Below are 70,903 nucleotides of genomic sequence, written 5' to 3' on the forward strand. Positions count from 1 at the left end.
CTAGGGTAAATAATAACGATGGTATTTGTTAAGCACTTATTATGTGCCAGGCACCGTATTAAGCACTGGGGAGGCCAGAGGAGTCAGAAAACCAGTGAAAAGGAGGTTAGAGTAACTGAGGGAATCAGTGAACCTGTTGGCATTGGAGTGGAAGAGAAAATAAGGAGGAAGAAGAGGTAAAGTCTTTGGGTAGCGAAATAGAATTTTTAAAAGCTTTTCAAACCCGGTACTTACTCTCCGTCGCCATCGATCAGGTGACAGTAGGTCTCGATTTCCTTCTCCAAGTGAATTTTGATGTCCAGAAGCTGCTCGTACTCCAGTTTCTGGCCCTCAGTTTCAGTGCGAATCTGCTGCAGCTGGTCCTCTAGGGTCCCAATCTGGGCCTGCATTTGGGAGAGCTGGACGCAGTAGTTTCCCTCCGTCTCAGCCAAGGAGCATTCGAGCGAATGTTTCTGGGGGTTGAGGTGAAAAAGTCAGTCAGTTATCGTATTTATTGAGCGCTTACTGTGTGCAGGGTGCTTACTAAGTGCTTGGGAGATTACAATAAAACAATATCACAGACACCTTCCCTGCCCACAGTAATCTGTTGTAGGTTGTATTCTATTCTATTCTATTCTATTCTATTCTATTCTATTCTATTCTATTGTATTTATTTTACTTTGTTAGTATGTTTGGTTTTGTTCTCTGTCTCCCCCTTTTAGACTGTGAACCCACTGTTGGGTAGGGACTGTCTCCATATGTTGCCAACTTGTACTTCTCAAGCGCTTAGTACAGTGCTCTGCACACAGTAAGTGCTCAATAAATATGATTGATTGATTGATTGATTGTTCAAAGAAAGTGCTATGTGGAGGCAGGACAGACCAAACTGGGGATGTTGTTTACTTCTCATTGGAAAGAAGAACATTCTAGCTTCTCAAAGAACCTCCCTTGCCTGAACTCAGCTCTAGAGATCCAGAGATTTCCTTTACTCTGCTAAGCAGCGTGGCTCAGTGGAAAGAGCACGGGCTTTGGAGTCAGAGGTCATGGGTTCAAATCCCAGGTCCACCAATTGTCAGCTGTATGACTTTGGGCAAATCACTTAACTTCTCTGGGCCTCAGTTACCTCATCTGTAAAATGGGGATTAAGACTGTGAGCCCCCTGTGGGACAACCTGATCACCTTGTAACCTCCCCAGCGCTTAGAACAGTGCTTTGCACATAGTAAGCACTTAATAAAAATGCCATCATTATTTTACCTTTAAAAGCATATGTTTAGGGGCATGGCATTATCCTGACCCACCAGGAATCCCCTGGACAACTGGGCATTCCCTAGAAGCCTCTGGGATGAGGTTGTGGGATGCAAATATTCTATTGTGGGGGGTTAATTTGGGCCTTTCAGATGCTCCTCAGGCTGCTGTCCAAAGCCCATTTCAGTGGTGATTCACTGTGGCTGGACCCAGCCCACACTCCGTTGGTGCTTCCAAGATCCTTGGGATGAGACCAACATCTGAGGTTGCGGGCCAGAAACAGCTGGGAAGAGTGAGTTCTCATTCAGGAACCACAGCCTCATCATTCCCTGAGGTGGGGTCCATCATGCATTTCTGTTGGACTCTCCTGTTTGTCTAAGGAAAAACACGTCTTCTGGAAAGGACTTTCCTTCAATAACTTTTCTCCTGGGGTCGTCAGATTACTGACTGGAGTTCTGTGAGGACAGGCATTCTGCTGCTAGTTGGAAAAAGGCTCTGTCTTTACATCATTTAGCAGTCAGTGAAGTAAGGAATAATTAGAGAAGAGCATTATGTTGCACTTGCCACGCCGGGACTCCCCGCCACCCACGCACTCTGGATCCTTCCCTCTCACACATGGGTGGGCAGTGGGGTGGGGGTCAGCAGTTGCTGTTCACCCCAGGACTCTATTTATTTGTTTATTTATTTTACTTGTACATATCTATTCTATTTTATTTTGTTAGTATGTTTGGTTTGGTTCTCTGTCTCCCCCTTTCAGACTGTGAGCCCACTGTTGGGTAGGGACTGTCTCTATACGTTGCCAACTTGGACTTCCCAAGTGCTTAGTACAGTGCTCTGCACACAGTAAGCGCTCAATAAATACGATTGATGATGATGACTGAGGGCATGGGGTGACACTTATTTAAGAATCTTAACACTTTAAGGCAAAATTTTTATTTTGTACATTCTGGCTTGTGGGTTGAGTACTCCATACGGCTCAGGAAAGGCAGTTATTAATTTTTTTATAATGAAATGGTTTAATTTTCTCTTCATTTGGCAGAATCTGAGGATCTGCATCCTTTCCTGATCGGGGTGGGGATACTGGTGGGGAGAGAATCAGTGCGACCTAATGGATAGAGCCAAGGCCTGGGAGTCTAATCTAATCATCATCATCATCAATCATATTTATTGAGCGCTTACTATGTGCAGAGCACTGTACTAAGCGCTTGGGAAGTACAAATTGGCAACATCTACAGACAGTCTAAAAGGGGGAGACTAAACCAAACATACTAACAAAATCAAATAAATAGAATAGATATGTACAAGTAAAATAGAGTAATAAACATGTACAAACATAGATACATATATTTCTCGCCGAACTTGTTTGCTATTTGACCTTGGGCAAGTCACCTAACTTCTCTGTGCTTCAGTTCCCTCATCTGTAAAATGGTGATTGAGACTGTGAGCCCCAGGAGGAGCATGGATTGTGTCCAACCTGATTAGCTCATATCTACCCCAGGGCTTAGAACAGTGCCTGGCACATAGTAAGCACTTGACAAATACTATGAAGGGAAAAAAAAAAAAAGGTTCCCTTGGCCTGTCTGGGAAGAAGGAAAATGGAGACTCTTTTTTTTATGGGATTTGCTAAGGACTTACTATGTTCCAGGCACTGTACTAAGCACTGGGGTAGATAAGAGCTAATCAGGTTGAACACAGTCCACATCCCACAAGGGGACCACACTCTTAATCCCCATTTTTCCGATGAGGTAACTGAGGTACAGAGAAGTTAAGTGACTTTCCCAAGGTCACACAGCGGGCAAGTGACAGAGCTGCCCGCTATGTCTCCAGGAGGGAAAGATTAATCATGAAAGTTTCCAGTAACCAAAACCAGTCTGACTTTGGACTTCTCCCCACCGTAGCCAAGAGGGACTGGAGCTCGATCTCCAGAGTCTGGAGGGTGCGTCTCATCTCCGTGAGCTCGTTCCTGGCCGAGGTGGCGGCTCCGGCGTCATCCGAGATCTGCTGCTGCAGGTTGGCGCTCTGAAAAGAAATTTGCAGACCAGTTAAGTCTAGTTAGGAGAGGTCAGGATGGAAGGACGGGACCCCATTAGGCATAAGGGATTTACCCTTTCGTTGAACCAGGCTTCGGCGTCCCTGCGGTTCTGCTCAGCTAAATCTTCATACTCGGCTCTCATGTTGTTCAGCAGGACGGTCAGGTCGACTCCCGGGGCCGCGTTCATTTCCACATTCACGTTCCCACCCGCCGCACACTGGAGGACTTTCATTTCCTGGAAGGGAAGCGTTTGAGTCATTTTGAGAATCATGTGCTTTTTCATGCCACTCATATTGATTAAACCGCTTTTTAAAAGTCGATTCTAGATCCTGAAATTGGCCATCTGAATGTTGGTTGTGTGATGTGGAGGAAATCCTTTCTTTATCGCATCCAGATCCTTGCCGGGATCTTCCTACTCCCCTTCTACAGATTTCTTTAGTATTTCCTGAACCACAAGCACTGAGGTTCATTCTAGGCAAGATGAGGACTGTGAGCTCACAATCTTGGAAGGACAGGGTGTCTCTCTGAGCGGGTGAAATGCACACCAGGCAAAATCACAACTAGTACAGGAAAGCTGACTGTCTCTTGTGATGGAAGCATTCCTGGAATATGGTGGCTTAAACCAGATTTCAATGTACCATCATCAGTTGTGTTAATTGAATGTTTACTGTGCATAGAGCACCGTACTAAGCACTTGGGAAGTTACAATACAACAGAGAAGCAGCATGGCTTAGTGGATAGAGCACGGGCCTGGGCATCTAAAGGTTCTAATCCCAGCTCCACCACCTGTCTGCTGTGTGACCTTGGGCAAGTCACTTAACTTCTCTCTGTCCCCCCCTTCTAGACTGTGAGCCCGCTGTTGGGTAGGGACTGTCTCTATGTGTTGCCAACTTGTACTTCCCAAGCACTTAGTACAGTGCTCTGCACACAGTAAGCGCTCAATAAATACGATTGATTGATTGATTGATTCTCTCTGCCTCTCTCTGTAAAATGGGGATTAAGAGTGTGAGCCCCATGTGGGACAGGGATTGTGTCCAACGTGATTAACTTGTATCTACCCCAGTGCTTAGAACAGTGCCTAATAAGTACTATTATTGTTATTAGCAGAGTTAGTAGACATGTTCCCTGCCCCAAACATGTTTACAGTCTTACAGACGAAAGAGAAAAATCATCAGCTCAGGGGAAAGGAAGGCCGCCTAACATTTCTTCCCAGAGTCACAGAACGAAGCCTTATGCAGTGAGAAGGAAAGTGGAAAGTTAGACTGTGAGCCCACTGTTGGGTAGGGACTGTCTCTATATGTTGCCAACTTGTACTTCCCAAGGGCTTGGTACAGTGCTCTGCACGCAGTAAGTGCTTAATAAATACGATTGATTGATTGATTGATTGAAATGGCGGTTGAGCTACCTCCTCGTGGTTCTTCTTGAGGTAGGTCAGCTCCTCGCTGAGGGTCTCGTACTGAATCTCCAGATCCGTCCTGCACAGGGTCAGCTCGTCCTGGACTCGCCGCAGGCCGTTGATGTCTGCCTCCACGCTCTGGTGTAGAGCCAGCTCGTTTTCAAACCTTAAATGGGCAGAAAGAGAGCTTTTGGGGGCCAATCATATCATTCAGTGAAATAGGAATTTCCTTTGACGTATTAATTGATCAGTAACGTCTGCTGACAGCTAAGCACAGGGAGAGTGTAGCAGTAGCAAGATACACATTCCTTGTCCTCGAGGAGCTTACGGTTTAATGGGGGCAACTGATAAAATGTATTTAATGAAAGCAGGAGGAGGAATAAGGCAGGATAAATAAATGAAATGGCTGAATAAAAAATGGTAATAAATAAATAATTAAACGTGCAAATACATTTATAAATCAAAAGTACATTTTTCATTTATGTGGAGGATAGGAATAAAATAGTTAAGTGCTATGATTGGGCTGTTGTGAATTAATTGGGGAAGGCTTTTGGGAAGAGGAGGAGGAGTACAAGGAGGGATTTAAGGAGGACTTTGAAGATAACATGATAGGGAAAATCAGATGAAACCCGATTCCCTGAAAGTCATCTAATTCCACTACCATTATTGTACTTTATTTTTGTTAGTTGTTGCCAACTTGTACTTCCCAAGCGCTTAGTTCAGTGCTCTGCACACAGTAAGCGCTCAATAAATACGATTGATTGATTGATTAGTATTTTTTAAATGAAAAATTGGGAACCAGCTAGAGAAGAGTACTTTAGAATGAATTATCTTTTTGATGAATGCCTTCATTTTTATTTGGGAATTAATAATAATAATAAAAGATCGTCAGCCCTTATTATGTGTCAAGCACTGTACAAAGTGCTTGGGTAGATATTGGGTTCCACATTTTACATATGAGGAAGAGCAGGTTTTGCACCATCATTTTGCAGAAGGGGGAACTGAGGCACAGAGAAGTTAAGTGACTTGCCCAAGGTCACACAGCGCTTAAGTAAGTGGTGGAGTCGGGATTAGTACACAGGTCCTCTGATTCCCAAGCTCGTGTTCCTTTTCTTTAGCCACGCTGTCTCTAAGGATTACATTTAATCCTCAAGGAAAAGAGAAAATAATCTTTTGGGGGTAAAATCATTACCGGTAATGTGAGCCCGCTGTTGGGTAGGGACCGTCTCTATATGTTGCCAACTTGTACTTCCCAAGCGCTTAGTACAGTGCTCTGCACACAGTAAGCGCTCAATAAATACGATTGAATGAATGAATGAATCGGCCGCACTTACTTTAAACGAAAATCATCAGCAGCTAGCCTGGCGTTGTCAATCTGTAGAACCACATTGGCATTACAGGTGGTGGAAGAGATGATCTGGAATATTTTAGAAAAACGTACTAAAGGATAATTTTATCACGCTAAAATGCATATTGCCAAAACAATTGCAATTCCAGCTACTGCAGTGAAATTTCCCCTAAGCGCTCAAAGGATAGTGAAACATTTAAAACTTTCCAGATAGATGTGGGTTTGTGTCCTGAAATCATTCTCTGTAAAATGCTGCATGGACCTATTATTTATTTATTTTAAATTCTTTAAGCATTTACTAGGTGAAAGGCACTGTACGAGCTCTGGGGTAGATACGAGTTAATCAAGTTGGACATAATCTCTGACCCCATTGGGATTCACAGTACTAATCCCCATTTTACACAGGAGATAACTGAGGCACAGAGAAGTGAAGTGATTTGCCCAAGGTCCCACAGCAGGCAAGTGGCAGAGTTGGGATTTTTTTTTTTGATGGCATTTATTAAGCGCTTGCTATGTGCAAAGCACTGTTCTAAGCGCTGAATAATAATGACATTTATTAAGCGCTTACTATGTGTAAAGCACTGTTCTGAGCGCTGAATAATAATGACATTTATTAAGCGCTTGCTATGTGTAAAGCACTGTTCTAAGCACTGAATAATAATGACATTTTTAAGCGCTTACTATGTGTAAAGCACTGTTCTAAGCGCTGAATAATAATGACATTTATTAAGCGCTTACTAGGTGTAAAGCACTGTTCTAAGCGCTGAATAATAATGACATTTATTAAGCGCTTACTATGTGCAAAGCACTGTTCAAAGCGCTGGGGAGTTTACAAAGTGATCAGGTTGTCCCACAGGGGGCTCACAATCTTAATCCCCATTTTACAGATGAGGGAACTGAGGCACAGAGAAGTGAAGTGACTTGCCCAAAGTCACACAGCTGACAACTGGCAGAGCTGGGATTCAAACCCATGACCTCTGGCTCCAAAGCCCGGGCTCTTTCCACTGAGCCACGCTGCTTCTCTGGCCCAGGTTTTCTGGCTCTCAAGCCCATGCTCTGTCCCCTAGGCCACAGCTTTCATTAATAGGAATAAGAAATTGCATTGCACGTGAAATTATTTTAAAATCAGTGCCTGCCCAGTGGTGAAACTAAAGGCGCAGGTCTCTTAAAGGGAATTAGAGCCGCTGAAACTCACATCCATGAATATTCATATATAAAACCTGTAGAAAGAAGAATTCCGTCCTCTTCAGAGTTTGTCACACTCCGACAAGTGTGACAAGTCACACTCTTTGACACACTCACACTCTGGTTAGGCGCCATGGAGGTTTGACTCGATTACTTTAATTGAAACAGCATAGCCTAATAGATGAAGTCAGAAGGACCTGGTTTTTCATCCCAGCTTCACCACCTATCTGCCGTGTGACCTTGGACAAGTCACTTAACTTCTCTGTCCCTCAGTTACCTCTTGTGTAAAATGGGGATTAAGACTGTGAGCCCCATGTGGTACAGGGACTGTGTCCAACGTGCTTAGCTTGTCTCTACCCCAGCGCTTAGAAGGGTGCTTGACATGTAGTAAGTGCTTAACAATTACCATCATCATTATTATTATAGTGGTATTTGTTAGTGACTTAACTGTGTGTTAAGGAGATTAATACTGTGAGCCCCATGTGGGATATGCAGCGTGGCTCAGTGGAAAGAGCCCGGGCTTGGGACTCACATATGGCTTCCCCACATGTCTGCTGTATGACCTTGGGCAAGTCACTTAACTTCTCTGAGCCTCAGTTACCTCATCTGTAAAATGGGGATGAAGACTGTGAGCCCCACGTGGGACATCGTGATCACCTTGTATCCCCCCCAGCACTTAGAACAGCGCTTTGCACATAGCAAGCGCTTAACAAATGCCATCATCATTATTATTATTATATGGTCTACGTTCAACTTGATTACCTTATCTCAACCCCAGTACTCACTAATTCAATTCAATTCAATTCAATTCAATTCAATTGTATTTATTGAGCGCTTACTGTGTGCAGAGCTTACTACAATTCCTGACGCATAATAAGCACTTAACAAATACCATAAAAAAGCGCTATATTAAGAACTATATAGGACACGGCCTCTGTTCCACATAGGGCTCAGAGTCCAAGGAAGGGGGATAGAAACTAGGTTTTTAATTCCCAATTTACAGAAGAGGAAATTGAGGTACAGGGTACAGAGTAGCTAAATGATTTGCCTAAGAAGGTACACAGGCAGGTAGCAAAGCCACGATTAGAACCCATGTCCTCTGACACCCAGGCCCGTTCTCTATCCACTTTAAGTGCTTAGTACAGTGCTCTGCACACAGTAAGCGCTCAATAAATACGATTGAATGAATGAATGAATAGGCCATCCTTTCATCCCTTTGTCAGGATGCCAGAGTTATCCAGCTAAGCACGCTTTGAAGGGCAGATGAAAATAATGAGACAAATTTATGGTTTCTTACCTGATTCCTCAGGTCTTCGATGATAGGGAAATACCTACTGTAATCATGGTCGAGTCCCCGGCAAGAGCCAGGACCAAATTTCTCGTACCAACCCTTGATCTTCCGCTCCAGGTCGGCGTTGGCCTCCTCCAGGGCCCGCACGTTGTCCAGGTAGGAGGCCAGGCGGTCGTTCAGGTTCTGCATGGTCACCTTCTCGTTCCCGGACAGGAGCCCGCCCTCGCTCCCGAGGAAGGCCGAGCAAGAAGCATTTCCAAGGCTCCCACCAATGTGGCTTCCACCTGGGCCACCCAAACTGCTTCCAAAGCTTCCTCCTGCTGGGCCTCCAACCAAGGAGCGGGAGAAGCTGCTATTCCCACAGCCCGCTCCAGGCCCAGAGCAAGCCCTCCTGGAACCACCGGAGAATCTCAGGGACATGGTCCTTCCGGGGCAGCGGCCTCATTCAAGTGGGATCGGAGGGCTGAGTGGAGAGATTACCGTGGTCGGATGGTTTCGCCATTCTTTTATACCCAGTTGGTGGGCTGTGTCTGGATGAATTCCTCCTGCCCGTGGCAAAATCTCTTTGCCAGCTCCGCGTGATTACCTTTAATTGGATACGTTTTTCCTAATTAATCTCTGCGTCCATCTCTGTAGTGAGGGTAGAAACCTTGGGAGAAATTGGGAGAAATTGCTATCTCAAAAATAACCTAGGGTGGGGCCTGTGACGGCCAAGAGGGAACTTTCCATTTGAGGTGAGTAAACCTTCCCTTTCATCCAGACCTTAAGGATGTTCCCCTTATCGCTAGAATGAAAGGCCTCAGCAAATTCCCTAGTTGATGCAGGAACGTAATCTAGTTCCCTCACAGTTTATGGAAGATTGTAATGAACCCTTCTCACCCCCATGGGTTCCTTGTATTCCTCCTTCTGGAAAAGAGCGTGACTGAAGAGGGTTTTGCTATTTTCTTCCTCTTTAGGAAATTCGCATCTCAATGGGAAGCAGCGTGGCTCAGTGGAAAGAGCACGGGCTTTGGAGTCAGAGGTCATGGGTTCGAATCCTGACTCTGCCACATGTCTGCTGGGTGACCTTGGGCAAGTCACTTAACTTCTCCGAGCCTCAGTTACCTCATCTGTAAAATGGGGATTAAGACTGTGAGCCCCACGTGGGACAGTTTGATCACCATGTATCCCCCCAGCGCTTAGAACAGTGCTCTGCACATAGTAAGCGCTTAACAAATGCCATCAAAAAAAAAATTCTTTCCCAGAAATCATTTTCCCGGTGAAAGACATTAGCTTTGAGAAACAGTGTGGTCTAATGGATAGAGCACAGGTCTGGGCTTTAGAGCACATTGATTCTAATCATGGCTCTGCCACTTGCCTGCTAGGTGACTTTCTCCAGTCACTTTACCTCACTGTGTCTCAGTTTTTTCCTCTGTAAAATGGGGATTCAGTACCTGTTCCCCCAGCTACTTAGACAGTGGGCCCTATGTGGTAAAGAGATTGGGTCCAATCAACTTATAAAGTATCTACCCCAGGGCTTTGTTCAGTGGTAGATGCATAGTAAATGCTAGTTCGTTGTGGGCAGGAAATGTGTCTGCTAACTCTGCTGCAGTGTACTCACCCAAGTGCTTAGTATAGTGCTCTGCTCATAGTAAGCACAAGATAAATACCATTGATTAATAATAATGAAAATAATAATGGCATTTATTCAGCGCTTACTATATGCAGAGCACTGTTCTAAGTGCTGGGGAGGTTACAGAGTGATCAGGTTGTCCCACGGAGGGCTCACAGTCTTAATCCTCATTTTACAGATGGGGTAACTGAGGCACAGAGAAGTTAAGTGTCTTGCCCAAAGTCACACAGCTGACAATTGGCAGAGCCAGGATTTGAACCCATGACCACTGACTCCAAAGCCCGGGCTCTTTCCACTGAGCCACGCCGCTTCTCTATTGATTGATTAACACATGCCACGATTATTATTGTTGTCAGACAAACCTTTTCTGTAATGGATATAAATCCAGTCTCCAGAATTATTTAATCTAAATATACATTTCCATGAAACCAAAAACCATCTTAACACTTTCGGTGTATTTATAAACTTGTAATTGCTTTTAAATTTTCAATTTGTTGCCAAAATACTTTGTCTGAAGCCTGCGTCGTTGCTTGCTCAACTTGGGGCCTGCACTTTCTGTGTCTTCAGGGGCCTTTAGATGAGCAGATGGTTGAGGCCAATGTTTACGATGGCCAAGAAGCAGGAGAGTTGGTAGGAACGATCCCTGCCTTTAAGGAGTTTACAATCCAGATGGGGAGACAGACATTAAAATTAATTACAAGTTTCAGCCCACCAAAAAAGTCAACACTGGCAAGTACTCTTACAAAATAAGGCAATTTACTAATGAGCTTTTATTAACGTGGAACCGAATGTACTTTCTTAGCACAGAAGGATCACTGCTAGTTAGCTTGGAAAAGATACAAAGTAGCCAAAGTTTCATTTCTTTCCTGGACCGCGATCTTCTCACACATTGTTCATAAGAGCCCAATGTACGCTGTGGTTTTAGCTCTCACTATTTCCTCAGTCCATCCTAATAATAATTATAACAGTGATAATAGTAGTATTTATTAAGCACTTATTTGGTACCAAGAGCCGTTTTAAGTTCTGGGGTTGATACAGGAAAATCAGGCTGGACACAGTCCCTGTCCCACATGAGGCTCAAAGTCCAAGGAGGAGAGAAAACGGGTATTAATCCCCATTTTACCAATGAAGAAACCGAGGCGCAGGAAACTTAAGTGGCTTGCCCAAGGTCACACAATGGTCATGTGGCAGAGGCAGGATTAGAACCAAAGCCTAGACCCATAATAATAATAATAATAATGGTATTTGTTAGGCACTTAGTATGTGCCAACCACTGTCCTAAGCACTGGGGTAGTTACATGGTAATCAGGTTGTCCCACGTGGGACTCACAGTCTTATTCCCCATTTTCCAGATGAGGTAACTGATGCACAGAGAAGTTAAGTGACTTGCCCAAAGTCACACAGCTGACAAGTGGCGGAGGCAGGATTAGAACCCACAACCTCTGACTCGGAAGCCCGTGCTCTTTCCACTTACCTATGCTGCTTCTCTAGGCCCATGCTCCTGTGCAGGAGATTCTCCTGTATGGTGAACTAGCATTGCCCCTTGATCTCAGTAGCTTATTAAAAGGGCTTCTTCTGGGGGAAGCAGCATGGTGTAGTGGATAGAATATGGGCTTGGGAGTCTTAGGTCTTAGGTTCTAATTCCAGCTCTGCCAACGTCTCTGCTCTGTGGCCTTGGGCAAGTCATTCACTTCTCTGTGCCTCAGTTACCTCATCTGTAAAATGGGGATTAAGATAGTGAGCCCCATGTGGGACAGGAAGTGCGTCCAACTCAATTTGCTTGTATCCACCCCAGCGCTGAGTACAGTGCCCAGCATGTAGTAAATGCTTAACAAATACAACAATTCTTCTTCTTCTTCTTCTTCTTCTTCTTCTTCTTCTTCTTCTTCTTCTTCTCCTTCTCCTTCTCCTTCTCCTTCTCCTTCTCCTCCTCCTCCTCCTCCTCCTCCTCCTCCTTCTCCTTCTTTTCTTTTCTTCTTCTTCTCCTCCTCCTCCTCCTTTCTTCTTCTTCTTCTTCTTCTTCTTCTTCTTCTTCTTCTTCTTCTTCTTCTTCCTCTTCCTCTTCTTCTTCTTCTTCTTCTTCATCTTCTTCTTCTTCTTCTTCTTCTTCTTCTTCTTCTTCTTCTTCTTCTTCTTCTTCTTCTCCTTCTCCTTCTCCTTCTCCTTCTTCTCCTTCTTCTTTCCTTCTTCTTTTCTTCTTTTCTTCTTCTTCTCCTCCTTCTCCTCCTTCTCCTCCTCCTCCTCCTTTCTTCTTCTTCTTCTTCTTTTCTTCTCCTCCTCCTCCTCCTCCTCCTTTCTTCTTCTTCTTCTTCATCTTCTTCTTCTTCTTCTTCTTCTTCTTCTTCTCCTTCTTCTTCTCCTCCTCCTCCTCCTTTCTTCTTCTTCTTCTTCTTCTTCTTCTTCTTCTCCTCCTCCTCCTCCTTCTTCTCCTTCTTTTCCTCTTCTTCTCCTTCTTTTCTTCTTCTTCTCCTCCCTCTCCTCCTCTTCCTCCTCCTCCTCCTCCTCTTCCTCCTTCCTTCTTCTTCTTCTTTCTTCTTTGTTCTTCTTTCTTCTTCTTTCCTACTGGGTAAAGATGGGTCTGTCACTCCATCTGCTGTTAGAAGAATTAATAAGATTCTTGACCAATCGAATCAATTACTCTCTCCAACTTCAAAGCCTTATTGAAAGCACATCTCCAAGAAGCCTTCCCTGACAAAGTCCTCCTTTCCCCTTCTCCTATTACCTGATTTAATCCCTTTATTCACCCACAATCCTAGCCCCACAACACTTATGTACGTATCAGTAATTTATTTATTTGTATTAATGTCTGTCTCCCCCTCTAGACTGTAAGCTCAATAGTGGGCAGGGGATGTTTCTGTTTATCGTTATATTGTGCTCTCCCAAATGCTTAGTACAGTGCTCTGCGTACAGTAAGCACTCAATAAATACAATGGACTGACTGAGTGTTTAGTCAGCATTAATAAGGTTCTCCTGAATAATCAAGTGGTTAGTTGGCAGGATCATTAGCTGTTTTCCTTCCCTCTTAGACTGTGAGCCCCACTGTTGGGTAGGGACTGTCTCTATATGTTGCCAACTTGGACTTCCCAAGCACTTAGTACAGTGCTCTGCACACAGTAAGCGCTCAATAAATACGATTGATTGATTGATTGATTGAGCTTCACAAGGGACAGGGGCTGTGTCCAATCTGATTAACTTCTTTCTACCCCAGTGCTTAGATCGATGCTTGACTTAAAGTATCTTAGACCTCTTAACGAATACAATAATAATAATAAAAGAAGAAAATGTCTCCGCCGCTGATCCAATTCACTGGGTTGTTTTGGCTTGGGAATGTCCCTTGCTAGGGTCCTACTATTGATTATAGGCAGCAATCAGTCAGCAACGTTGATATTCAATCCTGCTCTTCAATACTTAAGGAAATATTCTATACCGCCTCTATTTTTTTTTTTTTTTGGTATTTGCTAAGTGCTTACTATGCAGAAGCAGCGTGGCTTAGTGGAAAGAACAAGGGGCTGGGAGTCAGAGGTTGTGGGTTCTAATCCCGCCTCTGCCACTTGTTATCTGTGTGACTTTGGGCAAGTCACTTAACTTCTCTGTGCCTGTTACCTCATCTGTAATATGGGGATGAAGCCTGTGAGCCCCACATGGGACAATCTGATTACCTTGTATCTATCCTACCATCATCATCATCATCATCATCAATCGTATTTATTGAGCGCTTACTATGTGCAGAGCACTGTACTAAGCGCTTGGGAAGTACAAATTGGCAACATATAGAGACAGTCCCTACCCAACAGTGGGCTCACAGTCTAAAAGGGGGAAACAGAGAACAAAACCAAACATACTAACAAAATAAAATAAATAGAATAGATATGTACGAATAAAATAAATAAATAAATAAATAGAGTAAAAAATATGTACAAACATATATGCATATATACAGGTGCTGTGGGGAAGGGAAGGAGGTAAGATGGGGGGGATGTTCTACCACTTAGAACAGTGCTTGGCACATAGTAAGCACTTAACAAATGCAATCATTATTATTATTATGTGCCAGGCATGGTACTAAGCACTGGGATAGATACAAATAATCAGGTTGGACACAATCGCTGCCCCACATAATAATAATGATGGCATTTGTTAAGCGCTTACTATGTGCAAAGCACTGTTCTAAGAGCTGGAGGGGGCTACAAGGTGTTCAGGTTGTCCCACGTGGGGCTCACAGTCTTAATCCCCATTTTACAGATGAGGTAACGGAGGCACAGAGAAGTTAAGTGACTTGCTCAAGGTCACGCAGCTGACAATTGGTGGAGCCAGGATTTGAATCCATGACCTCTGATTCCGAAGACCATGCTCTTTCTATTGAGCCACGCTGCTTAATCCCCAATTTACAGATGAGGTAACTGAGGCACAGAGAAGTGAAGTGGCTTGCCCAAGGTCCCATAGCAGACAAGTGGTGGAGCCAATCTATTTTAATGTTCTGTCTGCCCCATAGACTGTAAACTCCTTGTGGGCAGGGAATCACATCTACTGTTGTTTTGTACTTTCCGTGGTGATTTGTACAGTGCTCTGCATCACTTTCCCGTCCGCATTGTCTATGCATTTGGGTCCGTGACCTTTGGGCACTTAATATATGCCTGATCTTCAACCCCTCAGCACTTCTGCACATATCTTTAAATTATATCATGAATTATTTATTTATATTAACATACGTCTCTCCCTCTAAACCGTAATCTCATTATAGACGGGGAAGATGTCCTCTGATTCTTCCAAGTGCTTAGTACAGTGCTGTGCACCTAGTAAGTGGTCAATAATTGTCAGATACGTGACTCTGGGCAAGTCACTTCACTTCTCTGTGCCTCAGTTCCCTCATCTGTAAAATGGGGATTAAGACTGTGAGCCCCCTGTGGGACAACCTGATCACCTTGTAATCTCCCCCGTGCTTCGAACAGTGCTTTGCACATAAGTGCTTACTAAATGCTATCATTATTATTATTATTAATAAATTGACTAATGATGGAATTCAGCACTTAGAACAGTGCTTTGCACATAGTAAGCGCTTAACAAATGCCATTATTATTATTATTATTATTATAATTTATTAAGTGCTTACTATGTGTAAAGCACTGTTCTAAGCGCTGGGATTGATTGATAGTTTTTTATGGTATTTGTTAAGCACTTACTGTGTGCCAGGCACCGTACTAAGCGCTGGGGTAGATGCAGGGAAATCAGGTAGTCCCACATGGGGCTTACAGTCTTAATCGCCATTTTACAGATGAGGAAACCGAGGCAAAGAAAAGTGAAGTGACTTATCCAAGGTCACAAAGCAAATCTAGGATGCAGTGTTGTTGGAGGTGCCATTCTTCTGCCATTCTTGCTTTCCCCTGCCGAATTTCAGCCCGCTGTACGGCAGTTGTTTGGATGCCCTGCGGTCGCTGATTCTCTTCACACGTCGCATCGGATGATTCTGCCAAGGCGAGCGACGCTTTGAGGCTACGAGACTCATTCCGCTTTAGTTCAAAGACTTGTGTGAACGTGTTTCACTAAGCCACTCGAGGGCAATGTGGGCGCATTTAAGAACAGATGAGGTAACTGAGGCACAGAGAAGTGACGTGACTTGCCCAAAGTCACACAGCTGACAGTTGGTGGAGCCGGGATTTGAACCCATGACCTCTGACTCCAAAGCCCCTGCTCTTTCCACTGAGCCAGTTTAAGATGCACCGTTTAAAGCAGAAAATAAGAAAGGGGCTTCACGGAGGTTCTTCATCCGGGCACACCGCTAAAACACCTCTCGCATACTAATGTCTTTAGGATAAGGCCTTCAAAGCCCTATTAATAATAATGGCATTTATTAAGCACTTACTATGTGCAAAGCACTGTTCTAAGGGCTGGGGAGGTTACGAGGTGATCAGGTTGTCCCACTGGGGGCTCACAGTCTTAAGCAGCGTGGCTCAGTGGAAAGAGCAGGGGCTTTGGAGTCAGAGGTCATGGGTTCAAATCCCGGCCCCACCGCTTGTCAGCTGTGTGACTTTGGGCAAGTCACTTCACTTCTCTGTGCCTCAGTTACCTCACCTGGAAAATGGGGATTAAAACTGTGAGCCCCCTGTGGGACAACCTGATCACCTTGTAACCTCCCCAGCGCTTAGAACAGTGCTTTGCTCATAGTAAGCGCTTAACAGATACCATTCATTCATTCATTCAATCGTATTTATTGAGTGCTTATAGTGTACAGAGCACTGTACTAAGCGCTTGGGAAGTACAAGTTGGCAACATATAGAGACGGTCCCTACCCAACAGCAGGCTCATTATCATTATTATCCCCATTTTGCGGATGAGGTAACTGAGGCCCTGAGAAGTTAAATGACTTGCTCAAAGTCACACAGCTGACAATTGGCGGAGCTGGGATTTGAACTCGTGACCTCTGACTCCAAAGCCCGGGCTCTTTCCATTGAGTCACGCTGCTTCCCTACTGAAGGCACAACTCCTCCAAGAGGTCTTCCCAGACTAGGCCCTCATTTCCTCTTCTTTCACCCCCTTTGACATCACCCTTGTCCTTGGATTAGACTGTGAGCCCACTGTTGGGTAGGGACTGTCTCTATGTGTTGCCAATTTGTACTTCCCAAGGGCTTAGTACAGTGCTCTGCACATAGTAAGCGCTCAATAAATACGATTGATTGATTGATTGATTGGATTTTCACCTTTTTTCCACCCCTCCCTCAGCCTCCTAGCAAGTAGCATGGCCTAGTGGCGAGAGCCCGGGCTTGGAAGTCAAAGGATATTCATTCATTCATTCAATCGTATTTATTGAGCGCTTACTGTGTGCAAAGCACTGTACTAAGCGCTTAAAAATCTACTGCGCCCAACGTGGGGCTCGAACCCACGACCCTGAGATTAAGAGTCTCATGCTCTATCGACTGAGCTAGATATGGGTTCTAATTCCAGTTCCACCACTTTTCCATCAATCAATCAATCGTATTTATTGAGCGCTTACTGTGTGCAGAGCACTGTACTAAGCGCTTGGGAGGTACAAGTTGGCAACATATAGAGCCAGTCCCTACCCAACAGTGGGCTCACAGTCTAAAAGGGGGAGACAGAGAACAAAACCAAACATACTAACAAAATAAAATAAAATAAATAGAATAGATATGTACAGGTAAAATAAATAAATAAATGAATAAATAAATAAATAAATAGAGTAATAAATATGTGCAAACATATATACATATATACAGTCCCTGTATATATACGGTCATATATGTATATATACGGTCCCTGTCCGCTCTCATTCATTCATTCAGTCGTATTTATTGAGTGCTTACTGCGTGCAGAGCACTGTACTAAGCGCTTGGGAAGTACGAGTTGGCTCTCCACCCACTCCCCGGCTGCCCTCCTTCCTCTCCCCTTCGTCCCCCTCTCCATCCCCCCGTCTTACCTCCTTCCCCTCTCCACAGCACCTGTATATATGTATGTACGTATTTATTACTCTATTTATTTATTTTACTTGTACATATCTGTTCTATTTATTTTATTTTGTTAATATGTTTTGTTTTGTTCCCTGTCTCCCCCTCCTAGACTGTGAGCCCACTGTTGGGTAGGGACCATCTCTATATGTTGCCAACTTGGACTTCAGCTGTGTGACCATGGGCAAGTCACTAAACTTCTCTGTGCCTCAGTTCCCTCAACTGTAAAACGGGGATTGAGACTGTGAGATCCCCGTGGGACAACCTGATTACCTCGTATTTACCCCAGCGCTTGGAACAGTGTTGGCCCATCATAAGCGCTTAACAAATCATATAATTATTATTGTTATCATGTACATAGCCATTATTTATTTGTTGATATTGATATCTGCCTGCCCCTCTAGGCTGAAAACGTGTTGTAGGTAGGTAATATGTCTACCAACTCTGTTACATTGTACTCTCCCAAGTGCTTAGTGTAGTGCTCCGCGCACATTAACCACTCGAAGAATATGATTGATTGATTCAGTCATTCATTCAATCGTATTTATTGAGCGCTTACTGAGTGCAGAGCACTGTACTAAGCGCTTGGGAAGTCCAAGTTGGCAACATCTAGAGACGGTCCCTACCCAACAGCGGGCTCACAGTCTGGAAGGGGGAGACAGAAAGTAGATCAGTTTATCTACTGGCTGTAGATGCAGCCGATCCACCCTGCGCCCTCAGACTGGCGGGTCATAACGGCTGCGAGAGGGATCCCTAAACCCATCCGTCTAGACTGTGAGCCCGCTGTGTTTTTTTTTTTTTTGATGGCATTTATTAAGCGCTTACTATGTGCAAAGCACCGTCTCTATATGTTGCCAACTTGGACTTCCCAAGCGCTTAGTACAGTGCTCTGCCCACAGTAAGCCCTCAATAAATACGATTGAATGAATGAATCCCCAGATCCCCAGTTCTTTTCTCCACTTGCACGGCTGCTCTAGGTCTAAACAGTGCTGGAATTGTTGGAGGGCGCTTACGTGCTCTAGGGGAGCAGAGGAAAATGAATTTGTGTTGGTGGGGGCCAGCCCCCAGGTTTCCACTAGACTGCAAGCTCCTGAGGGCAGGGATTCTGCTAGACACAATCTCCCACTCAGTTGTAGTCAATCCATCCATCAATCAATCAATCAATCATCAGTCAGTCAATAATAATAATAATAATGTTGGTATTTGTTAAGCGCTTACTATGTGCAAAGCAGTGTTCTAAGCGCTGGGACAGATACAAGGTAATCAGGTTGTCCCATGTGGGGCTCCCAGGCTTCATCCCCATTTTACAGATGAGGTCACTGAGGCCCAGAGAAGTGAAGTGACTTGCCCAAAGTCACACAGCTGACAAGTGGCGGAGCCGGCATTTGAACCCGCGACCTCTGACTCCAAAGCCCGGGCTCTTTCCACTGAGCCACGCTGCTTCTCACAATAGTAATTATTCTTAGTAATTACTATCGAATTGAATAAGAAGTCCTCTTGGAGAAGAAATGCCATTAATAAGAGTTTGAAGCCGGGGGAGAGTTATTGGGGAGTGTGTCTGTTTATTGTTGTATTGTACTCTCCCAATTATTCTCAATTATTCTCAATTACTATTCTCAATAGTAATTATTGAGTGCTTACTGTGTGCAGAGCACTGTACTAAGCCCTTGGGAGAATGCAACAATAAACAGACACATTCTCTGCCCACAGTAAGCTTAGAGGCAGAGACAGACATTAATATAAATTAATAAATTGCAGATTTGGGCATAATAATAATAATAATAATCATAATAATAATAATAATGGTACTAAGCGCTTACTATGTGCAAAGCACTGTTCTAAGCGCTGGGTGAGATACAAGGTGATCAGATTGTCCCACATGGGGCTCACAGTCTTAATCTGGGGAAGCAGCGTGGCTCAGTGGAAAAGAGCCCGGGCTTTGGAGTCAGAGGTCATGGGTTCAAATCCCGGCTCCGCCACTCGTCAGCCGTGTGACTTTGGGCAAGTCACTTCACTTCTCCGGGCCTCAGTTCCCTCATCTGTAAAATGGGGATGAAGACTGTGAGCCCCACGTGGGGCAACCTCATGACCTTGTATCCCCCCAGCGCTTAGAGCAGTGCTTGGCACATAGTAAGCACTTAATAAATGCCATTATTATTATTATTGTTATTATAATCCCCATTTTCCAGATGAGGGAACTGAAGCCCAGAGAAGTGAAGTGACTTGCTCAAAGTCACACAGCTGACAAGCGGCGGAGCCGGGATTAGAACCCATGACCTCTGACTCCCAAGCCCGGGCTCTTTCCACTAAGCCACGTTTGCCACACAGAAGTGCGGTGGAGCTGGGAAGGGGGAGGAATAAAAAGGGAGGAAGTCGGGGCTACTCGGAAGGGGGTGGGAGAAGAGGAAAAGAGGGCTTGGTCAGGGAAGGCCTCTTGGAGGAGAAATGCCATTAATAAGACTTTGAAGTCGAGGGAGAGTTATTGGGGAGTGTGTCTGTTTATTGTTGTATTGTACTCTCCCAAGCGCTTAGTACAGTGCTCTGCATACAGTAAGCGCTCAATGAATAAGCGCTCAAGCACTCAGAGAAGCAGCGTGGCTCAATGGAAAGAGCCCGGGCATTGGAGTCAGAGGTCAGGGGTTCAAATCCCGGCTCTGCCAATTAATAATAATAATAACGATGGCATTTATTAAGTGCTTACTATGTGCAAAGCACTGTACTAAGCGCTGGGGAGGTTACAAGGTGATCAGGTTGTCTCATAGGGGGGCTCACAGTCTTAATCCCCATTTTACAGAAGCGGTAACTGAAGCCCAGAGAAGTGAAGTGACTTGCCCAAAGTCACACAGCTGACAATTGGTGGAGCCGGGATTTGAACCCATGACCTCTGACTCCAAAGCCCGAGCTCTTTCCACTGTGCCATGCTGCCAGTTGTCAGCTGTGTGACTTTGGGCAAGTCACTTCACTTCTCTGGGCCTCAGCTACCTCATCTGGAAAGTGGGGATGAAGACTGTGAGCTACCCCGTAGGACAGCCTGATCACCTTGTAACCTTCCCAGCACTTAGAACAGTGCTTTGCACATAGTAAGTGCTTAATAAATGCCATCATTATTATTATTATTAATATGATTGAATGAATGAGAAGCACCAGCCTGGGAGTCAAGAGGTCATTCATTCATTCAGTTGTTTTTATTGCTCTTTGTGCTACGTCATGCTGCATTCATTGCTAGGGGTAAGAAGCCTCAGTGAATGGCAGGAGTTATTTGGGGAATGAAGGAGAAGAGGAGCCACTTCCTCTTAATGGAATCATCCCATTGTTGGGTGGAAGGAATAGGGCAAGCTCTTTCTACACTCCAACCTCACTGTGGTCAAGGAACATGTCTACCAATTCTGTAGTCTCCCAAGAGCTTAGTACTGTGTTCTCCATGCAGTAAACACTCAGTAAATACCACTGATTGATTGATAGTGGAAGACTGCGAGCTTGTTATGAGCAGGGAATGTGTCTGTTTATTGTATTGTACTCTCCCAAGTGCTTAGTACAGTGCTCTGCACACAGTAAGCGCTCAAAAAATATGATTGAATGAATAAGGAGGGGAAGAGAGTGGTGACGAGTTCTCCAGCCAAGTGTTCAGGCAGACAGTGGGCTTTGCTTTGAGGGATTCTGTTTCTGAAGGTGATTCAGATGGGATGAAAGGGTCTTTGGTCAAGGCAAGATACTATCGATGGTATTGAGCTGGTTGTCATTGGCTGTGGTAGAGTGGGTGGTATTCTCAATGCCCTAATTGCGATTAAAAGGAAATTCCCTGTGTATCTAGGCAAGGGTGTGAAGGCACGAATATTCTCAAGTAGAAATTTTCGAGAGGGTCAGTCCAGGGATCGCCTGAGCTGGAATGTACGGTTGGAGAGCTGTCTAGGGAAAGAAGGGAGCGAGGTATTTGGGAAAATCAGGAAAATTTAGGATAAGAATTCAGACCTTTGTGTCCTTGGACAAACCAAACTCCTAATTTCGCTGATCCCCTGAATTCTAACCTGCAGGGATTCATGTGTAAAGAGGAGACAGAATGGCATGAGTTCTGAGTTTGAGTCCCTGCTGCACCACTGGCCTATTGCGTGACCTTGGGCAAGTCACTTTACTTTTTGGGGCTTCACTGTCCAAAAAATGGAGGATAAAATAGATTGCAGGCACCATGTCTGGTCTCATAACCTTGTATCTATCACCGCGCTTAGGACGAGTAAGTGTTTAATAAATACCATAAGTATTATCACTCAACCCAAGTTGATCGTTTTGCAGCAGTAAGAAAGTTTATTGAAATAAGTAAACTGAAAAGAAAGCACTTTTTTGGTTCTTTGAGTGAATACGCTTTGGTAAAGTGAGAAAAAATAGCACAGAAACCGAGAGACACCTTTGGACACCTTGTATTCGAGAAGAGAGTCTATTTTCAGGGCCATTGAAAGCGGGGAGGTCAGTTGTTGTTTGCCATGAACCTGAAGAATGGCAATAATGGAAAGAGACTCTTTCACTGTGACATTAATAGTAGTGTTTCTTGGTTTCAGATTCAACCTTAGATGAAAGCACTCTACCATCAGGGCCCACCTCTTCAACGATTGTTTTGATGACTGGAGTTTGGTTAGAACCTGTTTGTGAAATAATGAACCAGGTTAATAGTTTATCTAAGGCAAATCATGGAGCTCCTGCTAAACAAACTCGAAAACTTAGGGAAGGAAATATAACTTCAGTCTAAATAGGTAAAATTCCTCAGTGGCATTTCTTTCCTTGGTTTTTGACTCAAAGATCGTTAACTCTGAGAAGACCATTGGGGTAAAACAAATTCTTTAAAGTCGGCATTTTCCCAACCCCGAGGGCAAGTTCTGAAAATCTGAGTGAAAGATTTCAGTTATCACTGGAGTTCGAAGGACAGGTGGGAAGCAATGTGGCCTAGTGGAGAGACCCCAGGCCTGGGTGTCAGAGGACTTAGGTTCTAATCCCTCTGCCACTTGTCTGCTTTGTGACTGTGGACAAATCACTTAACTTCTCCATGCCTCAGTTACCTCATCTGTAAAACGGGGATGAAGACTCTGAGCCCCATGTGGGATATGGACCATGATTAAACTTGATTATCTTGTATCTTTCCCAGCGCTTATTACGGTGCCTGGCACAGAGTAAACGCTTAACAGATACCACCTGAGCACCTTGTAACCTCCCCAGCGCTTAGAACAGTGCTTTGCACATAGTAAGCGCTTAATAAATGCCATCATCATCATCGTGACCCAGCCTCAGTCTTGTTGAGTCAGAAATGCCGGGAAAACCTAACTTCAGTAACTACCTTTCATTTCAAGACTCAAGATCTGGGACATCAGAGAGGAGGTGTCCGTGGCAAAATTAGAATCAAGGGGAAGCACTGATTTTTTTTTTTGAACCCCCTTCCAGATTCCTGCAAACTCAATTCTTAAAAAGTCCCAGGAAATGAAAACTGATTCAGATTACCCCAGCTAGTTTCTGCTGACCTTGTTCCAGGGCCCTTGGTTGTTGATTCTCCAGTGCTCCCACCTCCAGAGCTATAGGATGATGAGCTTGAAACTTTGAATCCTGAGCTGCTCTGTTGGCCACCTCCAGAGCTGCTTGAGTATCCTCCGCCGGAACTGCTTCCTCCTCCAGAGCTGCCTCCAAAGTAGTTTCCTCCAGAGCCCCCACCTCGCCCACCGTGTCCACTTCCGCTAGAGCTAAAGAGGAAACATAACAAGAAACGTTTAAAATGAAATTAAAATTTAAAGTGAAAATTTAAAATTTAAATGAAAATTAAAGTTTAAATTTTCTGAGAACATGAATTCTTTGAGAAGCGACATGGCATAGTGGACAAGCACAGGCCTGACAGTCAGAAGGTCATGGGTTCTAATCCCAGCTCCACCACTTGTCTGCCGTGCGACCTTGGGCAAGTCACTTCACTTCTCTGTGCCTCAGTTACCCCATCTATTAAATGGGGATTGAGACTGAAGCCCCATGTGGGACAGGGACTGTGTACAACCTTAATAGCTTTTATTCACCCCAGCACTTAGTACAGTGTCTGGCACATAGTAAGCACTTAATGAATACCATAATTATCATTATTGTTATTATTTGAGAAGGGAGCCATTGCTTATACCTCTAGAAAACAGAGCACCATGATTGTCATCCTTTGGGTGATAGACCAAAAGGACGCATTTTTTTCCCCTGGAGAGATGGAAAATCTAGATGGTGGCCCTGTAAGCCTACCCCTTCCCCTGATTTTGATTTCTTGAGTCCCTGGAGAAGTCCCGCTAGCTAGGAGCCTGGATTGAAGCAGTGTGGCGTAGTGAATCAGAAGTTCCAATCTCAGCTCTGCCACTTGTCTGCTTTGTGACCTTGGGCAAGTCACTTGACTTCTCCATCCCTCAGTCACCTCATCTGTAAAATGGGGACTAAGACCGCGAACTCCATCTGGGACGTGGACTGCGTCCAACCTTATTAGCTTGTATCTACTCCAGAGCTGAGTAGAGTGCCTGGCTCATAGTAAGCGCCTAGCAAATACCGTAGGAAATTTGGATATCTGAGCGTCTTCACTTACCCTCCCTCTCCTTCTAGCAGGCTACGGTAGGTCTGAATTTCATTCTCCAGCCGGGTCTTGATATCCAGGAGTTGTTGGTACTCTGCATTCTGGCATTCGATTTCGGCACGGATCTGCTGTAACTGTTCCTCCAGAGAGGTGATCTGGGCCTGAATTTGGGACAGCTGCACACAGTAGCGACCTTCCGTCTCTGCCAGGGAGCCTTCCAGGGATTGTTTCTGGTAAGACAAAAAGGGCGGATTTTGCTTGACTCCCACACTGTGGGCTTGGGAGGGAGGTAGAGTCCAGACTCAGAAAGGAAGCAGCTACCATACCAGGGCCAGCTGGGACTGGAGTTCAATCTCCAGGGCCTGAAGGTTGCGTCTCAATTCAGTGATCTCCGTCTTGTAGCTAGACATCTGCTCCACAGAATCATTGATCTCGGTGGTCAGCTCCTTGCTCTGAGATGAGGAAAACAGGAGAAAGTGAGATGGGAGAATTGGCCAAACCCTCCCGAAAGGTTTTCCGGGCTCTGCCGGGGGACTAGCCAACTGCCAGTCTGGGCCGGGTACCTTCTCGTTGAACCAGGCTTCGGCTTCTCTGCGGTTCTGCTCGGCCAGTTGTTCGTACTGGGCTCTCATGTTGTTCAGCAGCTCGGTCAGGTCAATCCCCGGGGCGGCGTTCATCTCCACGTTCACATCGCCTATGTTTACGTTCTGCAAGTGCTTCATTTCCTGTGAAAGGAGAATACCAAAGGCCTCGAATCCTCACAGTAGGATGCTCCCCTCAAAACCTTTTCTCAACTAAGCCCTTTGTGGGAGAGGAATGTGCCTGTTTATTGTTGTACTGTACTTTCCCGAGCACGTACGTACAGTGCTCTGCATGCAGTAAGTGCTCAATAAATACGGTTCTCACGTATCGCCAGTTTGGCTTTGGGGGAGCAAACATTTGGTAGTTTAAGATTTTTGAACGGTGTTTATGTAAACGTGAACCAATCGATCAATCCATCATTGGTATTTATTGAGTGCTTACTATGTGCAGAGTACTGTTCTAAGCACTTGGGAGAGTACAATACGACAGAATTAGTAGACACGTTTCCTGCCCATAATAAACTCACAGTCTAGAGGGGGGCTCAAACTTCCTCTATAATGGAATACAGACATTGGCGTGTCCTTAATAATTAACCCAGTAGATTGAGACAGATTGACTCATTCATTGTCTAAATAGAGTTGATGTGGACTACGGTTGGGAAGGATTATTCACACCCTGAACCCTAAATCCATATCAGAATCAGATTACAAATATTATTATCATTGTATTTGTCAATCAATCAACCATATTTATTAAGTGCTAACCGGGTGCAGAGTACTGTATTAAACGCTTGGAAGAGTACGATGGAAACTGTTGGGAGACACATTCCCTGCCCACATCTGTCTACAGTCTAGATGTTAAGCGCCTACTTTGTGCCAGGCACTGTTCTAAGCTGGGGGTAGATCCATGTTAATATGCTCAAACTCTGTTATGGTCCATGCTATTGTATGGAAGAGGCATTAAATTCAAAATACTTCACCCTTGCGTTCCTGAAGAAAATAGATGTGGTAAAACTACAAACGACAAGCTTGTAGAGAAGCAGCAGGGATTAGAACCCAGGTCCTTCTGACTCCCAGCATGGCCCTAGGAGTCAGAAGGACCTGGGTTCTAATCCCTGCTCTGCCACTTGTCTGTTTTGTCGCCTTGGGCAAGTCACTTAACTGCCCTGTGCCTCAGTTGCCTCATCTGTAAAATGGGGAGCAAGACTGGGAACCCCATGTGAGACCGGGACTGTGTCCAATCTGATTAACTGGTATCTAGAGCAGTGCTTGGCACACAGTAAGTGGTTAGCAAGTCCCATAATAGTAATAATAATTCCTGTTAAGCTACAATCTTCCCAAAGACAATGCCCCTCAGAATGCCCAAAGACTCAAGCTTTTGACAATTGCTCAGCATAACTTTTACCTCCTCGTGGTTCTTCTTGAGGTAGGCCAGTTCCTCAGTCAGGCTCTCGAGCTGCATCTCCAGGTCAGCCTTGGTCAGGGTCAGCTCGTCCAGCACCCGACGCAGTCCATTGATGTCGGCCACCACACTCTGGTGCAGGGTCACTTCATTTTCATACCTGGGCCAAACACAGGATAAAGGATGAGTGGGGGCCAGTTTAGGTAGGGGAACCCTGAAGCCAGAGCTTAGAGGACTTGGCTCGTAGACAACCAGTCTGGTGACATTGGCTGTTTTACGGCCATATACCCGTGACTCTCTTTGCTTACTTCAGTCGGAAATCATCGGCGGCCAGCCTGGCATTGTCAATCTGGAGCAGGACGTTGGCATTGTCGGTAGTTAGAGTAATGATCTGGAAGAGAAAACAGGTCAATGGGAAAGAGGTTACACATCCCACAAGTGATGACATTTACATCACCAACCAGGGCAGGCTAGTTTACGGTCTCAAATTTGATTCAGGAGCTGATTTCCCTAATCAGCTTTCTACCCCCGCCCCGCCCCACCTTGGCCTTCTCTGAAAATCAAATGTCATTAAGTATTGTCTTCCTTCGGTTCCATTTTTTTGCCCCCGTTTCTCTTTCCTCATCTAGTTTCTTCCCTTATTTCACTCTCTTCCTGATGCCCACTTTTGCTTAGACTTCACGCAAACGCTATCCAGTAGTTCTCTTTAGAAGCAGCAGAGACTTTGGAAAATTCTTCAGAGCCTGAACTGTCTGCTTGGAGAATTCACCTACTTCAGAAACTACTGGCAAGGGAGATTTAGCCTGCTAATTTCAGTGAGGAGAAATGTTTTCACTCTCTTCCCCTTTCTGAATCTACCAAGGAAAAATTCCAACTGAGCCTTTCTGAGGAAGTGCTAGCGCTTTCCATTCCACTGTCAATTCTGAGAAGAAGCCGGACTGACCCACGTAGCAGCGTTTTCCTCCACGCCTTTTCAATGATCGGAATAAAAGAGGCCCACGAAACCGTCTCCCACTGAGCCTAAAAATGAAGTCTCTTACCTTGTTTTTAAGATCGTCAATGATTTGGTAATATTTACTGTAGTCACGGGGTTCTCTCTGAGTAGAAGAACCATATTTCTCATACCATTCCTTAATTTTCCGTTCCAGCTCAAAATTGGACTCCTCCAGCTCCCGGACTTTGTCCAGGTAGTTGGCCAGGCGGTCGTTTAGGTTCTGCATGGTCACCTTCTCGTTGCCGGAGAGAAGGCCACCGTCGCCCCCGCCGAATCCTCCGCCAAAGCTGCCCCCACCAAAGCTGCCCCCACCAAAGCTGCCCCCACCAAAGCTGCCCCCACCAAAACTGCCACCGCCAGAGCTCCCTCCATAGTAGCCGCTGCTAAAGCCGCCTCCTCCATAGCTACCCCCACCGAAACCCCCACACACGCCACCGCCGTAGCCGCCTCCTCCTAACACGCTTCCTCCGAAGCCCCCTCCATAGACCCCGCTACCGAAGCCACCCCCGGAGCTTCCACCGAAGCCAAATCCTCCTCCGACGGAGCTAGAACATTTGGTGCTGGAGACTTTGACGGAAGATCTTCCTCCTCCTCCACTGCGGGAGGAGGAAAAGTCCTTGGTGGAACCCAGTCGGTAAGACATGGCGACGAAGGAGAGGTGAAGGAATTTCACCCGGAGAAGTCAGCTAGAGGAGTGTGCTGCTCTCCGGGCAGGAGCGAGTCTCTTTATAAGGACCTAGAAGGGTGTGGTCCTTCTGGATTCAATCTTGCTTACCTCCTTGGATCTTTTTGTCCATGTAGCATCTTTGGCTGGGGGATTGCATAAATTACCATTATTAGCAACCAATCTTGGTGGGGACGGTGGGGTGTTTGCTCTGAAGGCAGGCGGGTTTGGTGTGTTGAAATGGAAACAGGTGGAGTTCAGCAGAGTCTGTCTTTCATTACACTTTTTATCGCTTAGGAACACTGAGGTAGGGAAGAAACTATTTTTTGCCCCTGTCTTTGTTCATTCATTCAATCGTATTTATTGAGCACTTACTGTGTGTAGAGCACTGTACTAAGCACTTAGTGCAGGTTTTTCAGTACAGGCATAGTACAGCGCTTTGTTCAGGTTTTCAGGTCTAGCGAACAGCTTCTGAACCCCAGAATTCAATCAATCAATCAATCAATCTTATTTATTGAGCGCTTACTGTGTGCAGAACACTGTACTAAGCGCTTGGGAAGTACAAGTTGGCAACATATAGAGACAGTCTAGACAGTATAGAGACAGACAATTCAAAAGCAAGTCCACTAATAAAACTATAACAAGATAAGTAATAATAATGATGGTATTTGTTAAATGCTTACTATGTGCAAAGCAATGTTCTGAGAGCTGGCGGGGATATAAGGAGATCAGGTTGTCCCACTTGAGGCTCACAGTCTTCATCCCCATTTTACAGATGAGGTAACTGAGGCACAGAGAAGTTAAGTGACTTGCCCAAAGTCACACAGCTGACAAGTGGCTGACCTGGGATTAGAATCTATGACCTCTGACTCCCAAGCCCGGGCTCTTTCCACTGAGCCACCCTGCTTCTTTTGAATGTATTTATCATCTCTTCGTTTCTTTTGGTGACTTGAATTTGCTCCCTTTATTAGCCCATCCCTCAAGCTCGACAGCATTTATGTACATATCCATAATTTATTTACTTATATTAATGTCTACCTTCCCCTCTAGGCCGTAAGATGGTTATTCGCAGGGAATGTGCCCATCAACACTATGTTGTACTCTCCTAAGCGCTTAGTACAGTGCTCTGCACACAGCAAGCACTCAATAAATACGATTGCTTGATTGACAAAACTGATTCAGGAGTCAGTGAGTATGATCCATTATTCCTTCAAATCTTAAATGGTATTTAATGAGCACTTATTGCCTTCAGAGAGCACTGTACTAACTGCTTGAAGGTAAAGACATGTCAGAAAATGGGAGGGAAATGGGTCTGTCATTGATCAACTATGGTCTCATGAACAGGGCAGTAATAATAATAATAATAATGATAATAATAATAATAATAGTGGTCATGGTATTTGTTAAGCACTTACTATGTGCCAACACTGTTTTTAGGCTGGGGTAAATTCAAGTTAATCAGGTTGGACACAGTCCCTGCCCCACATGGGGCTCACACTCACTCCGATTGTACAGATGAGGTAACTAAGGCACAGAGAAGTTAAATGACTTGTCCAAGGTCACACAGCAGGCATGCGGTGGATCCGAGATTAGAACCCAGGTCCAAAACCCACCATAAGCATTGGGAAAATATGTTTTCTATCCAGTTGGGGAGAGCAGGCTCCTTGACATTTTGCGTGTGAAACTTTCTCAGCTCACCTCAGAAGGAACGAAACTGGTTCTTAGAGTTCTGTATGTAAAACATACAGAACATGTTGTCACCTTTGCAGGGGATTTACCAACAAGGCTGCTGATTGATGTATTTAGGAGGGGATTTTTTTGAATTTAACCATCTCTCTTCTTTTTTGTTCATTTCACGTATCCTGTGAAATAAGTTCGGACTTTCTTTTTCACCTTGCCTCTCATCTGGGGTTTGGATTTGTTCAGGTTTAGGCTGGGAATCAATCAGTCAATCAGTAGTATTTATTGAGCATCTGCTACGGAAGCAGCGTGGCTCAGTGGAAAGTGCACGGGCTTTGGAGTCGGAGGTCATGGGTTCGAATCCTGCCTCTGCCGATTGTCAGCTGTGTGACTTTGGGCAAGTCACTTCACTTCTCTGTGCCTCAGTTACCTCATCTGGAAAATGGGGATGAAGACTGTGAGCCCCCCGTGGGACAACCTGATCACCTTGTAACCTCCCCAGTGCCTAGAACAGTGCTTTGCACATAGTAAGCACTTAATAAATGCCATTATTATTATTATTATTGGGGCACAAGTAAGTAGTGCTAAGCTCTGGGGAGAGTGCAGTATGGCAGAAATGCACTGAGCACCTTGTATCAACCAGTGAATGGTATTTATTGAGCATTTACTGTATGCATAACACTGTGCTAAGCATTTGGTAGTGTACAATATAACTGAGTTGGAAGCAGCGTGGCCTAGAGCATGGACCTAGGAGTTGGCGAGACCTGGGTTCTAATCCAAGATCTGCCGCTTGTCTGCTGTGTGACCTTGGGAAAGTCACTTAACTCCTCTGTGCTTCAGTTACCTCATCTGTAAAATGGGGATTAAGACTGTGAGCCCCATATGGGACAGAGACTGTGTCTGACCTGATTTGCTTGTATTCACCCCAGTGCTTAGTACAGTGCCTGGCACATAATAAGCACTTAACAAATACCACAATTATTACAAGGAGCTTACAGTTGTATCATGGTCTCAGCTCGGGGGCCGGGTCGATGGTCACCTTCAGTGGAACCAGTGAAGACTCACCTCCTCCTGGAGACCTTCCCAGACTAAGCCGCCCTTTTCCTCAGCTCCCCCTCTACCCACCATCACCCCAACTCATCCCCTTTCCTCTACCCTCCCTCTCCGCCCCGCCGCACTTGTGTACATAAGTACACATCTATAATTCTATTTATTTATACTAATGCCTGTTTACTTGTTCTGATGTGTATATATCCTTAATTCTATTTATTTATATTGATGCTATTGATGCCTGTTTACTTGTTGTAGCGTCTGTCTCCCCCCACCCCCGCTTCTAGACTGTGAGCCTGTTATGGGCAGGGATTGTCTCTCTTTGTTGCTGAATTGTGCTTTCCAAGCACTTAGTACAGTGCTCTACACACAGTAAGCACTCAATAAATACGATTGAATGAATGAATGAGCCTACGAGAGGGAATTGGGTTGGGGCGAAGCAGGGGGGAGTGTTTCCATACACATGTAAGAAACAGACCAAAAAATGATCTTCCTTGTACACAACCAGAGTCAATCTTAGTGCTCCGAGGTCAATAAACACATCCTCTATATGTTGCCGACTTGTATTTCCCAAGGGCTTAGTACGGTGCTCTGCACACAGTAAGCGCTCAATAAATACGATTGAATGAATGAATGAATTAATCCTTTTGGGTCCCATTTCACCTCCCACTAGCCTAGTTCCTTTGAAATCTCCGAAAACGATTCCTTTACATCTGAGGGCTCACAAGCCTGGACACCCAAGACAACCCCTGTTCCTAGGCAGCAAGCATCGCACCAACTGGCGCGGCTCATCTGATGGCACCCTGGTGATCCCCACTTCTTTGCAATGAGACAGGTGTTGCCTCGTCTCGCCCAACCGAAAAAAAATGAGGGCAAAAAACGCTTGGAAAGATAGCGATCTCAAGGAGGTGGTTTGAGGGGTTTGGCATATCTTTCCCTTGACTAATCAGTTTTTCGGATTGAATTTATAGTCCCTCATGAGAACAACAGAAATAGGTCGTGAAGGGAAGAGGCCCTCGCTGCGTGCCGGGACAAACCCTTCGTTGTTAGAAGAGGGAGGCTGCTGTCCTTCGCTCCGCTGCTGTTCCTCAGACTTGTCCGGACAGGCTGGGGGAAGAGCCACAAAAAGAAACATGGGAACGATCCTTCCCGAAGATAAGAGCCCAGGAAAAGTCTGATAAACCCGGGTGGAAAGACGAGCAGGGAATGACAGATGCGGAGATGGAGAGATGGAGTGTGCTCTGTGCACAGAACATGTTAGATAAATACCATCGATTGATTGATTGATTGGGAGGGTTACGACTCTAGGGAGGGCAAAGCAGCTACAAATAGAGTCCTGGTCTTTGGGTGGTGGGTTGCTGGGTGACGGTCCCCTCCTCGTCTTTAAATTGTGGAACGATATTGTCTTGTGGTTCCCGTTGGGATGAATAATAATAATAATAAAAATTCTACTTTAGCTTCTAGTCTAGATAATTAGCTGATAGTAGAGGATGGCTCTGCCTGTCCATTATAACAGATCTCTAGACTGTAAGGTAGTCTGTAGACCGTAAGCTCATTGAAGGCGGGGAATTTTTCTGTTTATTGTTATACTATACTCTCCCAAGTGTTTAGTAGACTGTGAGCCCGCTGTTGGGTAGGGACTGTCTCTATGTGTTGCCGACTTGTACTTCCCAAGCTCTTAGTACAGTGCTCTGCACACAGTAAGCGCTCAATAAATATGATTGATTGATTTAGTACAGTGCTTTGCACACAGGAAGTGCTCAATATATGCAGTTGAATGAATGAATGAATGAACAATAAATATAGTAACCAGTACTTTCTGCTAGGATACTATAGTGGTATTCTAGATAAACCTATTTATACTGTGAGCCCCATGCAATAATTCTCATATATTGTTATATTATATTGTACTCTCCCAAGTGCTTAGTACAATGCTAACAGTAAGTGCTCAATAAATATGATTGATTGAATGAATGAATAATAATATTTGATAAGCACTTACTATGTGCCAGGCACTGTACTAAGTGTTGGGATGGATACAAGCACTTCTCTCCTTCTCCAGCCCAGCCCGCATCCTCTGCTCCTCTGCCGCTAACCTCCTCATTGTGCCTCGTTCTCGCCTGTCCCGCCGTCGACCCCCGGCCCACGTCCTTCCCCTGGCCTGAAATACCCTCCCTCCACACATCTGCCAAACAAGCTCTCTTCTTCCCTTCAAATCCTTACTGAGAGCTCACCTCCTCCAGGAGGCCTTCCCAGACTGAGCCCCTTTTTTCCTCTCCGTCTCCCCATCACCCCCTGGCCCTACCTCCTTCCCTTCCCCACAGCACTTGTATATATTTGTACAGATTTATTACTCCATTTATTTTACTTGTACATATTTACTGCCCTATTTTATTAATGATGTGCATATAGCTATAATTCTATTCAGGTGTAGACACCTGTCTACATGTTTTGTTTTGTTGTCTTTCTCCTCCTGTGAGCCCGTTGTTGGGTAGGGACCGTCTCTATGTGTTGCCGACTTGTACTTCCCAAGCACTTAGTACAGTGCTCTGCACACAGTAAGCGCTCAATAAATTCGATTGAATGAATACCCATTTTATAGATGAAGTCACTGAGGCACAGAGAAGTCAAATGACTTGCCCAAGGTCACTTAGCAGATACATGGTGAGGGCAGGATTAGAACCCATGGCCTTCTGACTCCAAGCCCATGCTCTAACCACTACACCATGCTGCTTCTCTTGGGGAACAGGGACTTTGTCCAACCTGATTATAAGCAGCGTGGCTCAATGGAAAGAGCACGGACTTGGGAGTCAGAGGTCATGGGTTCAAATCCCAGCCCCGCCAGTTGTCAGCTGTGTGACCTTGGGCAAGTCACTTAGCTTCTCAGTGCCTCAGTTACCTCATCTGCAAAATGGGGATGAAGACTGTGAGCCCCACGTGGGACAACCTGATCACCTTGTATCCTCCCCAGCGCTTAGAACAGTGCTTTGCATATAGTAAGCACTTAGAAAATGCCATCATTGTTATAAATAGAGAAGCAGCGTGGCTCAATGGAGAGAGCACGGGCTTTGGAGTCAGAGGTCATGGGTTCAAATCCCGGCTCCACCAATTGTCAGCTGTGTGACTTTGGGCAAGTCACTTCACTTCTCTGTGCCTCAGTTACCTCATCTGTAAAATGGGGATTAAGACTCTAAGGCCCACGTGGGACAACCTGATCACCTTGTATCCTCCCCAGTGCTTAGAACAGTGCTTGGCACATAGTAATTGCTTAGCAAATGCCATTGTTATTATTATTATTATCCCTTGGTGCATTTGGTATTCACCTCACCCTCAGCCCCACAGCGCTTATGTACATATCTGCAAATCAATTATTTAATATTCATATCTGTCTCCCCCTCTAGACTGAAAGCTCTTTGTGAGCATGGAATGTGTTGGCCAACTCTGTTGTATCATACTTGCCCAGGCACTTCGTACAGTGTTTTGCACAAAGTAAGCATTCAGTAAAGAACATTTATTGATTGAGTGATCTAACCCAGTACTTAGTACAGTGCTTGGAGCATAGTAACTGCTTAACAATTACCACTAAAAGGGAACCTCAGAGAAAATCAGTGAATTAGTGAGTTTGAGGATAGGAGATTCGAAGTCACCAAGACTGACAATTTCAATCCAAATTCCTAGGTGATATTTAGGTCCACCACAAGCATAATGCTTCACTTCCTTGTCCTTCAGTGTTACCTTACTGTAGTAAGTACTATAAAGTTGCATAAGCACAGAGGATTGTAAGATTCAGTGTAGTAAGGCTAAGAAGTGTAACGGCCATTGATTGGTACCTTACAAATGCTCACTACTATTTCTTCCCATATCAAATCTACTTGTGCCAACATGTAGATCATGTTATTCTAGAACAGACTTGTGTTATGGAGAGAATCTTCCCTAGTTCTTCCACTGTGTCCTATCCAAACTGTGCGACGAAAACCAGAGTTATAGCAGAAACGGGGTATTTTTAGAAAGAAACATTTGGCCCGACATTATTCCAAAAGGTAGTACTGAAAGGAAGCTCCCTATTCAACCCTCTTCAGCAGTCTTAGGGTTTGGAATTCGTTTCTCTTCCTCACCCTGTCACTTGTTGAAACCAGTCCCCCTGCCACTCACATACCAAACTTTTTGTGAGTGGAAAGCTATCAGGCAGATTGCCACACCTTTTCTAGATGTGCCCTAGTCTTAAAGAGCCTCAAGATCTAGAGAGCCCATAGGTTCTTAGAAGATATGAGGGGTCAGAAGGATCATCTGGACTCTACCTCTGTCTCCATTCCTTCTATCAGTCTGGGATAGTTAAGATAAGAGTTTTTGGACAGGAGGTCCACATGGGGAAAATCCAAGAAGGTGGGGCCCTAAGTCATTTTGAGCTGTCTGCCCTAGAAGACAGAGGGTCCTATGGATTGCTGCTTCACATTCTCTGGGCTTGGACCAAAGAATCCAGAAACCAGAGATTCTGGTTTCCCCCTCCACCCAACTAAATGTATGTCAGTAACCTCCTCCCTGCCATCTTCTTCTGCAAGTGTCTGATAATAATAATATTAATAATAATGATAACATTTATTAAGCACTTACTCTGTGCAAAGCACTGTTCTAAGCGCTGAGGAGGTTACAAGGTGATCAGGTTGTCCCACGAGGGGCTCAGAGTCTTCATCCCCATTTTACAGATGAGGTAACTGAGGCCCAGAGAAGTGAAGTGACTTGCCCAAAGTCACACAGCTGACAAGTGGCAGAGGTGGGATTTGAACCCATGACCTCGGACTCCAAAGCCCGGGCTCTTTCCACTGAGCCACGTTGCTTCTCTAAGAGGAGAGGGAATGTGTCTATTGATTTTTGTTCAGTTTGTGGGATGCCCTGGAACAAAATAGTTTTAAGGCACTGAATAATTTTAGGTGAATTCTTTCTTGGACCCTCAGGGGTGATCAGGTGACTTTTGAGCTTATTTCCAGTTAGTTGATTCTGTCCTCAGGACTGAGTTTGAGAGTCCATAATAGGTAGGATCCATGACCAGTCGGAGCTGAAGTTTAAGTTCCCTGAAGCCTCTTTGGCTCTTGGAAAGGTTACCATTCCCACTGCCACCAATCACTTGGGCACTGTCTGAGAGGGTTTACCATGGGATAACTCTAGAATGATCTGGGCCCTCAGCCAGTTTCACAGCTCTGCAGTGTTCACAGCCTGAAGCTCTGAATCACGGGGTGGGTCTGGGATTGACTAAAGTCACCTTGGAACTCCTGGTTTGGATTGGGATTAGGCCAAGAGAAAGCTTCCTTGCCTGGAGGGGGTACATGCAGGGAGTTCTGCACTGGGCCAGGTGGCCCCTTAAAAGAACTTCTTGGGTTTCCTGACCACCTGGCTGGGAGTGGGATTGTGTAGCTGAAAGGCAGAGAGAAAAAGGTGAAACTTTAGAGGGAACGGTGGTCTTGGCGGGAGCCATCCTCTCCAGTAGGCAACAAGACCTCGGTGCGATCCAAGCAATCAATCACCCAAGCAGAGCCCAGGTTTGGGCCCAGGGAGCGGCGGAATGATTCATCCTTGCCCTGGCTAATTTTGGGATCCTGGTGTCCTTCAGTCTGGTCAATCAGTTTCAGATCTCCTGTGTGGGTGTCCCAAACCAGCGACACATCAATCAATCAATCAATCAATCATATTTATTGAGCGCTTACTGTGTGCACAGCACTGTACTAAGCGCTTGGGAAGTACAAAATGGCAACCTATAGAGACAGTCCCTACCCAACAGTGGGCTCACAGTCTAAAAGGGGGAGACAGAGAACAAAACCAAACATACTAACAAAATAAAATAAATAGAATAGATATGTACAAGCAAAATAAATAAATAAATAAATAAATAGAGTAATAAATATGTCCCACCCTGAGTCTCCCGGACCCTAAGAGCAGCTGAAGGAGCAGGACCTGGAGGGTCTCCTGGGATGGCCCTGGTCCCGATCTGAGTTCCAGGCTTGGGATGAGCCTAGTGAGAAGCAGCATGGCTCAGTGGAAAGAGCATGGGCTTTGGAGTCAGAGGTCACGGGGTCATATTCCGGCTCCGCCAATTGTCAGCTGTGCGACTTTGGGCAAGTCACTTAACTTCTCTGTGCCTCAGTTCCCTCAACTGTAAAATGGGGGTTAAGACTGTGAGCCTCCCGTGGGACTACCTGCTCACCTTGTAACCTCCTCAGTGCCTAGAACAGTGCTTTGCACATAGTAAGCACTTAATAAATGCCATTATTATTATTATTAGTCCCAAGCTGAACTAGGGGTGGTGGTGCCATATTAAAGGAGTAAGAAGTAAGGTTCTCTTAACATTCATTGTTATGAAAAGTGGTGGGTCCTTTCAGGCTCTCTGGACCCATGTCACTCCTTTCTAGTGGTTACAGTGGTCCAGTGGTCCAGTGATGTTACAAGAGTAGCTCAATTACATCTCAACTGCCCTACTCTATTCTGCTCTACTCTTCTGCTGGATTTTCCCCTCTGCTTTTTCTTCCTTGCCAAACTCCTGGAACTACTTTGGGCTAATTTAGGTGAAAATTTCAATTCTGAGTAATTAGGACATGACTAGTATCCGTGGATAAGAGTGTGAGCCCTATGTGGGACAGGGACTGGGTCCAACCAGATTAACTTGTATCTATCCTAGCTTGGCACATAGTAAGCCCTTTACAAGTACCATTATTATTGTTATACTATTATTATTATAGAGAAGCAGCGTGGCTCAGTGGAAAGAGCCCAGGCTTTGGAGTCAGAGGTCGTGGGTTCAAATCCCGGCTCTGCCAATTGTCAGCTGTGTGACTTTGGGCAAGTCACTTCACTTCTCTGTGCCTCAGTTCCCTCATCTGTAAAATGGGGATTAAAACTGCGAGCCCCCATGGGACAAACTGATAACCTTATAACCCCCCCAGCACTTAGAACAGTGCTTTGCACATAGTAAGCGCTTAATAAATGCCATTATTATTATTATTATTATCATTATCATTATTATTATTATTATTACGAGTCTGCAGCAGGAAACATTTTAGGGGTGTGTATGAGGTGTTTTTACTCATTATGAATAAAGTAATCTGGTTAAGTTTGATTTCTGTTAGTAGTCCTCCTGTAGGTTGTGTAGGGACTTAGAAGAAGATGACCAAAGCCAGTGTGTATAAATTGCAATAGGAGGAAAGTTTATTGAGATACACAAGAAGATAAAAACAGAATACAACTTTTGGTTTCTACAAAAGATACCTTCTACAGTAGAGTAAAAAGAAAAAAAAAACAAAGACACCAACGATAGATTTTGAGTTGCAAGACATCAAACAACTGCTTGACAGTGTTAAAACTCTGTCTACAGTTTGGTTTGGTAGGGTCTTCTCATCCATGTTCCAAGCTAGTTTCCTCAGCTGCACGATTCCAGGTCATAGGGCACGAGAGGAAGTGACTCTTCTATCTGACAGCTCCTTACTGGTTATTTTTCTGGTTCGAAGACGTCCTAAAAGAAACAGTGAAATTGTAAGTCGTTAGCGAACCGAACTCGTGGAGACGTAAACTGCAATGCGGCATCTGTCTCCTTGAAGTCTCCCACCTCGCTGTAAGTGGGAAAATTCCTCTATTTAAATTTTTGAAGGGGTAAATTTCATCACTGAAGCTCTTCATCCTCGTTGCATCTTAGAGATCGTACTTTATTCTTTGATTCCAAAAAATTAGGTTGCAATTAACTTTAAAAACAGCTTAGGGGTTTTTCAAGGAAGCAGAGTTAAATAACTGCATTAAAACATCAACAGCAGTTGAAGGCTTCGCACACAGTAAATGCTCATTAAATGAATCAATCAGTGGTATTTATCGAGTGTTTATTGTGTGCAGAGCACTGTTCTGAGTACTTTGGGAGAGTACAATATATCAGAGTTGGTAGGCAAATTGCCTTTCCACAAGCAGCTCACAGTCTAGAGGGGAGATTGCAGTCTTAATATTGAATGAATAAACCAGCAAGCCTCCAATTATAGTAGACATGGCACCGAACGAGGAGACTTCCAGGAATGATGACAGAGCATTGTCAGACTCAGAAAATGCTCTGAATTCCTCAGAATCAGTCCAATAAACCACTAACTCAAGAAGGGCCCAATTCAGACCTTGGAGATGGTGGCTGGGTGCCACCACATAGCATTTTGAAAAATATTATAGAATCCACATATTTCTAGGTGAACCAAACATGGACTTCCCTGTTACTCCCAAGGCCGCCAGGTGGGAGGGATTCCTGTCCGTACCATTGGTTGTAATTCCACAAGGAAGGAGGAGGTGCTGGGAAAAACATTATGTAATATCGTTCTTTAGGAGGTTGAGTTCTTTGATGGGAATATTCTATTTCTAAATATTTGTATTATTTATTTTATGTTTATTCTATTTATAAATATAAAAGTGCCCTCTCTAGACAGTAAGCTAGTTGTGGGCAGAGACTGTGTCAATCAACTGTTGCCTTGAACTCTCCGAAGCACTTAATAATAATAATAATAATAATAATAATAATAATAATGGCATTTATTAAGCACTTACTGTGTGCAAAGCACTGTTCTAAGCGCTGGGGAGGTTACAAGGTGATCAGGTTGTCCCCCGGGGGGCTCACAGTCTCAATCCCTATTTTACAAATGAGGTAACTGAGGCACAGAGAAGTGAAGTGACTTGCCCACAGTGCTCTGCACACAGTAAGCGCTCAATAAATACGATTGAATGAATGAATGAATGGTGGAGACGGGATTTGAACCCATGACCTCTGACTCCAAAGCCCGTGCTCTTTCCACTGAGCCACGCTGCTTCTCTTAGTACCGTGTTCTGCAGTGCTTCTCACAGTAGTGTATTCTGCAGACAATAAGAGAAGAAACAGAGAAGCACCGTGACTCAGTGCAAAGAGCCTGGGCTTTGGAGTCAGAGGTCATGGGTTCAAATTCCGACTCCGCCTATTGTCAGCTGTGTGACTTTGGGCAAGCCACGTCACTTCTCTGGGCCTCTGTGACCTCATCTGTAAAATGGGGATGAAGACTGTGAGCCCCCCGTGGGAGAACTTGATCACACTGTATCCACCCCCAGTGCTTAGAAAAGTGCTTGGCACATAGTAAGCACTTAATAAATGCCATTATTATTATTATTATTGTTAATAAGCACTCAAATATGCTCGATTGATTAATTGATCGATTATGTCTCTTTTCCACTTTAGAGTTTAAGCTCCTCGTGGGCAGGGAAAATCACTTTTTTTTTCTGTTGGATCTTCCCAATGCTCAGTTCAGGGTATTTCACCCAGTGCACCCACCGTCACTTAGATTGTCAGCCCTATGTGGACAGGGACTGTGTCCAACCTGATGATCTTATATTTAGCCCAGTACTTAGAACAGTGCTTGGCACACAGTAAACGTTGAGCAAGTACCATTAAAAAAAAAAGTGGTGACACAAAAAATACCATTAGTGCTCTTCTCTGGACTACGAAGCAGCTGCTGCTCAGGGGTCCCTTTTCTGGATGGCCATTTGTCCAGTTTTCAACTGGTCCATTTCCCTGTCTAGGGTGGATACGGCCCCGGATGCTCCCAAGTCAGATATTTTTATTTTATTTTTTTTTACCAGTATTTGTTAAGCGCTTACTATATGCCAGGCACTATAATAAGTTGTACGCTATACTATACAAGGTTGTCAGGTTGGACAAAGTCCCTGTCCCACATGGGGCTCACAGCCTTAATCCCTATTTTCCAGATGAGGTAAATGAGACACAGAGAAGTGAAGCGACTTGCCCAAGGTCACACAGCAAAGTGGCAGAGCTGGGATTTGAACCCAGCTCCTCTGACTCGTAGGCTAGGGCTTAGACCATCCTGCTACCCCCTGTAGATTGTAAGTCCTCTTGTGGGCAGGGATCATAGAGAAGCAGCGTGGCTTAGAGGAAAAAGCACGGACTTGGGAGTCAGAGGTCATGGGTTCAAATCCTGGTTCCGCCGCTTGTCTGCTGTGTGACTGTGGGCAAGTCACTTCACTTCTCCGTGCCTCAGTTACCTCGTCTGTAAAATGGGGATTAAGACTGTGAGCCCCACATGGGACAACTTGATCACCTTGTATCCACCCCAGTGCTTAGAACATTGCTTTGCACATAGTAAGCGCTTAACAAATGCCATCATTATACCAGTGCTTAGAACAGTGCTTCGCATGTAGTAAGCGCTTAACAAATGCCATCATTATTATTATTGCCAACTCCATTGTATTGTACTTTCCCCAAGTATTTAGCTCAGTGCTCTGCACACAGTGCACACTCAATAGATACCTCTGTTTCATCCTGGTGCTCATTCATTCAATTGCATTTATTGAGCGCTTACTGTGTGCAGGGCACTGTACTAAGCGCTTGGGAAGTACAAGTTGGAAGCATATAGAGACGGTCCCTACCCAACAACGAGCTCATGATCTAGTGGGGGAGACAGACATTAATACAAATAGATAAAACAATAAATTACAGATTGATACATAGGTGCTCTGGGGAGTCATTCATTCAATCGCATTTACTGAGCGCTTACTGTGTGCAGGGCGCTGTACTAAGCGCTTGGGAAGTACAAGTTGGAAGCATATAGAGACGGTCCCTACCCAACAACGAGCTCATGATCTAGTGGGGGAGACAGACATTAATACAAATAGATAAAACAAATTACAGATTGATACAAAGGTGCTGTGGGGAGTCATTCATTCAATCGTATTTACTGAGCGCTTACTGTGTGCAGAGCACTGTACTAAGCGCTTGGGAAGTACAAGTTGAAAGCATATAGAGATAGTCCCTACCCAACAACGAGCTCACGGTCTAGTGGGGGAGACGGACATTAATACAAATAGATAAAACAATAAATTACAGATAGATACATAGGTGCTGTGGGGAGTCATCCATTCAATCGTTATTTACTGAGCGCTTACTGTGTGCAGGGTGCTGTACTAAGCGCTTGGGAAGTACAAGTTGGAAACATAGAGAGACGGTCCCTTTTCATCCCCGCTTTCCAGACGAGGGAACTGAGGCAGGGAGAAGTGAAGTGACTTGTCCGATGTCACAGGGCAGAGCGTCCCCCCCAGCGCCCCGCCCCTCACGGGCCCGTCCTTACTCGATCGTATTGAGCGCTTACCCAAATGGAGTTTTCCAATTAAAAGATCCCACTCAGAAACGCTGAGGCCTTAGCAGACCATATTGCTGCCTGGCTGCCCAACTCCCAGTGAGGTGACTAGACCTCGCCTGAGCATGGCATCGATTTAATAGCTAAAGGAGGAAAAAATGTCCATCCAACGGGACCTTGCTAAGGTTTGGGAGCAACAGGAACAGAGACTAATGAACTGAAAATAAATCATTAGGTTCTGGGTTTCCTCACCTCGGAGTCCCTCTAGATGCCGAATCCTTTCCAGGCTGAAGTTCTTTGGTTCTCTTCTTCTCATCTCCTGGGTTTAGGGAACCTTGGGAGCTTTATTGTTAAAACAAACAAACAAAAGGTTCATGCTCATGTCATGAAAACGGGGAGGTCAAGTTGGTTGTGATTCCAAACACCCTCATTCTCTCTCAAATCCAGTTTCTAAAATCTCTTACTTCTTCCCTTATTTCTCTGAAGTCATGCGGCTTTTCATTCCCTCCAAGGGCCAGGCCCAAGTATCAGTCATATTTATTGAGCGCTTACTGTGTGCACAGCACTGTGCTAAGCACTTGGGAAGTACAAGTTGGCAACATATAGAGACAGTCCCTACCCAACAGTGGGCTCACAGTCTGAAAGGGGGAGACAGACAACAAAACCAAACATACTAACAAAATAAAATTAATAGAATAGATATGTACAAGTAAAATAAATAAATAAATAAATAAATAAATAAATAAATAAATAGAGTAATAAATATGTACAAAGTATTTAGTAAGGTGACCAGCACCAGGCCAAAAAGCAGCTGAATTATCTCATCCTCTGGCAGAACAGTGCTTGGCACATAGTAAGCGCTTAACAAATACCACCGTTATTATTATCTAGAAATGGCCTCTCAGCCTGGCCTGTGGAGTCAGAGCATGAAGAAAGATTCAAACTTTCAGGTCTAGATTTGAAGACAAGTAGCTTGGAATTAGTTCTTGATTTGTATATGAATTACTCTAAACCCAGTCCAGCATTATTTGCTTCCTTTGACGCTTCAGAGCAGAAACACTGAATTGTAAATGGCCCTAGTTGAAGTTGGGACTTGTTGATAAGGCGTTTGTGGTCTCCGAGTGGGTTGATGTTACTCATGGAAGGCAAATGGGTTTAGAGGCTGGCACTTGGTCCAATGCTATGAATATTGGCACTCCCCTAGAAAGCCTTATTATGCCCTTCTCTCTGCCAGGCTCTTTTCTTTGCCATCATGTGGAATCCGCACCCTGAAACTCCACAGGTGCGAAGGCGGGTTTAAAGCCAATTAGTTCATGGGTTTAGTTCTTGCCAACTCCTCAAGTCTGAGGAAGAATTTCACACTCGATAATGAAAAAGTCACACACAAACACACACACCACCTTGGCCAGTCTCTCCTTGAATTTTAAAAGGTTACAAGCCCTTGATGGTTTTCCCAGCCACACCTACACATACAGATAAAGTTTCATGCCAGTAACACCATCTTAAAACCTTCAGGACCACATCCTATGCCAGGAAATGTAGAGAGTTTCAAGTGGATTGTTTTCTCCACTCAGAGTTCGAGAAAAGAGACTTTTTCAGAGGTTAATTTTCCATTAAATGATATTGCTGATATTTAAAATTGGCATTGGCTTTGCTAAATGCATGTATTTTGTATTTAATTCGTCCAGTTTTTCAAGGAAGCTAAGCTATGTAAACTAAGAAATTCTTGTAAGAAGAAGCACAATGGGCTTATAATAATAACAATAATTGTGGTATTTGTTAAGCACTTACTGTGTGCCAAGCACTGTTCTAAGGGCTGGTGCGGATACAAGCAAATCAGGTTGGACACAACCCCTGTCCCATGTGGGGCTCACAGTCTCAATCCCCATTTTACAGCTGAGGTAACTAAGGCCCAGAGAAGTCAAGTGACTTGCCCAAGGTCACACAGAAGACATGTGGCGGAGCCAGCATTAGAACCTATGACTTTCCGACTCCCAGGCCGACTCTACCCACTGGGTGTAGGGAGGCCTGGGTTCTAATCCAAGCTCTGCCTCATGTCCACTGTGTGAATCAGTTCGCTTTTCTGTGCCTCAGTTTCCTCATCTGTTAAATGGGGTCACCTATCTGTCTCCCTTCCCTTTAGACTGTGATTCCCATGTGGCACAGGAACTGAGTCTGATCTGTTTACATTGGCTCTTCCCCAGTGCTTAGTACAGTGCGTGGCATATAATAAGTTCTTAACAGATACCACAATTATTATTAATATCAACTATTTGCCATATAAACCTCCATCTAAACCTGTTTAAAAGGAGGTAAGCTCATCCACTAGACTGTAAGATCATTGTGGGCAGGGAATGTGTCTGTTTTTTCTTATACTGTACTCTCCCAGGTGCTTAGTACAGTGATCTGCACACAGTAAACTCTCAATAAATACGAATGGTTGCATAAGGAACTTAACTCTGAATGTTTGGGAGAGAGAACAAACTATCATTCAAGTAATTAAGTGTATTTATTGAGCACCTACTGTGTGCAGAGCACTGAAGTAAGCTCCTGGGAGAGTACAACAAAATTAGCAGGCTCATTCCCTGCCCATAATGAGCTTATTGTCTAATAAGAAATTTCTGCCCGGGATTCAGCTGCGAAAGGAAATTGATGAAACTGTGAATTTCTGGGGGACTCTGATTGGTAAATGAAGTGTCCTAAGCCCCTCGGGCTGGCAGAGTGGCAACTTCCTTGTGTAGATACCGAGGCTTTTGTCTGTGGTATTAAGGTAGTGCTCTATTATTATGGCGTTTGCTAAGCACTTACTATGTGCCAGGCACTGTACTGGATACAAGCAAATTGGGTTGGACACAGTCCCTATCCCCATTTAACAGATGAGGTAACTGGGGCACAGAGAAGTGAAGTGACCTGCCCCAGGTCACATAGCCGACAAGTGGTGGAGCTGGAATTAGAACCTACGCGTCAGGCAGAAACTCCTCACCCTCGGCTTCAAGGCTGTCCATCATCATCATCATCATCATCAATTGTATTTATTGAGCGCTTACTGTGTGCAGAGCACTGTACTAAGCGCTTGGGAAGTACAAGTTGGCAACATATAGAGACAGTCCCTACCCAACAGTGGGCTCACAGTCTGTCCATCACCTGGCCCCCTCCTACCTCACCTCCCTTCTCTCTTTCTCCAGCCCAGCCTGCACCCTCCGCTCCTCTGCCACCGCTAATCTCCTCACCATTCCTCGTTCTCGCCTGTCCCACCGTCGACCCCCGGCCCATGTCCTTCCCCAGGCTTGGAATGCCCTCCCTCCGCACATCCGCCAAACTAGCTCTCTTCCTCCCTTCAAAGCCCTACTGAGAGCTCACCTCCTCCAAGAGGCCTTCCCAGACTGAGCCCCCTTTTTCCTCTCCTCCTCCCTACCCCTCCCGCCCAACCTCCTTCCCCTCCCCACAGCACCTGTATATATGTATATATGTTTGTACGTATTTATTTTATTTGTTCATATTTATTCTATTTATTTTATTTTGTTAATATGTTTTGTTTTGTTCTCCGTCTCCCCCTTCTAGACTGTGAGCCCGCTGTTGGGTAGGGACCGTCTCTATAGGTTGCCAACTTGGACTTCCCAAGTGCTTAGTACAGTGCTCTGCACACAGTAAGCGCTCAATAAAAACGATCGAATGAATGAATGAATGAACCCATGCTGCTCTCTTCGAAACGGTTCTGGGAAGGCGAATGAAACTGCTGCAGAAGTTCAGGGTTTTGTGTTGCCAACAGGAATTGGCAACTTAATTCCTAAGTTGGAATTGGCTAACTCAAGAGCTAAGTTGGAATTAAGTTGGAATTAACCAAGTTGGAATTGGCTAACTCAAGCGCTTAGTACAGTGCTCTGCACACAGTAAGCGCTCAATAAATACAATTGATTGAATGGACCAAACCAAAGTGTTGGCTGGATTCTGAGACTTCTGGGAGTCCACATTTGTGACCTAATGGAAAAACCACAGGCCTGAGAGTCAAAGGACCTGAGTTCTACTCCCAGCTCCACCACTTCCTGCTGTGCCTCAGTTGCCTGATCTGCAAAATGGGGATTCAGTACCGGTTCATTCATTCAATCGTATTTATTGAGCGCTTACTGTATGCAGAGCACTGTACTAAGAGCTTGGGAAGTACAATTTTGGCAACATATAGAGACGGTCCTTACCCAACAGTGGGCTCACAATCTAGAAGGGGGAGACAGACAACAGAACAAAACATATTAACAAAATAAAATAAAGAGAATAAATATGTACAAATAAAATAAAAATAAATAGAGTAATAAATATGTACAAGCATATATACAGGTGCTGTGGGGAGGGGAAGGAGGTAAGGCGGGGGGATGGGGAGGGGGAGGAGAGGGAGAGGAAGGAGGGGGCTCAGTCTGTTCTCACTCCTATTTAGACTGTGCAGTGTGGCTCAGAAGAAAGACCCCGGGCTTTGGAGTCAGAGGTCATGGGTTCAAATCCCGGCTCTGCCAATTGTCAGCTGTGTGACTTCGGGCAAGTCACTTCACTTCTCTGTGCCTCAGTTACCTCATCTGTAAAATGGGGATTAAGACTGTGAGCCCCACGTGGGACAACCTCATCACCTTGTATCCCCCCAGTGCTTAGAACAGTGCTTTGCATGTAGTAAGCGCTTAACAAATATCATTATTATTATTAATCAATCAATAATACTTATTGAGCGCTTACTGTGTGCAGAGCACTGTACTAAGGGCTTGGGAAGTACAAGTTGGCAAAATATTATTATTATTATTATTATTATTATTATTATTAGACTGCGAGATCCATGGGGGACATGATTATCTTGTATCTACCCCAACACTAAGTACAGCACTTGTCACATGATAAGTGCTTAACGAATAATACAATTATTATTTTTCCAGCAGAGAATAATCTCCAGAAGGCTTTGGAGTGAGAAAGGGGTCACTGGCTGGATTTTCTGCCTACCTTCCCTCTCTATCCAGGAGCTGGCGGTAAGTCCCGATCTCACTCTCCAAGCGGATCTTGATGTCCAGGAGTTGTTCGTATGCTGCATTCTGGCACTCGGTTTCTTCCCGGATTTGTTGCACTTGGGTTTCCAGGCTGCTGATGAGCACTTGTATTTGGGACAGTTGTGCACAGAAGTTCCCTTCAGTCTCTGCCAGACTAGACTCAAGTGATTGTTTCTGATGGGGGAAAGGAAATCATGTGATCAGAAAATGCAATGAAATGGTAACTACAAGGCATCAATGTGATCAGATATAATTATGGAGAAAGCAATTGTACCATTACATGGTTCAGCAAGCCCATAAAAGGGTAGGCTAAAGGACACCACAGAAAAGTAGAAGCAGCGGAGCCTAATGGGAAGAGCACCGGCCAGTCACGAGGATCTGTGTTCTAATTCCGCCTCTGCCAATTACTATGTGCCCTTGGGCAGGTCACTTCACTTCTCAGTGCCTCAGTTTCCTCCACTGTAAAACGAGGATACCTGTTCTCCCTCCGACTTAGACTGTGAGCCCCACATGGGGACAGGGACTGTGTCTGACCTAATTAACTTGTACTTACCCCAGTGTTTAGAACTAGAGTGTTTGACACATAGTAAGTGCTTAACAATTACCATAAATAAATAAAAAAGTAAAACGTTTTGCACTTAAGGGCAAAACCCTGACACCTTGACACCCTTCTCAGCGCTGCAATTCTGATTCATGACTCTGTCACCAATCTAAATTTTCACCTGGCTGCAGAATTCCACCGAGACACTTTTCCATTTCTCTCACGTATAGTTTTCATTTTGAACATTTCAGTGAACAAAGACCTCTTCCCGTCTTTCCTCTGAAAGCAGTGCCCTGTTGTTGAGTTGCACTTCAGATCCCCGAAGACCTCGCTAGAGGCGGCTCTTTATCCATTCAGGAATCTGCACTCTATCCTGAAACACTATCCTTCATCAAGAGAAGCAGCATGGCCTTTTGGAAAAAGCAGTGGCCTGGCCAGGAGTCAGACATCCAGGGTTCTAATGCCGCCTCTGCCACCTGCCTGTTGTGTGACTTTGGGCAAGTCACCTAACTTCTCTGTGCCTCAGTTTCCTCATCTGTAAAATGGAGATGAAATCGTACTCCCTCCTACTTAGACCGTGAGCTCCTTGAGAGACGGGGACTTTTCCGACCGGATTGTTTTGTATCTACCCCCGTGCTTAGTACAGTGCTTGGCACATAGTAGGTGCTTTAACACTAATAATAACAATGATAATAAGCCTTTGGGCCCTTTGAGAGGCAACTGATGTCTTACCAGAGAGATCTGGGCCTTGAGCTCAAACTCCAGGGTCTGAAGAGTGCGTCTCAGTTCGGCAATCTCACTCTTGTTGGTGCTTGTCTCTTCGACACTTGTGGAGATCTGCACACTCAGTTCTTTGCTCTGGGGTGGCACAGGGGAAGGAGAGTACAGTGGTCATCCCCAAGTTCCCCAACCTGGCTGGGCCCATCTCCAGGGAAGGGGAATCGTGGTTTACCTGCTCCGCGAAGCGGGCTTCAGCCTCTTGGCGATTCTGCTCGGCGAGGGATTCGTATTGCTCTCGCATCCTATTCAGCAGTAGGGTCAGGTCGATTCCCGGGGCCGCGTTGATTTCCACATTGACACCCCCGAGAGTGGTCTTGGAGTCGCTCTGAATTTCCTGGCCCCAAGAAAAAGGAAACCTCAAAGACCAATACCTGAGGTCATTCTTCTCCACGCCCACCTGATGCCCGATCAATGCAAATAGAAAGACGACAAAGAGGTTCAAGTGCCTAGTAGCAGCGTGGCCTGGTGGAAAGATGCCTGGGTGAGCCCGTTGTTGGGTAGGGACCGTCTCTAGATGTTGCCAACTTGTACTTCCCATGCGCTTAGTACAGTGCTCTGCACACAGTGAGCGCTCAATAAATATGATTGAACGAATGAATGAATGAGTCAGTGCATCTAATAATAATAATAATAAGTATGGCATTTGTTAAACGCTTGCTATGTACCAGGCACTGTACTAAGCCCTGAGGTGGATACAAGCAAATCAGGTTGGACACAACCCCTGTCCCATGTGGGGCTCACAGTCTCAATCCCCATTTTACAGATGAGGTCACTGAGGCACAGAGAAGTGAAGTGACTTGTCCAGAATCACCCAGCAGACAAGTGGCAGACCCAGGATGAGAACCCATGACCTTCTGACTCCCAGGATGCTGCTTCCTAATCCCTACTCCACCATGTGCCTGCTGTGTGACTTAATTTTCCGTGCCTCAGTTCCTTCATCTGTAAAATATGGATGAAATACCTGTCCTCCCTCCTACTTGGACTGTGAGCCTCATGGGGACAGGGAGTGTATTTGACCTGATTACCTTCTATCTATCCCATCACTTAGAACGTAGTAAGTGCTTAACAAATACCCCAGTTATTGTTAAAAGTAATATGATTCTCAATAAATACGATTGATTGATTGATTGATTGCACAGAGTAGGTGTTTGCTCAGCATCTTTTGGAGAATGACAACATAGCCTAGTGGATAGAGCACAATCCACTATCAGCCTCCCCTTCTAGACTGTAAGCTCGTTATGAGTAGGGAAATCATCTGCTAATTCTGTTGTACTGTAGTCTCCCAAGCCCTTAGAACAGTGCTGTGCACATAGTAAATGCTCAATAAATACGATTGATTGATTGATTGATTGATATGACCAAACAGATCTGAGCTTAGCCTGATGAGGGGCAGAGACCTGAACTATTCATTCATTCATTCAATCGTATTTATTGAGCTCTTGCTGTGTGCAGAGCACTGTACTAAGCGCTTGGGAAGTACAAGTTGGCAACATATAGAGATGGTCCCTACCCAACAACGGGCGCACAGTCTACTGCACTCTGCACACAGTAACTGCTTAATAAATACTATTAGTACTACTCCAAATTGTCATCCAGGAAAAGGCACTTTCCCAGTGAAAATGAGGTAAACTGTATCTGTTCCTTGGGAAAAGGTCATTTTGCACACCCAGAGAGGTGTGGCCTAAAGGAAATAAGAGAGGTAAGAGTGCGGGCACTCAGGTTTGAATCCCGCTTCCTCAGCTGGCCTACTGTGGCATCTTGGGCAAGTCACTTTGTGGCCTCAGTTCCCTCATCCGTAAAATGGGGATAAGCTAAAAGGGGAGCTCCTGTGGGGCAGACCTGGGTCTGATCTTTGGGTTTAGCCCGTAGTTAGCGTTGAATAAAGGGGTCATTATAGATGAGTTAGCAAATGGGAGATGGCCACTGACGGGCAGTACCTCCTCGTGGTTCTTCTTGAGGTAGGCCAGCTCCTCCGTGAGGCTTTCGATCTGCAGCTCCTGGTCAGTCTTGGACAGGGTCAACTCCTCCAGGACCCTGCGGAGGCCGGTGATATCGGCTTCCACGCTCTGGCACAGGGCTGCTTCGCTCTCAAACCTGCACACGGCCAGAGGAAGGGGATGAAAAGGGTTTGGGGCTTTGGTCGCATTTGAGATGTTGGAAATGTTGAGACTGGATAGAATTCCCCCAAATCGCTAGAAATGCTGGGAAGGCTAATAATAACAATAATAGTATTTGATAAGCAACTACTATGTGCCAAGAACTGTTCTAAGCACTGGGCATTCAACTGAGTGGAGAAGGTAGGTGTGATTAATACTGTAATAATAATGATGGTGTTTGTTAAGCGCTTACTATGTGCCAAACACTGTTCTAAGTGCTGGGGGGATACAAGGTAATCAGGTTGCCCCACATGGGGCTCACAGTCTTAATCCCCATTTTCCAGATGAGGGAACTGAGGCACAGAGAAGTTGTGACTTGACAAGCGGCAGAGCTGGGATTAGAACCCATGATCTCTCACTTCCAAGGCTTTGCTCTTTCCTCTGAGCCACTCTACTCTACCCTTCTTTGGGAGTCAAATTAGCTGCTTAAAATAACGTGGATAACTCTTTAGTAAACTTCTAAAAGCCATTAAGTGCTTGTTCATTTTTTAAAAATTTTAATGGCATTTGTTAAGCGCTTACTATGTGCCAGGCACCGTTCTAAGTGCTGGGGTAGATACAAGGTAATCCGGTTGGACACAGTCCCTGTCCCATATTCATTCATTCATTCATTCAATCGTATTTATTGAGCGCTTACTGTGTGCAGAGCACTGTACTAAGTGCTTGGGAAGTACAAGTTGACAATATATAGAGACGGTCCCTAGCCAACAACGGGCTCACGTATGGGGCTCATGGTTGTAATCCTCATTTTACAGATGAGTGAGGTAACTGATGCACAGTGAAGTGAAGTGACTTGCCCAAGGTCACACAGCAGACAAGTGGTGGAAATCCAGATCCTTTTGACTCCCAGGGCTGTGCTTTATTCACTAGGCCATGCTGATCAGATTTGCCTATGAGTTTTGGCATCACTGTTCGCCTGGGGCCTACTCTCTTCCTGGTCCCCTGGACTGTAAAATCCTTGTGAGCAGGGAGCATATAATAATAATAATAATAATAATAATAATAATAATAATGGCATTTATTAAGTGCTTACTATGTGCAAAGCACTGTTCTAAGCACTGGGGAGGTTACAAGGTGATCAGGCTGTCCCATGGGGGGCTCACAATCTCCATCCCCATTTTACAGATGAGGGAACTGTGGCCCAGAAAGTCACACAGCTGACAATTGGCGGAGCGGGGATTTGAACCCATGACCTCGGACTCCAGAGCCCGGGCTCCTTGCACTGAGCCACGCTGCTACCCCTACCAACTCTGCTATACTGTACTCTCCCAAGCGCTTACTAATAATAATTGTGGTATTTGTTAAGCGCTTACTGTGTGCCAAGCACTGTACTAAGCGTGGGGTGGATTCAAGCAAATTGGGTTGGACACAGTCCCTGTCTCGCCTGAGGTTTACAATCTTAATCCTCATATTACAGATGAGGTAAGTGAGGCACAGAGAAGTGAAGTGACTTGCCCAAGACCACACAGCAGACAAGTGGCAGAGGCAGAATTAGAACCCACGACCTTCAGACTCACAGGTCTGTGCTCTGTCCACTACGCCATGCTGCTTCCCACTGCTTAGAACAGTGCTCTTCACAAACAGTAAATACTCAATAAACACCACCAAATGATGGATTGATTGCTAGGATTAGAGAAGCAGCGTGGCTCAGTGGAAAGAGCCCGGGCTTTGGAGTCAGAGGCCATGGGTTCAAATCCTGGCTCCGCCAATTGTCAAGTCACTTGGGCAAGTCACTTCACTTCTCTGGGCCTCAGTTACCTCATCTGTAAAATGGGGATTGAGACTGTGAGCCCCCCGGGCGACAACCTGATCACCTTGTAACCTCCCCAGCACTTAGAACAGTGCTTTGCACATAGTAAGCACTTAATAAATGCCGTCATTATTATTATTATATCTAGTGGTGTGTAATTTGGGGCAGGCTCTTCTGTTTCAGCTTACTTCAGTCTGAAGTCATCGGCAGTTAGCCTGGCATTGTCGATCTGCAGCACGGCAGTGGTGTGGTCTTGCGTGACTTGGATGATCTAGAAAAAAAGGGAAAGGTCCAAAGATGAGGTTAGTTTTCCGCAGACTCACAGAATCCTCCTGCACTGGAAGGCGAGCAGATCAATCAGGCCTTGCGAGCGGGAACTTCAAACTTACGCCAACCTTCCTAATAACGGCATTTGTTAAGTGCTTATTACGTCCCACACGGATCCCCATTTTTCAGTTGAGGTAACTGAGGCATAGAGAACTCAAGTAATTTGCCCAGGGTCACAAAGCAGACAAGTGGCAGAGGTGGGATTAGAACCCATGACCTCCAACTCCCAGATGAATGCTCTATCTATTAGGCCGTGCTGCTTCACTGATGCCCAAGCTGACAAGTAAAAACCGAACTGACTCCTATTCAATCCCCTGGTTAAGCGCAGGAGTGATCTCTGAACTTGTTTTCAGTAAAAATTCTCCCTCCCATATCACCCCTGCAATGTAAAAGCAAGCGGCAAATCTAATTTGCTCCTCCCCCAGACATCCGATGTACATATTTGTACATATTTATTACTCTATTTATTTATTTATTTATTTTACTTGTACATATCTATTCTATTTATTTATTTTGTTAGTATGTTTGGTTTTGTTCTCTGTCTCCCCCTTTTAGACCGTGAGCCCACTGTTGGGCAGGGACTGTCTCTATATGTTGCCAATTTGTACTTCCCAAGCGCTTAGTACAGTGCTCTGCACACAGTAAGCGCTCAATAAATACGATGATGATGATGATGATCCGATGCCCCTTCGCCCCATTTCATTTAAAGCAGATTGGCCGTCATCCCTTGGCAGATACATTTTCGCCCAAACCAAAGTGGTTGGACCACAAGTCTTCGTAATAATAATAATAATGATAATGATAGTAACAACTGTGGTATTTGTTAGGCACTTACTATGTTCCAGACACTGTACTAGCACTGGTGTGGATACAAGCAGATTGTGTTGGACACAGTCTTAAGCCCACAACTACTGACCTGAGTTTTAAGGTCTTCAATGGTGCTGTAATACTTTCTGTAGTCCCGGGAAGGGGCGTTCACCGCTCCTTGTCCAAATTTTTCATGCCATTCTTTAATTTTGGTTTCGAGCGCTTTGTTGGCTTGCCCCAGTTCATCCACCTTGTCTAGGTAGGAAGCCAGGCGGTCATTCAGATTCTGCATGGTGAGTTTTTTGCTCCCGGAGAGCAGTCCACCTTCTCCATAACCCCCGACGCTCCCTGCAATCCCACCGGACCCGTTTCCAACATTCCCCCATCCGGAGCCGGCGCTCCAGCCTCTGCATGGGCTACTTAGGCCACCGGACACGCTCCCGCCAAAGCCGGAGCCTCCGATGCCCAGACCACCAGAGAGGCCGACGTGCCCACTCTGGGGTCCGGAGTTTTGCCGGGGCACACAAGAATAGGCCATTGTTTCAAACAAGTGCAGTGAGGCCTGAGGACCGTGAACCAAGGGATCAGTTTTAGGGCTTTATATACACCCAGGAGTTTGACACGCCATCGTTGACATTTTTCCCTAATGGATGGTGGGGTTTTTTTGCCGACAAAACCTTTCTGCTCCACGTTTTGATGAATGACCTGGGTTAATAGCCCACCGCCACGTTCCCTGGCACGTCCCTTCCCCAGGGCGGTGGGCGCAGAATGAGGGAAAGCAGGTGGCACGTCAGAGATCAGAGGGTCTGTGAAACCTTTCATCTTCCAAGCCATTAATGAGCACCTTTTGAGGTTGGATCAATCTCTCTTCCTGCCGCAATCGATCGATCAATCCATCGGTGGTATTTATTGAATGCTTACGATGTGATGAGCACCTTGGTAGAGAACAATACCTTAGACACAGTTTCTAAGCACATTTCCTTTGCCCAGGTTTTGAGTTTGGAACATTTTCCCAGCCATCCATTAGCAGCCTCTTGACTGGTTGGGGTTTGCACTTTTATTCCCCTCAGCTGAAGAGACAGTGTGGGCTAGTGGAAAGCTCTTGGGGCCAGTAATCAGCGGGTCAGGAATTTCAGTCCTGGAGCTTTCCACTTGCCTGCTTTTTGTTCTTAAGCAAGTCACTTAAGATCAATTTCCTCATCTATAAGAAGGGGATGTGTCTACCAACTCTTTTGTACGCCGAGTACAGTGCTCTGCACACAGTAAACACTCAGTAAATACCATTGGTGATGGAATAAAATCCTAGTTCTTTCTCCTTCTTAGACTGTAAGCCCCTGTGGGAAAAAGAATGAGTCCAATAATAATAATGATGGTATTTTTCAAGCGCTTACTATGTGCAAAGCACGGTTCTAAGCAATGGGGGGGATACAATGTGATGAGGTTGTCCCACGTGGGGCTCACAGTCTTCATCCCCATTTTACAGATGAGGTAACTGAGGCACAGAGAAGTGAAATTACTTGCCCAAAGTCACCCAGCTGACAGTTGGCGGAGCCGGGATTTGAACCCGCGAACTCTGACTCCAAAGCCTGGACTTTTTCCACTGAGCTATTCTGCTTCCTTATCTGATTATCTTGTACTTGTAGATGTAGAGAAGCAGCTTGGCTCAGTGGCAAGAGCCCGGGTTTTGGAGTCAGAGGTCATGGGTTCGAATCCCGGCTCCGCCACATGTCTGCTGTGTGACCTTGGGCAAGTCACTTCACTTCTCTGAGTTCCCTCATCTGTAAAATGGGGATGAAGACTGTGAGCCCTACGTGGGACAACCTGATCACCTTGTATCCTCCCCAGCTCTTAGAACAGTGCTTTGCACATAGTAAGTGCTTAACAAATGCCATTATTATTATTATTATTATTACTTACACCTATGTTTCCCCTCTCAGGGTCACACCTGGAGGGTTTCCTGGACTCTACCAGTCTCGACTATGGGAGGGAGAGTCAAACAGAGGCCTACCCATTCCATTCCTAGCTTGGGCAGTGCTCTGCACACAGTAAGCGCTCAATAAATACGATTGATTGATTGATTGATTGATTGATTGGTTAGCGAGAGGAAGGCATTCTGCTACAAGTCAAAACTCCCCTTAGCTGGGCAGCAGGAGCATGGGTGAAAGTCAAAGGAGGAGACTCAAGTTTACTGCATGGAAGGAGGCACTGGTAAACCACTTCTGCATTTTTACCAAGAAACCTCTATGAATCCACTACCAGAATGATTGCAGGGGGAGGCGGGATATTCTGGGAGAGATGCATCCATGGCGTCGCTATGGGTCGGAAAAGATTTGATAGCCTAAGATAAAGCAATACCCCTCGCCCAAGTCACTTAAGCAGCGTGACTCAGTGGAAAGAGCATGGGCATTGGAGTCAGAGGTCATGGGTTCAAATCCCAGCTCCGCCAACTGTCAGCTGTGTGACTTTGGGCAGGTCATCATCATCATCGTCAATCGTATTTATTGAGCGCTTACTATGTGCAGAGCACTGTACTAAGCGCTTGGGAAGTACAAATTGGCAACATATAGAGACAGTCCTTACCCAACAGTGGGCTCACAGTCTAAAAGGGGGAGACAGAGAACAAAACCAAACATACTAACAAAATAAAATAAATAGAATAGGTATGTACAAGTAAAATAAATAAATAAATAAATAGAGTAATAAATATGTACAAACATATATACATATATACAGGTGCTGTGGGGAAGGGAAGGAGGTAAGATGGGGGGGATGGAGAGGGGGACGAGGGGGAGAGGAAGGAAGGGGCTCAGTGTGGGAAGGCCTCCTGGAGGAGGTGAGCTCTCAGTAGGGCCTTGAAGGGAGGAAGAGAGCTAGCTTGGCGGATGGGCAGAGGGAGGGCATTCCAGGCCCGGGGGAGGACGTGGGCTGGGGGTCGATGGCGGGACAGGTGAGAACGAGGTACGGTGAGGAGAACGAGGTACGGTGAGGTCACTTCTCTGTGCCTCAGTTACCTCATCTGTAAAATGGGGATTAAAACTGTGAGCCCCCCCATGGGACAACCCGATCACCTTGTAACCTCCCCAGCGCTTAGAACAGTACTTTGCACATAGTAAGTGCTTAATAGATGCGATCATTATTATTATTATTTCCTCCCCAGCTTCCTCTTCACCTTAGCACTTGGATATCCCCTCCCCATCCCTGCCGCAGTTGTGTCCCTATCTTCATACTCTAGCCTCTCCTCTTCCCTGTAAATTATTTCGAGAAGCAGCGTGGCTCAGTGGAAAGAGCCCGGGCTTTGGAGTCTGAGGTCATGGGTTCAAATCCCGACTCTGCCAGTTGTCGGCTGTGTTCTAGACTGTGAGCCCATTCTTCTAGACTGTGAGCCCACTGTTGGGTAGGGACCGTCTCTATATGTTGCCAACTTGTACTTCCTAAGCGCTTAGTACAGTGCTCTGCACACAGTAAGCACTCAATAAATACGATTGAATGAATGAATGACCACCTGATCACCTTGTAACCTCCCCAGCGCTTTGAACAGTGCTTTGCACATAGTAATTGCTTAACAAATGCCATTATTATGATCATTATAATAATAATAATAATAATAATAATAATTATTATTATTATTATTAAAGAGCCCGGGCCTGGGAGTCAGAGGACGTGGGTTCTAATTCTGGCTCCACCACTTGTCTGCTGTGTGACCTTGGGCAAGTCACTTAGCTTCTCTGTGCCTCAGCTACCTCATCTGTAAAATGGGGATTAAAAGTGTGAGCCCCATATGGGACAACCTGAAAACCTTGTATCTACCCCAGTGCTTAGAACAGTGTTTGGCACATAGTAAGTGCTTAACAAATACCATAATTATTATTATTATCTGTGCCTCAGTTACCTCATCTGTAAAATGGGGATTAAGACTGTGAGCCTCACGTGGGACGTGCACTGGGTCCAACCTGATCAGCTTGCATTTAGTACAGTGTCTGACACGTAGTAAGCACTTAATAGATACATAAATTCCCCAGCGCTTAGAACAGTGCTCTGCACATAGTAAGCACTTAATAAATGCCATTAGAAAAAAATGAGGTACTAGAGATGGAAAGGATATTAAGCTGAGAGGTGTTTTGGTAGACTAGTTTCCAGCAAAGTGTGAGGGGTGGAAGGCTCCAGCAATCTGCTTCTACTGCTATTACATAATTGAATATGGGAACAGTGTGCTGAACTGGTAAGTGCTTGGGAAAGTAAAATAGAAAGAAGCAAAAGCCCCACAGGACCTATCTTCACACCTGCAAATTACTTATTCTCACTCTCGGCTTCAAGGCTGTCCATCACCTCACCCTCACCTACCTCACCTCCCTTCTCTCCTTCTCCAGCCCAGCCCGCACCCTCCGCTCCTCTGCCGCTCACCTCCTCACTGTGCCTCGTTCTCGCCTGTCCTGCCATCGACCCCCGGCCCAAATCCTCCCCCTGGCCTGGAATGCCCTCCCTCCACACATCCGCCAACCTAGCTCTCTTCCTCCCTTTAAAGCCCTACTGAGAGCTCACCTCCTCCAGGAGGCCTTCCCAGACCGAGCCCCCTTTTTCCTCTCCTCCTCCCCATCCCCCTGCCCCATCTCCTTCCCCTCCCCACAGTACCTGTATATATGTTTGTACAGATTTATTACTCTATTTATTTTACTTGGGCATATTTACTATTCTATTTATTTTGTTAATGATGTGCATCTAGCTTTACTTTTGTTCATTCTGATGACTTGACACCTGTCCACATGTTTTGTTTTGTTGTCTGTCTCCCCCTTCTAGACTGTGAGCCCATTGTTGTGTAGGGACCATCTCTATATAGTGCCAACTTGTACTTCCCAAGCACTTAGTACAGTGCTCTGCACACAGTAAGTGCTCAATAAATACGATTGATTGAATGAATGAATGAATGAATGAGTAATGTCTATCTCCCAATCTAGAAACTAAGATCCTGGTGGCTAGGGGACATATCTGTAACTCTGTTATATTATTTTTTAAATTGTATTTGTTAAGTGCTTACTTTGTGGCAGGCACTGTACTAAGCACTGGAATAGAGACAAGCTAATCATGTTTTGTTGTCTGTTTCCCCCTTCTAGACTGTGAGCCCGCTGTTGGGTAGGGGGACCATCTCCATATGTTGCCGACTTGTACTTCCCAAGCACTTAGTACAGTGCTCTGCACACAGTAAGTGCTCAGTAAATACAAATGAATGAATGAATGAATCAGGTTGGACAGAGTCCCTGTCCTTCACAGAGCTGTCCTTCAACATCACCAAGATCCGCCCTTTCCTCTCCATCCAAACTACTACCCTGCTACTTCAATCTCTCATCCTATCCCGACTGGATTAATGCATCAGCCTCCTCTCTGATCTCCCATCCTCCTGTCTCTCCCCATTTCAATCTATACTTCACGCTGCTGCCCGGATCATCTTTGTGCAGAAATGCTCTGGGCATGTTACTCCCCTCCTCGAAAATCTCCAGTGGCTACCAACCAACCCACGCATCAGGCAAAAACTCCTCACTCTCGGCTTCAAGGCTGTCCATCACCTCACCCCCTCCTACCTCACCTCCCTTCTTTCCTTCTACAGCCTAGCCCGACCCTCCGCTCCTCTGCTGCTGCTAACCTCCTCACTGGGCCTCGTTCTCGCCTGTCCCACCATCGACCCCTGGCCCACGTCCTCCCCCTGGTCTGGAATGCCCTCCCTCCGCACATCCGCCAAACTAGCTCTCTTCCTCCCTTCAAAGCCCTACTAAGAGCTCACCTCCTTCAGGAGGCCTTCCCAGACTGAGCCCCCTCTTTCCTCTTCCCTTCCTCCCCTTCCCCATCCCCACTGCCCTACCTCCTTCCCCTCCCCACAGCACCTGTATATATGTTTGTACAGATTTATTGCTCTATTTATTTTACTTGTACATATTTACTATTCTATTTATTTTGTTAATATGTTTTGTTTTGTTGTCTGCCTCCCCCTTCTAGACTGTGAGCCAGCTGTTGGGTAGGGACCATCTCTATATGTTGCCAACTTGTACTTCCCAAGCGCTTAGTACAGTGCTCTGCACACAGTAAGTGCTCAGTAAATACGATTGAGTGAATGAATGAATAGAGCTTAATCCCTATTTTACAGATGAGGTAATAGAGGCACAGAGAAGTGAAGTAACTTCCCCAAGGTTACACAGTAAACAAGTGACAGAGCTGGGATTAAAAACCAGGTCGTTCTGACTCCCAGGCTGGTGCTGTATAATAATAATAATCATCATACTCATGGTATTTGTTAAGCACTTACTATTTGCAAAGCACTGTTCTATTCATTCATTCATTCAATCGTATTTATTGAGTGCTTACTGTGTGCAGAGCACTGTACTAAGCGCTTGGGAAGTACAAGTTGGCAACATATAGAGATGGTCCCTACCCAACAGTGGGCTCACAGTTCTAAGCACTGGTGGGGGGATACAAGGTGATCAGATTGTCCCACGTGGGGCTCACAGTCTTCACCCCCATTTTACAGATGAGGTCACTGAGGCACAGAGAAGTGAAGTGACTTGCCCAAGTTCACAGAGCAGACAAGTGGTGGAGCTGGGATTAGAACCCACGACTTCTGACTCTCCAGCCCGGGCTCTTTCCACTGAGCCACGCTTCTTCTCTAAATTCACTTCTTCTGTATCCACTAGGCCACACTACTTCTCATTGTACTCCCTATCATACTCTTCCAAGTGCTTAGTACAGCTCTCTGCACACAATAAGCCCCCAGTTATGACCATCAATTGATATCCCCCACCCATGAGGAGCTTACACTTTAGTTGGGGTAACAGATATAAACATTTTTTACAACTAGAATGATCAAAATCATCAGCAAATGTCCAATTGAACAAATGTGTATCTGCAAGTGCTGAGGTTGGGGATGCTAGCTAGAGATGTCTGGAAGATTGGTATTACTTCCCAAGCTCTTAGTACAGTGCTCTGCACACAGTAAGCACTCAGTAAATACGATTGATTGATTGATTGATTGATTGAGAATTGTGATGTTGAGATTTGATCAGGGAAGACTTATTTGGGGGTGAGAAGAGTTGGGGTCCATTGCATCTGGGGAAAAAGGGCATTCCAGGCCAGAGAACAATGAAAGTGAGCTGAGCGGATCCCGTGTAGACTGTAAACTCCTTTTGGGTGGGGTCGTGTTTATCAACTCTATTGTATTGTGCTCTCCAAATAATAATAATAATAATAATAATAATAATAATAATTATGATGGTATTTGTTAAGCGCTTACTATGTGCAAAGCGCTGTTCTAAGCACTGGGGAGGTTACAAGGTGATCGGGTTGTCCCATGGGGGGCTCACAGTTTTTAATCCCCATTTGACAGATGAGGTAACTGAGGCCCAGAAAAGTGAAGTGACTTGCCCAAAGTCACACAGCTGACAGTTGGCAGAGCCGGGACTTGAACCCATGACCTCTAACTCCAAAGCCCGTGCTCTTTCCACTGAGCCACGAGCGCTAAGTACACAGGAAGCTCTGTACACAGGAAGAGCTCAATAAATACCAGTGATTGATCACTGATTACTGATTGACAGTGTATGTTGCCAATTTGTACTTCCCAAGCGCTTAGTACAGTGCTCTGCACATAGTAAGCACTCAATAAATACGATTGATGATGATTGACAGGCAGAAGTGGGAGAATCAAAAATGACATGCTGTTGTACTTTTAGCATGTTCACAGATGCCTTTTCCCAGCACAACTTCAGAGGCTTGAAAGAAGTGTCTCAATACAGCGTGGGAAGCAGGGTGGCCTAGTGGAAAGAGCCTGATAATAATAATAATAATAACTGTGGTGTTTTTTAGTGCTTGTTATGTGTGAAACACTGTTCTAAGTGCTGGGGTTGATGTAAGATAATCAGTTCAAACACAGTCCCTGTTCCATAAAGGACTCACATTCTAAGTAGGAGGGGGAACTGGTTTTGACTCCCCATTTTCCAGATGAGGTAACTGAGGCACAGAGAAGTGACACATCAGGCATGTGGCGGAGCTAGCTTTAGAACCCAGGTCATTTTCATTTTTGTACTCACGATTAAAGAAGCAGCATGGCCTAGTGGAAAGAGCATTAATCAGGGAAGACTTGTTCGCGGGTGAGAAGAGTTGGGGTCCATTGCATCGGGGGAAAAAGGGCATTCCAGGCCAGGGAAAATGGGGATTCATTCTTCCCTAGTGGAAAATGGGGATTCATTCATTCAATTGCATTTATTGAGTGCTTACTGGGTGCAAAACACTGTGCCAAGCTCTTGGGAGAGTACAATACAACAACAGAAAGAGACATTCCCTGCCCGCGAAAAGCTCAGTCTAAAGGGGGACTGTGAGTTTCATGTCGGACACGGACTGCGTCCAACCTGATCAACTCTTAGTACAGCTATTAGTACAGTGCCTGGCATGTATTAAGCGCTTAACCAATACCTTTAAAAAACGTTCTGGGGGAGGATGGAACAGGGCAGCAGAGGGGCCATCATCACCTACTTCCAGCTTGGGATCAGGAAAGGACTGGGTGGATGCAATTTGTTTCTCCTCCATGGCTCCCAGGAATGTATTGTGCCCTCAGGGACTCCAGAGGAGAAGACAGGGATCATTGTGACTACTCTGCCCAGCTTAAAATAATGAAAAACAAGATATGAGTAAGTGGCATCCAGCTACTTAATAGCCCTGGCATTCACAGCTGCATTTTCCACCTAGCAACTGGGGATTGGAATTGGATTGGAACTGGGGATTGGAAATTGGTATTTTTTTATTGCAAGTCAGCTCAGTTTTGATTGCGATTCAGCCAGTTCCCCAGGAGAACTCCAGATTGGGCAAATGAAGCAAGGTAGTAATCCCAGGACTATGTGCCGGGCACTACACTAAGCACTGGGGTAAATACAAGCTAATAATAATGACAATAATAATGATGGTATTTGTTAAGCGCTTACTACGTGCAAAGCACTGTTCTAAGCACTGGGGAGGTTACAAGGTCATCAGGTTGTCCTCCATGGGGCTCACAGTCTTAATCCCCATTTTACAGATGAGGGAACTGAGACATAGAGAAGTGAAATGACTTGCCCAAGGTCACACAGCAGACAAGAGGTCGAGCCAGGACTAGAACCCAAGTCCTTCCCACTCCCAGGTCTGAGCTCTATCCACTAGACTTCACTGCCTCTCTGCTTTTGAGTTGACCCATTTGGGTTCTGGTGTCCTACCAGAGAAGCAGCGTGGCTCAGTGGAAAGAGCCCGGGCTTTGGAGTCAGACGTCATGGGTTCAAATCCCGGCTCTGCCACTTGCCAGCTGTGTGACTTTGGGCAAGTCACTTCACTTCTCTGGGCCTCAGTTCCCTCATCTGTCAAGTGGGGATGAAGACTCTGAGCCCCCCGTGGGACAACCTGATTACCTTGTAACCTCTCCAGCACTTAGAACAGTGCTTTGCACATAGTAAGCACTTAATAAATACCAGTATTAATATTATTATTACCAAGATTCAGGGCTGAAGGCAAGAATATGAGTGTGTATCTGCTCTCTGTCTTACATACATCTGCTCTTACTGGCTTTTGAAAATGCTGGTCAGAGCCCATCCATCCACCCTCAAAAACCTCTCATGGCTTCTCCTTCCTCCTCATGAAAAATAAGGCCTCTGGTCATATACTTCAACTGTCTCTACCATCTATTTTCTTTTCCCACTAACTTGTACTTCCCAAGCACTTAGTACAGTGCTCTGCACACAGTAAGCGCTCAATAAATACGATTGATTGAATGAATGAATGAATACCCTCAGTTCTTTCTTAAGGTATTTGTTAAGTGCTTACTGTGTGCCAGGTGCTGTACAAACCACTGGGTTAGATGAGAGGCAGTGTGGCTCAGTGGAAAGAGCCCGGGCTTTGGAGTCAGACATCATGGGTTCAAATCCCAACTCCGCCAATTGCCAGCTGTGTGACTTTGGGGAAGTCACTTAACTTCTCTGGGCCTCAGTGGCCTCATCTGTAAAATGGGGATTAAGACTGTGAGCCCCCCCGTGGGACAACCTGATCACCTTGTAACCTTCCCAGCGCTTAGAACGGTGCTTTGCATGTAGTAAGTGCCAAATAAATGCTATCATTATTATTATTATTATTATAAAAGCTAAAGCTAATCAGGTTGACACAGTCCATGTCCCAGATTGGGCTCATGTTCTTAATTCCCATTTTACAAATGAGGGACCTGAGGCACAGAGAAATGAAGTGACTTGCCCAAGGTCACACCGAAGGCAAGTGGTGAAGGCAGATTAGAATCCAGATCCAGATCTTCTAGACTGTGAGCCCACTGTTGGGTAGGGACTGTCTCTATATGTTGCCAACTTGTACATCCCAAGCGCTTAGTACAGTGCTCTGCACACAGTAAGTGCTCAATAAATATGATTGATTGATTGATCCTCAGATTCACAGACCTGTGATCTTTCCACTAGGTCATATTGCTTCTCCATGCTCTTTGTTCTTCTGAAGTAGAGGCCTTCTAATCCTCTTTTTCTTTCACTTCTATCACCTTTAACCCCCTGTCTGGAATGTTTTTTTCTCTTCCAGCTTCAACAGACTACTTCTTTCCCCTAAATATTTACCTGTTCTGGGAGATAGCCCTGATTTATTCCCCCACTTTCCTAATCTTGCTAGCTTTTAATTGAGTTTTTTTGGTATTTGTTAAGCCTCTACTATGCGCTAGGCACTGGACTAAGCACTGGGGTAGACACAAGCTAATCAGGTTGGACACATAGTCCATGTTCTCACAGTCTTAATTCCCATTTTCAGATGAGGTAACTGAGGCACGGGTCACAACAAAGGCTGTTATTGCTCAGATCCTGGTATTGTCTGAAGCCTCCAGTGGAATTTCCTATCTTTGAAGGCATGAGAAATGAGTCTATCTCCAAAACTTTGGTTTTGGTGTGCTGGGAAGACAGGATCTCAGATGTGGGCAAGAAAGACCAAGTGAGGAGGGATCCATGGATGAAGGGAAAGGATTGTAGGTCAGGTGGGGGCACGCAACAATGGATGGGGAGAGGAAAGGAGACACCAAGAGGAATCCAGAGTTAAAATTTTGGTCAGGATAAAGAAGGAAGCCATTACAGAGACTAAAGACACAGTTGACATGGGCAGGGAACCGTGGAAGAAAAGTGTGGGTGTCAAAATCATTTTCATCACCATTTTCACCTCCAAGCGTTTATTAGGGCAGTGCTGGGTTGGGCATGCCAAGAATGGGATTAAAAAGTCAACAGCCCCTGTCCCCAGGGAGTTTAGATGGTAGATAACATTGATGAGACAGGCATAAGAGACGACAGATACCTAATACGCAACAAGACCCATCAGTTTTTAAAACAGCAGTTTAAAAAATTAATAGATTTTTTGTTTGGTTCTCAGAGAGAGGAGAAGGATGGTTCATGTTGGGTTTGTGGAAGGGCAAAGAGGAGAATGTGGAGGGGGCTTGGGGCAGAGGGGTGGGTAACAGGAAGGGGTAGGAAGTGATTCTGAGGAAGCTGGGTGGTTGAGTTAGCAGCAGAATTCCTCAGAGTAGAAAGTTTTTATGTTATTGTCTCATGGTCCAGTTGCTGGCCTTGCAAGTGGCAGAGCCGGGACAAGAACGCGGGTCCTTCCGACTCCCAGGACTATGCTGTATCTATTAGGCCACGCTGCTTCTTGTGGTACAAATCCAAGTGCAAGGTTGATGGTGAAGAGTTGAGGGAGTAGGTGAAACGAGGGCTTTGTCAGAGGGCTTAGCCTAGGAAGGCGAAAGCTGTAGAAAATCCAGCAGACTCGGTAGGGAGAGAGCGATGTAACTTAACTGGATGGGCCTCCCACAGGGAATCCTCCGACCCAAGCGTTCAGCCATCCGTGAGCCCTAAGTGGGACAGGAATTGTATCCAAACTGATGATTCATTCATTCATTCATTCAATTGTATTTATTGAGCGCTTACTGTGTGCAGAGCACTGTACTAAGGGCTTGGGAAGTACAAGCTGGTAACATATAGAGACAGTCCCTACCCAACAGTGGGCTCACAGTCTAGAAGGGGGAGACAGAGAACAAAACAAAACATATTAACAAAATAAAATAACTAGAATAAATAAGTAAAGTAAATAAATAGAGTAATAAATATGTACAAACATGTATACATATATACAGGTGCTGTGGGGAAGGGAAGGAGGTAAGGTGGGGGGGATGGAGAGGGGGAGGAAGGGGAAAGGAAGGAGGGGGCTCAGTCTGGGAAGGCCTCCTAATTATCTTATATCTACCCCAACACTTTTTCATTCATTCATTCGATTGTATTTATTGAGCGCTCACATGTGCAGAGCGCTGTACTAAGTGCTTGGGAAGTACAAGTCGGCAAAATATAGAGACGGTCCCTACCCAACAACGGGCTCACAGTCTAGAAAGGGGAGACAGACAACAAAACAAAACATGTGGACAGGTGTCATCAGAATAAATACAGCTAGATGCACATCATTAACAAAATAAATAGAATAGTAGGTGCTTAGTTCAGTGCCTGGCACATGGTAAGCACTTAGCAGGACTTCTGTACATATCTGCATAATTTGTTTTAATATCTACCTCCCCCTCTAGACTGTAAGCTCCTCGAGGGCAGAGAACTCTGTTATACTCTCCCAAATGCTTAGTACAGCACTCTGCACACAGTAAGTGCTGAATAAATACGATTGATTGATTGATCAACTTTGAATGTAATCAATGTGCACAGCCCCAAACTGTCTGCCCAGCTAGACCGGGCTTGAGCCAGCGTCTCCAAGGAAAGGAATCGGGTTTTTCTCCCTACCCCGGGCTCGGCTTTTCCCCGGGACCCCGAGCCAAAGTCTTTCCCCTGGCTGCAAAATAAGTAATGCGCTCCTTGGCCGTAACGATCTTCCTCCTTCAGTTAAAACTATATTACCTCCATTGCTACGCAAACGGGTTCCCAAGCCTTGAAGCATAAATCAGATTTTCATTCCACACAAGCAGGTTCTACCTGTCAAATGACTGTCTGGGCTTTCAGCTAGGGCGGCTCTCTGCTTCAGCCTGAGGCCTGCGGCTGGATGGGGAATGGGGTGACTGAAGCCGGCTTATACTGGTGATGTTAATTAAATACCAAGGTCTCCATGCACCTTATCATGGTGCTGAACTCCTCAGGGATTTGCAGGTAGGCCTGATTGCATTACAATACCCGTCTGCTACTCTCAAGAACAGAAGACGAATCCCTTCCCTTTGTCTTACGCTACAGTTCGGTTCTGTCTATTTTGAGGAAAGCCGGTCTTGGAACCCTCTAGTGAAACCACTTTTCCAGACTGAAAGGCTTTTCCCTGCTGTCCAAGCTGGGATTCATTCATTCAATCAAATTTATTGAGTGCTTACTGTGTGCAGAGCACTTTACTGAACGCTCGGGAGAGTACAATGTAGCAATAAACAAACACATTCCCTGCTCACAAGCAGGGCAGTTTGGGAGGCCGCAAACATCCAAAGCCTGTTCCTTGTGGCAGGATTGGGGTTTGTGGGATTGACACGGACCTTCCCTAGTTTTCACCGAACAATGGCATTGGGGAACTAAGTTTAGCGGGTGGGGTTCTACTGCTAAGATTTAAAGCAAATTATTATGGCAAGCGGCATCATCATCATCATCAATCGTATTTATTGAGCGCTTACTGTGTACAGAGCACTGTACTAAGCACTTGGGAAGTACAAGTTGGCAACATATAGAGACAGTCCCTACCCAACAGTGGGCGATTCCAAGGAGAATCCATGAGATTTAGCTTTAAATTCAGAAACAAATTCCTCGATTCCTCCACCCCCAAGCCCGAGATTCCCCCATTAGACTATAAGCTCCTAGAGAACAGGGATCATGTCTGCTGACTCTATTGTACCCTCCCAATTGCTTAGTGCAATGCTCTGCACAAAATGAGCCCTCAGTGAACACTACTAATTCATTGATTTTTGAGTCAGCAATCAGCCAGAGACCCAGTGACGTAATTTTTTTTAAAGACATTTGTTAAGTGCTTACTGTGTGCCAAGTATCCCCCTTCCACCCCTTCTAGACTGTGAGCCCGTTGTTGGGAAGGGCCTGTCTCTAAATGTTGCTGACTCGTACTTCCCAAGCGCTTAGTACAGTGCTCTGCACACAGTAAGCGCTCAATAAATACGACTGAGTGAATGAATGAAAGTATCATTTTAAATGCTGGGCAGATACAAGGTTAACAGGCTGGATAATAATGATAATAATAATTGTGGTATTTAAGTGCTTACTATGTGCACATTTTAGTCTCACATTAATAATAATAATAACAACGATGGCATTTGTTAAGTGCTTACTATCAATCAGTCAATCAATCAATCGTATTTATTGAGCACTTACTGTGTGCAGAAGCACTGTACTAAGCGCTTGGGAAGTACAAGTTGGCAACATATAGAGACAGTCCCTACCCAACCGTGGGCTCACAGTCTAAAAGGGGGAGACAGAGAACAAAACCAAACATGCTAACAAAATAAAATAAATAGAACAGATATGTACAAGTAAAATAAATAAATAGAGTAATAATACTATGTGCGAAGCACTGTTCTCTAGACTGTAAGCTCGTTCTTGGGAGGGAGTGTGTCTGCCAGTTCTGTTGTATCGCACTAGTCCAAGGGCTTAGTCATTCATTCATTCATTCAATGGTATTTATTGAGCGCTTACTGTGTGCAGAGCACTGTACTAAGCGCTTGGTACTAAGCACTGACCCTCTCAGGGTCACATTTGGAGAGTTTTCAGTCCCCTACCAGTCTCAATTATAGGAGGGAGAGTCAGGCAGAGGCCTAGTCATTACATTTCTAGTTTGGTCAATGGCTAGTGAGTGGAAGGGAATCTGCTACAAGTCAAAACTCACCCGTGCTGGGCGGCAGCTTAATGGGAGAGCCAGGGGCCGAGAGTCAAGTTTACTGTGCAGAAGGAGGCAATGGTAAACCGCTTTTGTATTTTTACCAAGAAAACTCTACCAGAATTCATTCGTTTGTTCAACCGTATTTATTGAGCGCTTACTGTGTGCAGAGCACTGTACTAAATGCTTGGGAAGTACAATTCAGCAACAAATAGAGACAATCCCTGCCCAAAATGGGCTCACGGTCTAGAATGATGGCAGGTGGGGGTGGTGAATTCTGGGACAGATCAATCGTATTTATCGTACAGATATGTACGTACATATCGTACATATCGTACAGATATGTCCATGGCGTCGCTGTGGGTCGGCGACGACTTGACAGCGTTAGACAAGACAAGGGCTTGGTACAGTGTTCGGAATATAGTAAGCACTCAACAAATACCATTGGTGGATTGATTGATAGGTAGGAGGGAGTAGGATTTAAGCCCCGTTTTACAAATGAGGCAACTGAGGCACAGAGACGTTAAGTGAGTTGCCCAAGGACAAATGCGAGACAAGTGGCAGAGCCCCGATTAGAACTCAGGTCCTCTGAATCTCAGGTCTCGCTCTTTCTACTAGGCCACAAAACATTCTCACTAGGCCATGCAGGAGTGGGTTTTGTTTTCCTGACCACATTGCTGGTTGCTAAGTGTGCCTTTCTCAGGTTTCCCTTGCACTTCACGGATTGCTGGGAAGGCCGCCACAACCCCGACCCCGCAGAAGGCCGCTGGGAATTATTTTATATTTAACAAGTGAGTGGGAGCCTCTCAGAGGTTTCTCACTTTCTGGTGAGTCAGTAGAACTGCTTCTTGAGTAACATACCTATATCAATATTCCTTACGAAATCACCAGGTTAGGACTTGCATATTGTAGTTGGAACGCTAGCCTGACCTATTTCAGGGCCCTGGGCCCTGTGGGTGTTTATTAAATGCAAGAAATGCATTTCTTTATCTTAAAGAAGCTGATTCCTTGGCAATTGTTTCAATGCTTTACAGCACACTTTGCTGCTCATCAAGGGCCTCGAGATGCCCAGAGAGTAAATGCAGTCAATTTCCCTTTTCCTTGTGCAGATTTAACACAGAAAATAGTACTCGATTGCCATATTCATTTGGATTTTCCCAGGAGGCTCTGCTTGGGATTGGAAATGTAGACCATGAAAATTTGTTCCCAATCCTACATTTAGGAACAAATGGTTGACAGAACGCACTCAGTGGGGAAAAGAAAGAGCAGGGAAGTTTAAACCACCGAGATTTAGAAAAGGGGCTTTAAGTCCCCACCAGTATGTTCTCAGTGTAAGGATGTGTTCTGTGATCTTGGACAAGTCATTAACTTCTCTGTTCTTCAGTTTCCTCATCTGTAAAATGGGGACTCAATACCTGTTCTCCCCCTTTTCTTAGACTTTGAGTCTCACCGGGGACAGGGACTGTGTCTCACTTGATTATCTTGTGTTTAGCCCCGTGTTTACAACAGCACTTGGCACATAGCAGGTGCTTAATAATAATAATAATAATAATGTTGGTATTTGTTAAGCGCTTACTATGTTCAAAGCACTGTTCAAAGCACTGGGGTAGATACAAGGTAATCAGGTTGTCCCACGTGGGGCTCACAGTCTTCATCCCCATTTTACAGATGAGGGAACTGAGGCCCAGAGAAGTTAAGTGACTTGCCCAAAGACACACAGCTGACAAGTGGCGGAGCTGGGATTTGAACCCACGACCTTAAGAAATGCCATGATTGTTATTACTATTATCAGGGGTTTCATTAGCCAAGGGAATCCGTGTGGATATTTTTGTCTTGTGATTCATCAAGACAACCAAAGTGCCAGACCCTTTTCCCAGAAAGATTGCTGGCCCTTTGGCAAGAGGATTGGATTCCTGCTGGAGATGTCCATCTTCCTCCTCTGATCCTCTGTCACTGCAGTTGGCAAAGATAGTCTCCTGTCCTGAACATGGTTGTTGCTTTGCTGTGTGTTTTTCTAAGGTATTTGTTAAGCTCTTACTATGTGCCCTGCACTGCACTAAGCTTATTGTACTAGGCTTGTATCTACAGCTCAATGTTGGACACAAACCCTGTCCCACATTGGGCTCACAGTCTAAATGCCCATTTTGCAGTTGAAGTAACTGAGGCCCAGAGAAGTGAAGCGACTTGTCACACAGCGGACGAGTGTCAGAGCCGGGATTAGAACCCAGGTCCTTCTGACTTCCAGGACCCTCCTCTATTCATTAGGCAACACTTCTGTTTTGTTGTCTGTCTCCCCCTTCTATCAATCAATCAATCGTATTTATTGAGCGCTTACTGTGTGCAGAGCACTGTACTAAGCGCTTGGGAAGTACAATCAATCAATCAATCAATCAATCAATCAATCGTATTTATTGAGCACTTACTATGTGCAGAGCACTGTACTAAGCGCTTGGGAAGTACAAATTGGCAACACATAGAGACAGTCCCTACCCAACAGTGGGCTCACAGTCTAAAAGGGGGAGACAGAGAACAGAACCAAACATACCAACAAAATAAAATAAATAGGATAGAAATGTACAAGTAAAATAAATAAATAAATAAATAAATAGAGTAATAAATAGAGTACAAATTACTACAGTTCTAGACTGTGAGCCCGTCGTTGGGTAGGGACCGTCTCTACATGTTGCCGACCTGTACTTCCCAAGTGCTTAATATGATGCTGTGCACACAGTAAGCGCTCAATAAGTATGATTGAATGAATGAATGTTAGGAGAAGAATGAAGAGAGTTTAAGTCCAGGGTAGTGGAGGATGGCCCTGGCTGGAAGTGGTTTGGGAATAATTGGGCGGGCGGCGGGTAGAACGTGTCATCTGAGGGACAAATGGGATCGGGCCTCCGGGACGGAGCTTCTGAGGACCGGTTTCTCCTGCCTCCGCCCCGCTGCTGGGGTGGTCGGAGCCCATCCACACCAGTTCATCCAGACAGGGGCACAGCATCCATTTCACTCTGGCTTGGGGAATCCGGGTTGGGAGGCGTTACGCGA

At 45.2% G+C, this 70,903-nt stretch overlaps 3 protein-coding genes and 1 non-coding gene across 4 annotated transcripts in view; all 4 read right to left on the bottom strand.

Annotated features, from left to right (window-relative positions):
* Positions 1-8,897, bottom strand: part of LOC119934314 (keratin, type I cytoskeletal 28-like) — an 11,529-nt gene extending 2,632 nt beyond the window's left edge. Inside the window, exons 1-6 of the mRNA XM_038753766.1 lie at positions 8,484-8,897; positions 5,988-6,070; positions 4,663-4,819; positions 3,331-3,492; positions 3,119-3,244; positions 235-452 (exon numbers count right to left, since the gene is read on the bottom strand). Coding sequence (XP_038609694.1) covers positions 235-452; positions 3,119-3,244; positions 3,331-3,492; positions 4,663-4,819; positions 5,988-6,070; positions 8,484-8,897 — 1,160 coding nt within the window. The remainder of the gene's footprint in view (positions 1-234; positions 453-3,118; positions 3,245-3,330; positions 3,493-4,662; positions 4,820-5,987; positions 6,071-8,483) is intronic.
* An 8,045-nt stretch (positions 8,898-16,942) lies between these two features.
* On the bottom strand, positions 16,943-17,017 carry TRNAK-CUU. The gene has a single exon. It is a non-coding gene; the product is annotated as a tRNA-Lys (tRNA).
* Positions 17,018-22,070: 5,053 nt separating this feature from the next.
* On the bottom strand, positions 22,071-27,731 carry KRT10 (keratin 10). Its single transcript, XM_038753756.1, has 8 exons — positions 27,135-27,731; positions 26,403-26,485; positions 26,098-26,254; positions 24,675-24,836; positions 24,438-24,563; positions 24,124-24,341; positions 23,028-23,263; positions 22,071-22,177 (listed from the first exon to the last, which is right to left on the bottom strand). Exons 1-8 carry the CDS (start codon positions 27,729-27,731, stop codon positions 22,071-22,073), a joined length of 1,686 nt encoding a protein of 561 aa, XP_038609684.1.
* Positions 27,732-44,237: 16,506 nt separating this feature from the next.
* Positions 44,238-53,462, bottom strand: LOC119934673 (keratin, type I cytoskeletal 10-like). The gene is made up of 8 exons (XM_038754238.1): positions 53,417-53,462; positions 53,097-53,314; positions 52,042-52,124; positions 49,885-50,041; positions 48,120-48,281; positions 47,900-48,025; positions 46,583-46,800; positions 44,238-44,241 (listed from the first exon to the last, which is right to left on the bottom strand). The coding sequence occupies exons 2-8, from the start codon at positions 53,277-53,279 to the stop codon at positions 44,238-44,240; spliced, it is 933 nt and encodes a 310-aa protein (XP_038610166.1). The 5' UTR covers positions 53,280-53,314; positions 53,417-53,462.
* Between the last annotated feature and the right edge of the window lie 17,441 nt (positions 53,463-70,903).

Source organism: Tachyglossus aculeatus, chromosome 11, assembly GCF_015852505.1.
Source record: "Tachyglossus aculeatus isolate mTacAcu1 chromosome 11, mTacAcu1.pri, whole genome shotgun sequence".
NCBI lineage: Eukaryota > Metazoa > Chordata > Mammalia > Monotremata > Tachyglossidae > Tachyglossus > Tachyglossus aculeatus.

What these genes read in the sequence shown, in the direction of transcription:
- KRT10 (XM_038753756.1), bottom strand. Translation starts at nt 27,731, where the DNA reads ATGTCTTACCGACTGGGTTCCACCAAGGACTTTTCCTCCTCCCGCAGT. An exon ending in TTGACGATCTTAAAAACAAG is followed by an intron (nt 26,486 to 27,134) that starts GTAAGAGACTTC and finishes TTTCTCTTCCAG; the next exon opens with ATCATTACTCTAACTACCGA. An exon ending in AAGCCTGGTTCAACGAGAAG is followed by an intron (nt 24,564 to 24,674) that starts GTACCCGGCCCA and finishes TCCTCATCTCAG; the next exon opens with AGCAAGGAGCTGACCACCGA.
- LOC119934673 (XM_038754238.1), bottom strand. Translation starts at nt 53,279, where the DNA reads ATGCAGAATCTGAATGACCGCCTGGCTTCCTACCTAGACAAGGTGGAT. An exon ending in TTGAAGACCTTAAAACTCAG is followed by an intron (nt 52,125 to 53,096) that starts GTCAGTAGTTGT and finishes CTTTTTTTCTAG; the next exon opens with ATCATCCAAGTCACGCAAGA. An exon ending in GCCGATGACTTCAGACTGAA is followed by an intron (nt 50,042 to 52,041) that starts GTAAGCTGAAAC and finishes GGCCGTGTGCAG; the next exon opens with GTTTGAGAGCGAAGCAGCCC.